General features: G+C 42.2%; 1 protein-coding gene across 1 annotated transcript; it reads right to left on the reverse strand.

Annotated features, from left to right (window-relative positions):
- Positions 1-1,065: 1,065 nt before the first annotated feature.
- Positions 1,066-53,600, reverse strand: LOC120936635 (putative coiled-coil domain-containing protein 195). Its single transcript, XM_040349123.1, has 3 exons — positions 53,212-53,600; positions 36,614-36,869; positions 1,066-1,556 (listed from the first exon to the last, which is right to left on the reverse strand). The coding sequence occupies exons 1-3, from the start codon at positions 53,459-53,461 to the stop codon at positions 1,424-1,426; spliced, it is 639 nt and encodes a 212-aa protein (XP_040205057.1). The 5' UTR covers positions 53,462-53,600; the 3' UTR covers positions 1,066-1,423.
- Positions 53,601-72,089: the final 18,489 nt, after the last annotated feature.

A 72,089-nucleotide genomic window follows, 5' to 3' on the forward strand; every position in this document is an offset into this window, starting at 1 on the left:
TTTAAAAGAAAATGTGACATCATTGGTCTGCAGGTGAATAACTTTGAATATAAATTTAAGATGAGCATATTTAACCACTTAAGGACCGCCTCATGCACATATACGTCGGCAGAATGGCACGGCTGGGCACATGCACGTACAGGTACGTGCTGTGCTATTGTCCAGCCGTGGGTCGGGGGCACGCACCCGCAACCCGGTCCTAAGCTCTGGGACCGCGGGACCCGCGGACCTGATCGCCGCTGGAGTCCCGCGATCGGTCCCCGGAGCTGAAGAACGGGGAGAGCTGTATGTAAACACAGCTTCCCCGTTCTTCACTGGGGCGGCGGCATCGATCGTGTGATCCCTTTTATAGGGATTCACAATCGATGATGTCACACCTACAGCCACACCCCCCTACAGTTGTAAACACACATGAGGTCACACATAACCCCTTCAGCGCCCCCTTGTGGTTAACTCCCAAACTGCAACTGTAATTTTCACAGTAAACAATGCATTTTAAATGCATTTTTTGCTGTGAAAATTACAATGGTCCCAAAAATGTGTCAAAATTGTCCGAAGTGTCCGCCATAATGTTGCAGTCACGAAAAAAATCGCTGATCGCTGCCATTAGTAGTAAAAAAATAAAAATAAAATTGCAATAAAACTATCCCCTATTTTGTAAATGCTATAAATTTTGCGCAAACCAACCGATAAACGCTTATTGCGTTTTTTTTTTTACCAAAAATAGGTAGAAGAATAAGTATTGGCCTAAACTGAGGAAAACATTTTTTTTTATATATATTTTTTGGGGATATTTATTATAGCAAAAAGTAAAAAATATAGAATTTTTTTCAAAATTGTCGCTCTATTTTTGTTTATAGCGCAAAAAATAAAACCGCAGAGGTGATCAAATACCACTAAAAGAAAGCTCTATTTGTGGGAAAAAAAGGACGCCAATTTTGTTCGGGAGCCACGTCGCACAACCGCGCAATTGTCTGTTAAAGCGACGCAGTGCCGAATCGCAAAACCTGGCCGCGTCCTTTAGCTGCATTTTGGTCGGGGTCTTAAGTGGTTAATCATTGTTCAATAAAAAAAAAAAAATTATATTTTCAAAACTTCTCCTTCATGTGGAAATGTACTGTAGATTTATAAGGCCTGACCTACTTTTGCCATGTACGCTCAACTGGTATATTTAATTAACTAGCTGGTGAAACAGAAGAAAAGTTAGATTCAAGAAAAGCTGTATGTAGGTTCACAACGTAATACAATTTTCAGTGGCCTCTGGTTTCGAATAACAAAGGACCAGTGACCCACAGCAATCGTTTTGTCCATATGAGAAGGCAGCCTGCCAGAGTACTGTGTACAAAATGTAACCCTAGAGCCAGCTATCCTTTTAATGTCCACTCATCAGAATGAGTCAGATGGTCTTAAAAAATTCACCAGGTCATGGATCCTTTTCAATTATCGTGCTCAAGTGATTTGCTCTTTGATTTTCTGGATTCTGGAAGGTCTTTTGATTTTCAGCGTATGCCCGCATATCCATTGGTAACAAGAATGTGACAACCTTTACTCTGCCCCTAAAATAAAGAAAAACATGTTACATTCATAACAACAGTACTATCAGACATTTACAGAAGAAATTCTTGATGGACTGAAGGATAATTCTAGTCATGATAAAAACACAAATACATGTACATAATGTCACCTTTTTATTTTCCCCTCAAACCTCCTCTCTTTTTATAATTTTGTTAATTAATAAAAATAAACTTTAAATACTTCTAATTCTAAAGGCTTTCCTAATTTACAGCATTTTTTTTTTACACCTGCCTAAAACTTTTTAACAGTTAGGCTTCATTTCCATGGACGTTTTTACAGCCACTTTTTTTAGCCTTTTTTTACAGCTTAAAAACGGCCTGTCCATGTTTTTTTTTTTTTTGAGCTGGAGCTCAAAAACGCAGCAGTAGCGTTTTTGCAAGTTTTTTAGCGTTTTTTAACGTCTGGCGTTTTTACAGCTCTAAAGCTGGAGCTTCAGAACGCACTGGTCCTGGTTTTTTTTGCAGCTTAAAAAGGGCTCAGCCATCTACAGCTCAAAAACTTCATGGTGGGCATGAGGCCATAGACTAACATGGAGAGCTGTTTTTAAGCTGCAAAAAACGCTCAGAAAAGTGGCTGTAAAAACGTCCAAAAACGTCCATGGAAATGAAGCCTAATAATATATACAGTAAAATCTTGGATTGAGATTAACTTGGTTTGAGAGCATTTTGCATTTTTTTTATAAATTTTGACTTGATAAACAAGCAATGTCTTGATATAAGAGTAGCGTCATGTCACAACTGAGTATAAAATAGAAGAGAGGCGCCTCTAAGTGTAGCGATATGGTTACATTTAATGAAGGTACAACATTTAGCAACTCACATGGTTGATGATTAAAACAAGTACATCTAAGTATGCAAGCATCTCCGGGGTAAAGCTGTCCACAAAGACCATCCTCTGCATGGCATCATGCCTTCCACGCTGCACTCCATGAGCGCTTCAATCCTCACTTTCAGATCGCTCTACCGCAGGGATAGCCTTCCCAGTCACCATGGCAGACTGACAGTGGAGAGAGCCGGCAATGCGGAGGGCGGTCTATGTGGACCGATTTACCCCAGATCCCTGCATACATAGATGTGCCTGTTTTAATCATCAGCCATGTGAGTTGCTAAATGTTGTACCTTCATTAAATGTAACCATATTACTACACTTAGAGGCTCCTCTCTTCTCTTTTATATTCTGTAGCTCCTGCTGGATTTTGCTTCTAATCCCCTTGTGGAGGCTTCCATTTGTGGATGGACATTTTATGGTTACACAACTTATCACATTGCCATAATCTTTTTATATGGACTATAAACTAAAGGATTTATGAATAAATGGTTATGGAACGAATCATCTGAGTTTCCATTGTTTCTAATGGGGAATTTTGCTTTGATATAAGAGTTCTTTAGATTACAAGCATGTTTCCGGAACAAATTATGCTCGTAATCCAAGGTATTACTGTATAGTTCCTTAAAAAAGTATTCATCCCCCTTAAGATTTTCCAAATTTTGTAATGTTACAACCAAAAACGTAAATGTATTTTATTGGGATTTTATGTGATAGACCGAGACAAAGCGGCACATAATTGTAAAGTGGAAGGAAAATGATAAATGGTTTTAATTTTTTTTTACAAAGAAATATGTGAAAAGTGTGGCATGCATTTGTATTCAGCCCCTTTTACTCTGATACCCCTAACTAAAATCTAGTGGAACCAATTGCCTTCAGATGTCACCTAATTAGTAAATAGAGTCCACCTGTTTGTAATTTAATATCAGTATAAAAACAGCTGTTCTGTGAAGCCCTCAGAGGTTTTTCAAAGAACCTTTAACATCGTGAAGGCCAAGGAACACACCAGACAGGTCAGGAGTAAAGTTGTGAAGAAGTTTAAAGCAGGGTTAGGTTATAAAAAAATATCCCAAGCTTTGAACATCTCACAGAGCATTGTTCAGTCCATCATCCGAAAATTGAAAGAGTATGGCACAATTGAAAACATACAAAGAAATAACCGTCCACCTAAACTGACAATATGGGCAAGGAGAGCATTCATTAGAGAAGCAGCTAAGAAGCCCATGGCAACTCTGGAGGAGCTGCAGAGACCCACAGTTCTATTCCACACTTTTCACATATTTATTTGTAAAAATAATTGAAAACCATTTATCATTTTTCTTCCACTTCACAATTGTGTGCCACTTTGTGTTGGTCTATCACATAAAGTCCCAATAAAATGCATTTATGTTTTTGGTTGTAACATGACAAAATGTGGAAAATTGAAAGAGGTATGAATACTTTTTCAAGGCACTGTATATATACAATATATAAACACATAGTATCAATTGATCTAGTTTTCATTTATATCATTAAAAAAAAAATGCCTCATGAATCGTTAGTAGGAAAGAGAAGAGGAGGAGAAAGACCACCGGTATCCCAGCATGCCTTCTTTTTTGGTAGTGTCCTAGGAGGATGGATATCTTTTTTCTACTAAGAACTTAAATGATTTTAATAGCCATTTTTTCAGATTATTATTTTTTTTAGTCAAGGTTTCATCTACGAACCTCTTGAGCTAGTCTCATTATGCAGCTACCCAGATCAGCTCATCAACAGCAATAGCTATAGCAAGCTCCTGGAATTCCACATTGTGGTATTTTCCAGATCTTTGTGTACTGTGTTAACCACAGAGTGCTTTTTTGTCTCAAGACTCATTTATGAAAAAGCTATGTGGGAGGAGAACCAGGAGATACTTTGCTTGTAACCATGTGCCTCCATTATTTTCTCTATATTTCCATTGGTTTTCTATGAAAAGGGCTGTAACATGACTGAGTGCTGTGTCACTAGGTAGTGTGTCACATTGGCAAACTCTCAGCACTCTTGTTCCAGTCGTTCAGCATGACTAATGTTTCTTGTCACAAGAGACACAAAGTTTCAGCTTGGTTAGTCCTTGCTGCTGCCTAAATTGACCTGGTCACCTATGACCATTTGAACCTCTAATGCTTCAAGCAGCCAGTTCCAGATACCCAAGGTTTTACCTTGTATTTGAGATAAGTTGTTCCTGCTTGAGGTGTAACATGTCAGATCTCAAACACACGGCACAAGGACATTTCTATTGTGGGATATATGAACAATTTCCTGCTTCACAGGCTCTGATTGACAATGTGGCACACACAGTTCAGACTTTGAAAAGGTTTGGTTGGATCCTCATCCTTCACATGTCTGTGTTGGAAAAACTTAAGTCAACAATTCAAATAACTCTTTGTTTTGCATTTGAATCCCGGGGCTGATGGTAGCATTTTTTGAGGCAATCCCATTTGCCAAGTTCCAATCCAAACCTCTACAGCTCAACATTTCATCATCATGGGATAATCAGTTCAGTTTCTGAACACACTGATTTGCCTGTCACAAAAAACAGGTTGTCATAATTCTTGTGGATCAGGAATCCAGCCCTGATGCCGCGTACACACGATCATTTTTCTGCATGAAAAAAAAGTTTATCCAACTTCATCATTAAAACGACGTTGCCCACACACTATCGTTTTTAAAAAATGCTCTAGCAAAGTGCGGTGACGGTACTATAAAGGGGAAGTTCCATTCGGATGACGCCACCCTTGGGGCTGCTTTAGCTGATTCCGTGTTAGTAAAAGACGATTTGCGCTTTTCTGTCTGTTACAGCGTGATGAATGTGCTTACTCTATTATGAACGGTAGTTTTACCAGAACGAGCGCTCCCATCTCATAACTTGCTTCTGAGCATGCGTGGGTTTTTAACGTCGTTTTAGCCCACACACGATCATTTTTTACAACCCGAAAAACAACATTGTTTAAAACTGATTTTTTTTTTTCAGAACCCAAAAAATGATGTGAAGCCCACACATGATCATTTTAAATTACATTTTTTTAAAACAACGTTTTTTTCATGCTGAAAAATGATCGTGTGTATGCGGCATTAGAGTTGGAGAAATTCTTTTTTCCGCCTCTTGGCGGTTTGTCACAATGGAAGCCTGTGATGACACCTTCTCGGCCGAAGAATCTCATCTCTTGATCAACATTATTGAGCTTTGAGCGAAGTTATCCCCCCAATGATGGATATCCCAACTTGAGAGAAATCCAATTGGGATGCAGTCAGGCAACGTTACTGCAGTGGTGTATATGAACCATTAGAGGGAAACCAGAAGGATTCTGTCCTGAATATTCTGACTAGAGGTCATCCAATAAATATCCAGTCAGACAATGTCACAGTAGTGGTATACATCAGCCACCAGGGAGGAACCAAAAATCTTGTTAGGGCAAGCGTAGTAGAAATGATTGTGTCTTGGGCAGATCTTCATGTTCCAGCCTTGTCTGCGGTTTGCATTTCAGGAGTGGTGGACAACTGGCAGGCAGGCTTTCTCCAGAAGTGCTTGGATGCCCATTATTTGTAGGAATGAAACCTACATCTTGTACCAGAACCTGTGGACTAGTGAGGGCTGCCAGATATGGACCTTTTGGCCTCCATGTTCAACAATAAAATGGAAAAGTGTGTCTGAAGTTGAACAGACCCTTTAAACAGAGCCAAAACTAGGGGGGATGGGCAGGGGCACCAACTTGAGAGGGCGGCCTTGGGAGCCAAATTGAGAGGGCCAGATGTCTGTAGGCATTGCTTACACACTAGCTAGGATTTGGTTGGATTGGGCTGTAATGTCAGCGACTGACATGAGGTGAACTGCATTCACAGGAGCCAAATCACACACCACTGGCTGCTCAGTGTGAGCTCACACTGCAACTGATCATAGGGGAGTCGGCTGAGGTCCAGACCCCAACTGGAGAGTCAGCCTGCTGCACTTCCTTGAAGTTCAAGAGAGCAAGTCTGTTCCTGTCTGGGTCAGCTTTGTAGAAGGTATCCAGTAGTAGTACCCAGCTGTTAGGTGGGGGAGTCAACCTGCAAAGGATCAGCTCTTCAGGAACCTGGCGCTTGCGAGCTGCAGCCTGGGGGGAGGATCAGCTGGTGCTCACTCGGTGTGTCACTCCCAGCCCAGATAGGCACACAGACTGAGCACTGAGCACAGATTGTCCTTATTTTATTGGCAAGTTAGCTCCTGGTCAACCCTTGAGAGCTCAACATCAGTCACTGGGAGATTTTTTTATCTATCATGGACAGACCTGGGAACGGTGTACTGGAAAGGAAGGATTTGGGGGCGATCTGATACCCTCTGAAATAATCAGCCTCATTCCATGTTCGCTTAACCCCTTCAATCACTCTTTCTTTATCCTTTCATTGACACATCAGCAGATTTTCCAGCACTGGGGAATTACTGATATCTATCAGTATTTCATGGAGCTAATGATCCTGTCGCTGAACCATCTGGATTACATATAAAATGAATATGTAGCCATTAATGATTAATGAACTGCGACATTTAATCATGAGTTCCACTACATAATACAGCATATGTATTCCCTGAACTGTGTACCCCAAGGCTCAGCCACCCTTCATGAGCTCTGGTTACAAATATTAACGGATGGAGCCTCTTTGCACATTGTATTCCAAGATTCCTGGATCTACACTAATCCATTGCAGTTAAGCTGCCACTCAACATACCTAGTACAGCCATGCTTCCCAGCTCTGGGCAAATACTGCTTACAGTATATCAGTGGATAGTGTTTGACTTCCTTGATACATTGTATCAGTGGACCTGGGATCTGCTCTGCTCTGTTATCACCCCCAGGTCTACATAGTCCTTACAGTGACAGCACACAGACTTGGCACTGTCACAACACAGAGACATCCCGAGAGGTTGCTAGTTATAACAAATGCCAGGGGGACTGTTTGGTGGGCATTGACACCATCATATATTATGTATAATTGTAGCGCCCTGCTCCTGATGAACAGGTGCTGCTCTAAATTTAATGGGGGACTGAGCTGTTATTTGGCTCAGACCAGAATGATTAAGGGTGATTTAGCCTCTGTTCTAGCCATGGCTGTGCTGGGAGTATCCACCATTGATCGTCTGGGGGTGTTGTTACCACCCCAGGCCAAGGGTGGCAGCAGCCACGTCATGGTCCATTGAGTGTTCCCCTCAGCAACGAATCAGTGGGAGTGGTCGCCCCACTGTGGATGCTGGGGAGGGGTACTTGAAAGACAGATGTCATTGGTGCAGGGTTCGTCCGTTCGCGCCTTGTGGCCCGCTTGGCAAGGGGTGAGCATTGTGAATCCTAGCTCCGGGACCATGTTGGCCCGGGGCTGCAGCTTTGTTTGGTGCGCTTAGTTGTCTGACTGGGGCTTGTATTGCAGAGGTGATCCTGTGCTGTCCGTCCTGCGGGAGGAAGCCATTTGATGAAGGAAACCAGGGGAGGACATATCCTGGTAAGGACCATGCAAGAGGCTGGTACCTTGGGAGAAGGCCTGGAAACTTCATCTAAGGATGCACTGTACACCAGAGGCCTGACAGTTTCGCCTGTTGGATTTAAAAGTTCTAGTGAAGTAAAGCTAAAGAGATCCAGGTGCTGAATCCTGTGGCAGAGGATTACGGACCAAAGTGTCTCATCAAGAAAGGAAGGTCTGTGGCAGAGACTGTACTGTACTTTACTTCGTTCACCATCCCGGCTGCTAGGCCAATGAGAGGGACCTATCCGGGAGAGCAATACCCACTCTGGTTAGAGTGGCAACGAGAACTGTTTGCTGGAAACAGGAGTGTTTCCTCTACTTTGTGACTATGCACCTGAACCTACCTACCCTTCCACCCCTTCCTCCTCTTTTCTACTAAAATTCTTCAAAAATAAATCCAAACAAAAAGAGGTACATTGTGTGTGGACATTCAAATTCTTTGGACTCTCCTTTTACCCTGGACAGCGAGAAAAGAGTTAATGACTAAGCGCTGAATTGCAGCGCGAAACGCGTCGGCCATTTCTGTACCTGTTGTTTGCGGTGACTGCATGTGCATTTGAAAATAAAAAGACCAACTTAATTTTAAGTTATCTTGGAGTGCGGCTATCCAGAGTTTTTTCGTTCATGTGCTACAATTAGCATTGCCAGCACCCTGGTGGTTCAACAACCCTTGATGATCTACGAGGCTCACCTGGAGCGGTGAAAGAATTGTCTGAGAAAAGAGTTAACGTGCCACCCAAACATAAACCAGCAGCTCCTGCGGGGGTAGTGCTACATAATATATTTGATACAGTGGGGAAAATAATTATTTGATCCGCTGCAATGACGTGTCTATAATTTTTATCATAGGTGTATTTTAAATGATAGAGACAGAATATCAACCAAAAATCCAGAAAAAAACACATGATACAAACCTTATAAATTGAGTTGCAGTTTAGTAGGCTGTTTACAATGTGAAAAAGTTGTATTTTTGCACTTACTGTAAAATTATTTCTTTAAGTTTATTGAGGGGCAAAGGTCCCTCCCTGTGTTTATAATCTTGCTCTCACTAGCTTTTTTACATAACTGAGGCTTGCTGGAAATAGGAGAGGTTATACCAGGGTGGTCATTGGGGTAGTATACCACAAATGTCTTTGAATCGCTGACGCTTCAATGAACTTAAAGAAAAGGATTTTTCCATGGGACAAAAGTACAATTTTGCTGTGAAGTTACTGATTTTTCCATTGGCAGAGGTTACACTGAAACAAAAGGTCTCAGTTTTGCTAGCTGAGCTGCTTTATTTAGAGGAGGTGTATTTAGTTTATGTTAGTTTTTGATTTTAGATTTTAGATTAGTTTTATTTTATTTGCTGTTCTTTATTATTTTGATGTGTATCTGATTTTTATTTGCTTGCTATCGTTTTAAATGTTTTACTTTCTTTTTTTTTCATTTTTTTTTTTTGCTTTCTGTGAAAAAGGTTAAGTAATGCGGCTAATGAGGTTCCATTGAGAATAAGAACAGGTCCAAGATATTGAAATATAGGGGAAAGCACTGCTGCCACCAGAGAATCCAGGAGCCATTCACTCTCTGATGCTCCACAGTACTCTAACCTTGCCAGGGCTGCAAAGTGAACAGAAGGACACAAAGATAAATAGCACATGTACTGTACAAAATGGCTTGCTAATGCATTAAGGGCCAGATTCACATAGAAATACGTTACGCTCCGGCGGCGTAACGTATCCCATTTACGTTACACCGCCGCAAGTTTACAGCGTAAGTGCTTGATTCACAAAGCACTTACCTATAAACTTGCGGCGGCGTAGCGTAAATCCGCCCGGTGCAAGCCCACCTAATTCAAATGGGGCGGGGACCATTTAAATTAGGCGCGTTCCCGCGCCGAACGTACTGAGCATGCTCCGTCTCTAAAATGCGCAAGGGCGTCATTGGTTTCGACGTTAATGTAAATGGCGTCCAGCACCATTCACGGACGACTTACGCAAACAACGTGAAATTTAAAAATTCAACGCGGGAACGACGGCCATACTTAACATTGGTTAGACCACCTAGAGGGCATGCTTAGTTTTACGCGACGTATCTCTACGAAAACAACGTAAATTTAGAGCGACGGGCAAAGCGGATGTTCGTGAATCGGCGTAACTAGTCATTTGCATATTCTACGCCGACCGCAATGGAATCGGCACCTAGCGGTCGGCCTAGAATTGCAGCCTAAGATCCGACGGTGTAAGTCACTTACACCTGTCAGATCTTAGGGCTATCTATGCGTAACCTGATTCTATGAATCAGGCGCATAGATACGACAATCGTATCTCAGAGATACGACGGCGTATCAGGAGATACGCCGTCGTATCTCTTTTGTGAATCTGGCCCTAAATCTTTAGCTGAGATCTGCTGTACTTTTTGTGTTTCGCTATTTATTTTTATTTATCCTCCACTGCAAGGGGCTCCATGTACTATCTTTATTGTTCCTTGAGTGGTAAGGTCCATGATAGTCAAAATAAGCTTCCATAACTTATTATGAGCCATAGAAAGCCCATTGTACCACCATAACTACAAATTGTACCCTAATTTTGTCTTCCCTATTGACTCTAAAACATTTTGCCAAAGGTGTGAAAATGTTGCCCAAATCTGATTTTCACTTAAATGCCAAGGTCTTTCAACTTCACTCATACCTACCTGCAGGTTTAAAAAAACATTAAGCAAGGTACTTCCCATAATTCCATTCTATTCCCCACAGGTTCTGAAAATCACATTACTCCATTCTAATGCCTCGCTCTTGTTTTGAATTGATTAAAAAGCTTGATGCCATGAACAACAGCAACATTATCAATGTCCCAAAGATGGGCTTATCTACACATAATTTCAATTGCTTAACAGCATTTAATTAACCTTGTTCTGTGAAGGTTTCATGTGCAGTACATTGATTTCTTTGCAAATGAAGAAACGGTCAACAAAGGGTTAATCTAATATGATTCAGTGATTAACATTTTCATACGCAGCTGAGCCCTTATTGGCACTTACAGTACATGAAGCATTTGCTAATTACTTATTGTAATATGCAAGTTCCACATAAGCACCATAAAATAATTTAGTTAAATAAGAAAATCATTTTTTTTCTTGCTTTTGGCCTGAAAATGCATGCAATTCATACATTTGTATTTCAACTGACAATTTTTTTTTGCTTGGTTTCACCAGAAATATATTTAAATAAACAGCATTTTAAAAGAGGAGATAAAAGGCCTTCCAAGCTGCTTGTAGTTTCTCACTGGGGGCTTGGAGCTACAGGTGGCACAAATAATCAATTTAACAGTCGCTCAGTTCCACTTCATCTCCCGCACCATTTAACACTAGAGAATGTTGGTGTTTTTACTTATATTGTGCAATTTTATTTTCTACATTTCAGAATAGGATCATTGGGTCTCTTAAATCCTCTACTTTTATGACCTCCTTTCATGGTATTTTTTAGATTTTGTCAGGGCAGTGCAGCTTAAACCACTAAACAAGGACACTTTTTTTTAACTTGTACAGAGAGAAATATGTGGGCTGCTGTTTCTGGATTCTTTTTTAAAAAATACACGTTGCCTGGTTCTCATTGGTATGCAATAGCAAATGATAAAAACACTGGATCTGCATACTTGTTTCAGGTCACTGATTTATAGATACATGCACACTGAAATATTTTGAAATTTCGTTTTCGTCTGAAAAATAAATTTATTTAGCTAGTCCCGAAATTCGTTTTTATTTATTTTGTTTTGTTAAAAAATGCATTCATCCGAAAATCCAAATTAATTAAGGTTGAATCTGTCATTGAAGGCATATGTGGGTAGATTCACATACAATTGCCTAAAATTAGGACGGCCTAGCCTAGTCTTTTTAGGCTACACCGCCGTAAATTATTTAGGCTATTAGTGATTCTCAAACCACTTACCTTCAAATTTTCGGCGGCGTAGCCTAAAACGAGCGGGCGTAAGCGCGCCTAATTCAAATGACTGGGAGGGGGGCGTGTAGTATGGAAATGAGGCTTGATCTCACGTTTTTTTGACGTTTTTTTACACTGCGCATGCGCCGGGCGACTACATTTCCCAGTGCGCATTGCGGCTAAGTAGGCCGTACGGGCCTATTGATTTTGACGCGTACGTAAACGACGTAAATCCCGATTCGCGGACGACTTGCGCAAACGACGTAAAAAATTCTAACCTTGCGGCGGGAACGGCGGCCATACTTAACATTGTTATTCCACCTCATAGGTGGAATAACTTTAGGCGGCCTATCGCGTACGGAAACGCCGTTAATCGACTGCGGCGTGCTCGCGTTCGTTCGGGAATCGCCGTAAATTCTAATTTACATAATCTAGGCCGGCCGCAATGTAAGCGCCACCTAGCGGTAAGCCAAAACATTGCAATCTAAACTAGGACGACGCAAGCCGTCCTATCTTAGATATGTTTAAGTGTATCTCTGTTAGAAAATTCACTTAAACATAGGTCGGCTTAGATTCAGAGTTAGGTCGGCTTATCTGTAGATAAGCCGGCCTAACTCTTTGTGAATCTACCTAACGGTGTCTGTCGAATGTTCTAAGAAGATTCGACAGAGCAGTTAAACTGTACGACCCCGCAATTGTACATTTCCGTTCGAATGTTCCGCCTACAAGCTAATGTTGTATAACACTAGTAAAAATGATATTTCTAAATTATTATTACTAGTCAACCAACATTAAAATTCTTCTATGGGGCGAGCATTTGACCGGAAATTGTGGCGTTGTACAGTTTAGCTGCTTGTCGAATCTTCTTAGAACTTTCAACAGACACCATAAGTCTTCAATGACAGATTTAACGTTTGTATGTTTTTCGCTGCTTCGTCGAATCTTCGTCGTTCATGTCGAATGGTCTACCCCAACACTGTCTCTATAATGTCAAATCTTTTCTCTCTATGTCGAATCTTTCCTCTCTATGTAGTATAATCTTGGACTAATAGAGTTAAGGTTAGGCACATTCGACCGCAGATTTGATAGACACAGATTGCTATTGTCAGCGTCATGTTGAATCTCCTATCTATATCGAACTGTTGTAGCAACGAAAATAAAGCATTTTTTATGTCAGATCTTTCAGATTTCGGATTCTGCGCGTTCGTTTTCGTTTGTTAAAACGATAACGAAAATACCCGAAATTCGGCCGAAAATGCATTCGGACGAAAATGAATGCACATGTTTACTGATTTAGGAAGCACTGTTCTGTAGGAACAAGCATACTCAGAAGGAAAGGTTAAGAAAAAACATACAGCAATAAAAACCCTTTCCCTTTATAATGCTTACATTTAAAAAAAAGGCTTGTATTCTCTTCCTGTCAGGGCAGAACACTTTCCTATCTCCTGCCTGGTTAGTTCTCAGACACACAAAACTCTCATATAATAAAGGTGCTGTCAGGATCACAAAAAATTAGATAGCAGTTAGATAGCAGTTTTAGCCCTGAGCTCAGGATGGGTCAACCCCTGTGAGATTTAGAGCCTGCCAATTTAGCTCTGACGAGAATACGGCCTCATGCCCACTGGCCTCTTCTGAACAGCTTTTCTCCTGGCATGAGAAAATCAGCATAAAAAGTGCACATAAAGACATGTTTTTTAAATGCATTTTGGCACATCAATCACTTGGACGTACATTCATTTCAATTGGCCTGAATGTTAATTTACATGTTGTCATTTCTTTAGCCCATATGAAACAGGTTTCTATGTTTGCTTTCTTGAGCAAAACCATGGCTCATGTGTCTTATGGAGAGGGACTTGGCAGTGAGAACACACCTGTGCCCCCATAGCAAGCTTGCTATTGGGGATACTGTTCAAGAGGAGGAGCACAGGTGGAGAATGGTGCTGCTCTGTACAAAACCACTGCACAGAGCAGGTAAGTATGTTTGTTATTTTATTAAAGAAAAAAAATAAACCTTGGAATCACTTGCTGGGCCCTTTCACACGTACGTGTCCGTATGTCCGAATTTTCATCCGTCCGTTTGCGGATGAAAACGGGACATACATGGGTCCCTATGAACATCCGCTGACACCCGTAATTTGTCCGCCTCCGCAAAGATCCGCATTTGCAGACGGAAGAAATCCTATTTTTCTTCCGTCTGCCGGATCGGATGAACACGGATATACGGTCCGTGTTCATCCGATCCCCCATAGGGGAGAGCGGAGGAAAGACAGGGCGGTCCCTGCACAGTGTGCGGGGACCGCCCTGTCAGCTGCCAGCTCAGCGGGGATTTTGCGAAGGATCCCCGCCGAGCTTTGCAGACACACGGAGCGGATCATTACTGATCCGCCCCGTGTGAAAGGGCCCTAAGCATCACAATGTAGTAATTACAATGATTAACACACAGGCTCGATTTACTAAAACTGGAGAGTGGAAAATCTGGTGCAGCTGTGCATGGTAGCCAATCAGTTCTAACTTCAGCTTGTTCAATTAAGCTTTGACAAACAAAAAACAAAAATAATGGAAGCTGATTGGTTTCTATGCAGAGCTGCACCAGATTTAACATTCTGCAGTTTTAGTAAATCTCCCCCATGGTGACTTTGTGGTTAGTACTTCTTCCCTGCAGCACTGGAGTCCTTTGTGGAGTTTGAATTTTCTTCCTGTGCTTGAATGTGTTTAGTCTAGTTTCCTCCCACACTCCAAAGAAATGCTGGTAGGTTAATTTGGGTTAATAAGTGTTTGGGTTCCTGGAGAACCAGGCCAACATCTTAGTTAGTCACCAGTTCTATAGAAGGGACGGGCTGCACCTAAATGAGGAGGGTGCAGATCTGCTGGGAGTGAAGATGGCCAAAATGTTAGAGGGGTTTTTAAACTAGGCGACAGGGGGGAAGGTCCAAAGGTAGAGATAGTCAGCAATGAACATATTCATGAGAGTAGTATTGGCGGCATTAGTGGTTGGTTGACTAAAACACATAAACCCAAGGTAAGTATGGTAACAAGTCCTATTTGCAACCTCGGAACACCCAATAAGAGGACAGTATGCGGCCGGTCAAAACTATGTGGCATGTTCACCAATGCCAGGAGCCTGGCGAAAAAGATGGGTGAACTAGAGATACCGTTGAACGACGAGGATTTATATTTTGTGGAAATTTAAGAGACCTAGTTCAACAGCTATCATGATTGGCTGACAACCATTTAAGGGTAATCTCTTTATCGCAGGCATAGAGAGGGTAAAAAAGAGGGAGGGGTATGCTATATATCAAGAATAATGTACAAGTAAATGTGAGAGATGACATCAATAAGGGAGCTAGGGAGGAGGTGTAATCCTTATGGGTAGAGTTCCAAAGAGATGAAGCTAAGGCGAAAATAATACTGGGAGTTTCTATAGGCCCCCTAACCTGAGGGAGGAGGGGGAGACGGACCTCCTATCAAAATTTGGATCAGCAGCAAGGATGGGAAGTGTTATCATAATGGGGGATTTTACTTATCCAGACATAGACTGGGCAGAGGGAACCACGCATTCGTTTAAGGCTCGCCAGTTCCTAAATGTCTTGCAGGACAATTTCATGGGTCAGATGGTAGACACACCAACTAGAAAAAAGGCATTACTAGAGCTAATGATTACCAACAATACAGACCTGATCACGGATGTGGAAATACGGGGCAATTTAGGAAACAGCAATCACAGGTCAAGTGGCTTCAGTATAAATCACACAAATAGGAAACACAAGGGGAACACAAAGGCCCGGATTCAGAAAGGACTTACAACAGCGTATCTCCAGATACGCCGTCGTAAGTCCAAATGAGCGCCGTCGTATCTATGCGCTGATTCATAAAGGCAGTTACGCCTGAATTTTGCCAAGATACTACCGACGTAAGTCTCTTACGCCGTTGTATTTTGGGTGCATATTTACGCTGGCCGCTAGGGGCGCTTCCATAGATTTACGCGTCGAATATGCAAATAACCTAGATACGCCGATTCAGAAACGTACTTGCGCTCGTCGGATTTAGCTATGCCGTTTACGTAAGGTGTATGTCCGGCGTAATTTTACCCCTCATAAAGCAGGGGTAAGTCATGTTAAGATATGGACATCGGAAACGTCGGAACAGCGTCGTATTTTACGTCGTTTGTGTAAGTCGTACGTGAGTGGGGCTGGGTGTAAGTTACGTTCACGTCGACAAAGCATCGAGCCGATGTATCTTAGAGAGTATTTGCGACGTGATTCTGAGCATGCGCGCGCATGCGCCGTTCGATCGGACATGCATTTACATGGGGTCGCGCTTCATTACAATATAACACGCCCACTGCCTTGCTACTTTGAATTACGCGGGCTTACGCCGGCCCATTTACGATACGCCGACGTAACTTTGGGAGCAAGTGCTTTCTAAATACAGTACCTGCCTCCCAATGTTACGTCGGCGTAGCGCATAGGAGATGCATTACGCCCGCTCAAAGATACGACAATGTATCTGAATCGCTGCCAAAGACACTAAATTTCAAAAGAGCCAACTTGCCTAAACTACGAACCTTGCTCGAAGATACAAATTGGGATAAAATCTTAGAAACAAAGAACACGGAGGAGAGATGGGTTTGCTTTAAGAACATATTAAAAAAGGGCATTACCCAGTGCATTCCATTGGGAAATAAATTTAAAAGAGCGAACAAGAGTCCTGGATGGCTTAACTCCAATGTAAAAATGCATATAAAAGCAAAGACCTTAAAAAAATACAAGGCTGAGGGATCATCATTAGTGTTGCTCACGAATATTCGCATTGCGAATATTCGACTCGAATATAGCATATTCGAGAAATCGCGCTATATTTTGAATTTCGCGGTGAATATTCGCAATTCCGAATATTCGATTTTTTACAATTTTTTTTTTAAAACAGATCACATCCTAGATATCTCCATCGACGTCTAAAAGCATTGCTGGTATGATTAGAGACCCTGGGCCGAGTAGCTGAAGCGTTCATTGAATTTTCTCGAAAAATCGCAATGCGATTATTCGGCAAACGCAATATCGCGCGATTATTTTCTTTGCCCCTATCTTCCGCATCAGAGCGATTTTTACAGTTTCATTTTTAAAACAGATCACATCCTAGTGATCTCCATAGACGTCTAAAAGCATTGCTGGTATGATTAGAGACCTTGGGCCGAGTAGCTGAAGCGATCATTTTATATTGCCGAATATTCGCAATGCGAATATTCGGCAATAGGAATATTGCGCGATTATTTTCTCCGCCCTTTTGCATCAGAGCCAATCAGAGTTCTCCTTCCACACTCGTCAGAGGTTAGCAACCAATAGGAACCTGCCTGCATGGACATTATATAAGCTCACTCCCAGCACCATTTCATTGCAGATTCAGAAGCTGGCTAGAGAGTGTGGAGGCTGTTTCTGTGTTCCTGTGTCTGTTCCTGATTGATTTATATCATCACCAGCATAGTGCTGCATTGCTATTTAGTGATTCCAGTGCATCTTTTCCAGTATATCAACTGCTTTTTTCAAAGCAATAGACCCAAGAGCTTTTTTCAAAGCTACGTTTTGTGCTGTTTTGTGCTGTTTTGTTCATTTGTGTTACTGTTTGATCCTGCATCTTTGCTGTTCAGTGATATTTGCTAGTGATTTCAGTGCACATTTTGCTGAGCTTTCTAAAAGAGCTTTTCTAAAAGCTAAGTTTTGTTCATCTTGTGTTACTGTTTGATCTTGCATCTTCGCTGTTCAGTGATATTTGCTAGTCATTTCAGTGCACATTTTGCTTAGTTTTTCCTAAAGAGCTTTTCTAAAAGCTAAGTTTTGTGTTCAGTTTAGTTAAATTTTGTGTAGTAAGTGTACACACTGTTAGTGTACATTTATTTCATCTAGCTTAGCTTAGTGTGTGTTTTGTGTTTAAAAAAAAAAAAAAAAAAAAAAAAAGTTAGTGTTTGTTTAGTGCTTTTTTTTTTTTCTTTAATTTTGTAGTCCTTGTCTTTGGTGTACTACTTTTCTTATAGTTTAGTAGCTGTCTGTGTACGTCTTTGTCTGCGTGCCTGTCTTGTAAAAAAAACACATTTTGTTCACATTTCCCCCCCCCCAATAAAGTTTACCCCCCCCCACACACATATCAGCAATAATGAGCGGCATCCGTGGCCATGGCAGCAGGGGTAGGGGAGTTACTCCCAGTGCTGGGTCGCTGCCAGCACGGGGTACCTCTCGTGCCCCTACTAGTGGTAGAGGATCGGGTGCAAGGGGAGTCCGCCTGATCCGGGAGTTCTTCCCATCGGGCAGCCGCCCGATATTGCCATCTCAGGCTGAAGTAGTGGTGGACTACATGGGGCACAGCAGTGCCACTGAGTCGTCGGTCCCGACTCACAGTAGTACCACCATTACACCGGTGCCTGTAGTACCCCCCCCAGCCCCCAAGAGTCCAGCATCTTACTGTTCGACAGCGACAGTGAGAGGGATATCTTGGGGGAGGCCATGCATCAGGCAGACCTTCAGCTCTGTCCTGATGGTCAGGACCTTTTTGAAGGGATGGATGAGGAGGATGGGATACCTGCTGGCAGTATCCCAGAGACATCCCTTCAAACTGGTGCTGCTGTTTTGGTGCAGGAAACAGCAGCACCTAGTCAGACCCAGGCGTGGGTGAGGGGACAGCGGAGCCAGGCTAGAGGCTCCATGTCAGTTGGTTCCCTCAGACCAACACATCTCAGCCCTTGGTCTGACATCTCTGTGGGCGAAGAGGGTGACCCATCATGGTTGCCATCTGACGTGTCGGCTCACTACGTCAGTGACGACAGGGAAGGTAGGCACCCTGGTGAAACGGTGCGCCAGGTCACCACCAGGGAGACCATCGTCAGGGTCTCCACTGGTGATGGCAGCAGGAGGTGTCAGGAGGAGCAGCAGCAGCAGCAGCAGCAGCAGGCAGCTCCACCTGTGCGCACCGAGTCCCAGCAGGTGCAAGTAAGCGTCACCCCATCTGACAGGAGGGCGGTGCTGAAGTCACCTGTCTGGAACTACTTTACCCTGGTGGCAGACAACCCTACCGTGGCCATCTGCCGGATTTGTAAAGTGAGGGTGAAGAGAGGGAAGTGTTTGGCTCGGGTGGGTACCACAGCCCTGAACCAGCACCTGAGGATAAACCACTGGGCGGTGTTTGACGAGATGAAGCGTGGTGGTGGTAGCAGCGCCACCACCACAAGTGAGCAGGGTACAGCAGCCCCTGCCACATCTTCATCTCTTTCCAGCAGGTCATGCCCCCCCGCTCCCTCTAGTAGAGGTACTGGTACCGGCAGCCAGACCTCTACTTCCACAGCACCCTCCACGTCTGTGTCCCGCACTGCCGTCCGGCGCCGCACTGCCGTTCAGACGCCTTTGACCGCACCACTCCCTTCCCCCCTGGAGACCGACGTGTGCGTTCCCTCAATGGGCTCCTGGCAAGGGTTATTGCCCAACATCTGCTGCCCTTCAACATAGTTGACAGCAACCCCTTCAGGCAGATGTTGGAGCAGGCCCAACCCCAATGGCGTGTCCCCAGCCGCCATTTCTTTGCCAGGACTGGTGTCCCTGCCCTACACCAGCACATTGTGCAGAATGTAACCCTGTCGCTGGATCACGCTGTCAGCGACAGGGTTCATCTGACAATGGATGGCTGGACCAGCAGGCATGGGCAGGGGCGCTACATCAGCTTCACGGCCCATTGGGTTTCCCTCCGAGGCGTCGGTGAGGGATCGGCGGCAACCGATCTTGTGGTGCCGCCCCGGGGTGTCCAGGGGAGAACTGCTGGTCTCCCTCAAGCCACTGTCTCCGCAGCTGCTGAGCCTCCCAGCAAGCGCCCCCGTAGCTACTCAAGTGTGGGGCACGTGCGCTGTCAGGCCGTGCTCCAGCTTGTTAGTTTAGGGGACCGGAGACACACTGGAGAAGAAGTGCTGAAAGCACTTCAGGCTCAGGTCCAGAAGTGGCTGACACCCCGAAGGCTCCAGGCAGGTATGGTTGTCTGCGATAACGGCAGCAACCTACTCGCCGCCCTCAGTGCTGGCAGTCTGACCCACGTGCCCTGTCTGGCACATGTCCTCAACCTGGTGGTGCAGAAGTTCCTGCGCACTTATCCCGGGTTGAGTGACATTGTGGCAAAGGCGCGTAGGATTGCCAGCCACTTCAGGCGCTCCCCAACCGCTACCGCGTCCCTGTCCCAGTTGCAGCGGAAGTACAGTCTGCCCCTTCACAGGCTGATTGTGGACAGTGTGACGCGGTGGAACTCCACCCTCCACATGCTGAAGAGGTTGTGGGAGCAGCAAAGGGCGGTGAGGGAGTACCTGATGGAACTACGCACTGAGAGGGCTTCACCACAACTCCCTTTCATCGCCTGTGCGGAGTGGGGGCAGATAAAGCAGGTCTGCCAAGTGTTGTCCTCCTTCGAGCAGGCGACCAAGATGGTCAGCAGTGAGCACGTCGGCCTCAATAGCATGCTGCCAATAGTGTTCATGCTGGAGAGGACACTAGATCGCCTGCTCGAAGCTGGGGAGAGTGCCTTGGTGGAGCAGGAGGAGTCAGCAATGCTCCACTGAGACCAGGGCCAGGACGAGGAGGAGGAGGAGGATGATTATGGATTATGATGAGGAGGAGGTGGTTGCTGGTGTCGTCCCGGAGTCAGGGCCTGGTCAGGAGGGAGAGCCGGTGTTGGGGGCACCGATAGTCCGGGGGTTGGGCATCTCTGAGTTTGACCAGCAGCGCCTCAGGAATGAAGAGTCGGACCTCATTCACCTGGCCAGCAGTGAGCAGTCACAGCGGGCTGTGCTCTTCCCCATGGCTGCCCACATGCTGAGATGCCTCAGGAGGGACCCCCGGGTTAAGACCATCAAGGCGAGGGATGATTTCTGGATGGCCACCCTTTTGGATCCCAGGTGCAAGGGGAAACTGGAGCAGTTCATCCCAGCCAGCCGGAGGCAGCACCGGATGGAGGAACTGCAGGCAGGCATTGTCAGACGGTTGGAGCAGGCAACTCCCCGGCCTCCAGTTGTCCCCCCTCATCTCACCCAGCAGGTGGCTGCACCCAGCAGCAGCCGAGCAGGGGACCTAATGGATGAGATGAGGATGTTCTTCCAAACCGAGCGACCCAGTACCAGCACCAGCAGCAGCAGCAGTCACCACCAGCGGCTGGCCCACATGGTGGCAGACTACATGGCGTCCGTCGGTGCTTCTGACAGTATGAGCACCGACGACCCCATGGAGTACTGGGTTGCCAGATTGGACACCTGCCGCGAGCTCGCTCAGTATGCGCTGGAGTTATTGTCTTGCCCCCCCTCCAGCGTACTATCTGAGCGGACATTCAGCGCGGCAGGTGGGGTGGTCACGGACAAGAGGACCCGTCTGTCCACAGACTCCGTGGACAGACTCACATTCATAAAGATGAATGAGTCCTGGATCGGCGGTGACTTTCTGGCACCCGTCGTCGGTTCAGGGCGCTGAAGGGTCCCTTGTCATGCATTCCCTGATGGAGCCCCGGACCTGATGTATTTACAGTGCTGAATATAACTATTTTAACATCTGAGAAAATCAATGTTAATATTTGGTACAGTAGGCTTTCTTTGCAATTACAGCGGTCAAACCTTTCTTGTAGTTTTACACCAGCTTTGCACACACTGGAGGAGGGATTTTGGCCCACTCCTCCACACAGATCTTCTCTACATCAGTCAGGTTTCTGGGCTCTCGCTGAGAAACACAGAGTTTGAGCTCCCTCCAAAGATTCTCTATTGGGTTTAGGTCTGGAGACTGGCTAGGCCACGCCAGAACCTTGATATGCTCCTTACAGAGCCAATCCTTGGTTATCCTGGCTGTGTGCTTTGGGTCATTGTCATGTTGGAAGACCCAGCCTCGACCCATCTTCAAAGCTCTAACTCAGGGAAGGAGGTTGTTGCCCAAAATCTCGCAATACATGGCCACGGTCATCCTCTCCTTAATACAGTGCAGTCACCCTGTCCCATGTGCAGAAAAACACCACCAAAGCATGATGCTACCACCCCCATGCTTCACATTAGGGATGGCGTTCTTGGCATGGTACTCATCATTATTCTTTCTCCGAACACGGTTAGTGAAATTATGATCAAAAAGTTATATTATGGTCTCATCTGACCACATGATTTTCTCCCATGACTCCTCTGGATCAGTCAAGACACCTATGTCAGCAGTTATTTCAAACCCTATATACTCTTATTAACACTGCTGTTCATCATGGCACCTCCTGCCCAAGTGATATGACTCTGTATCAACTACTACTGGTAATACTACTACTGCTGCTTCTGCTGCTGCTGCCCAGTCAATACACCTATGTCAGCAGTTATTTCACACTCTATATACTCCTATTCCTACTGCTGTTCATCATGGCACCTCCTGCCCATGTGATATGACTCTGTATCAACTACTACTGCTAATACTACTACTGCTGCTTCTGCTGCTGCTGCCCAGTCAATACACCTATGTCAGCAGTTATTTCACACTCTATATACTCCTATTCCTACTGCTGTTCATCATGGCACCTCCTGCCCATGTGATATGACTCTGTATCAACTACTACTGGTAATACTACTACTGCTGCTTCTGCTGCCCAGTCAAGACATCTATGTCAGCAGTTATTTCACACCCTATATACTCTTATTAACACTGCTGTTCATCATGGCACCTCCTGCTCAAGTGATATGACTCTGTATCAACTACTACTGCTAATACTACTACTGCTGCTTCTGCTGCTGCTGCCCAGTCAAGACATCTATGTCAGCAGTTATTTCACACCCTATATACTCTTATTAACACTGCTGTTCATCATGGCACCTCCTGCCCAAGTGATATGACTCTGTATCAACTACTACTGGTAATACTACTACTGCTGCTTCTGCTGCTGCTGCCCAGTCAATACACCTATGTCAGCAGTTATTTCACACTCTATATACTCCTATTCCTACTGCTGTTCATCATGGCACCTCCTGCCCATGTGATATGACTCTGTATCAACTACTACTGGTAATACTACTACTGCTGCTTCTGCTGCCCAGTCAAGACATCTATGTCAGCAGTTATTTCACACCCTATATACTCTTATTAACACTGCTGTTCATCATGGCACCTCCTGCCCAAGTGATATGACTCTGTATCAACTACTACTGGTAATACTACTACTGCTGCTTCTGCTGCCCAGTCAAGACATCTATGTCAGCAGTTATTTCACACCCTATATACTCTTATTAACACTGCTGTTCATCATGGCACCTCCTGCTCAAGTGATATGACTCTGTATCAACTACTACTGCTAATACTACTACTGCTGCTTCTGCTGCTGCTGCCCAGTCAAGACATCTATGTCAGCAGTTATTTCACACCCTATATACTCTTATTAACACTGCTGTTCATCATGGCACCTCCTGCCCAAGTGATATGACTCTGTATCAACTACTACTGGTAATACTACTACTGCTGCTTCTGCTGCTGCTGCCCAGTCAATACACCTATGTCAGCAGTTATTTCACACTCTATATACTCCTATTCCTACTGCTGTTCATCATGGCACCTCCTGCCCATGTGATATGACTCTGTATCAACTACTACTGGTAATACTACTACTGCTGCTTCTGCTGCCCAGTCAAGACATCTATGTCAGCAGTTATTTCACACCATATATACTCTTATTAACACTGCTGTTCATCATGGCACCTCCTGCCCAAGTGATATGACTCTGTATCAACTACTACTGGTAATACTACTACTGCTGCTTCTGCTGCTGCTGCCCAGTCAAGACATCTATGTCAGCAGTTATTTCACACCCTATATACTCTTATTAACACTGCTGTTCATCATGGCACCTCCTGCCCAAGTGATATGACTCTGTATCAACTACTACTGGTAATACTACTACTGCTGCTTCTGCTGCTGCTGCCCAGTCAATACACCTATGTCAGCAGTTATTTCACACTCTATATACTCCTATTCCTACTGCTGTTCATCATGGCACCTCCTGCCCATGTGATATGACTCTGTATCAACTACTACTGCTAATACTACTACTGCTGCTTCTGCTGCTGCTGCCCAGTCAATACACATATGTCAGCAGTTATTTCACACTCTATATACTCCTATTCCTACTGCTGTTCATCATGGCACCTCCTGCCCATGTGATATGACTCTGTATCAACTACTACTGGTAATACTACTACTGCTGCTTCTGCTGCCCAGTCAAGACATCTATGTCAGCAGTTATTTCACACCCTATATACTCTTATTAACACTGCTGTTCATCATGGCACCTCCTGCCCAAGTGATATGACTCTGTATCAACTACTACTGGTAATACTACTACTGCTGCTTCTGCTGCTGCTGCCCAGTCAAGACATCTATGTCAGCAGTTATTTCACACCCTATATACTCTTATTAACACTGCTGTTCATCATGGCACCTCCTGCCCAAGTGATATGACTCTGTATCAACTACTACTGGTAATACTACTACTGCTGCTTCTGCTGCCCAGTCAAGACATCTATGTCAGCAGTTATTTCACACCCTATATACTCTTATTAACACTGCTGTTCATCATGGCACCTCCTGCCCAAGTGATATGACTCTGTATCAACTACTACTGCTAATACTACTACTGCTGTTTCTGCTGCTGCTGCCCAGTCAATACACCTATGTCAGCAGTTATTTCACACTCTATATACTCCTATTCCTACTGCTGTTCATCATGGCACCTCCTGCCCAAGTGATATGACTCTGTATCAACTACTACTGCTAATACTACTACTGCTGCTTCTGCTGCTGCTGCCCAGTCAATACACCTATGTCAGCAGTTATTTCACACTCTATATACTCCTATTCCTACTGCTGTTCATCATGGCACCTCCTGCCCAAGTGATATGACTCTGTATCAACTACTACTGGTAATACTACTACTGCTGCTTCTGCTGCCCAGTCAAGACATCTATGTCAGCAGTTATTTCACACCCTATATACTCTTATTAACACTGCTGTTCATCATGGCACCTCCTGCCCAAGTGATATGACTCTGTATCAACTACTACTGCTAATACTACTACTGCTGCTTCTGCTGCTGCTGCCCAGTCAATACACCTATGTCAGCAGTTATTTCACACTCTATATACTCCTATTCCTACTGCTGTCCATCATGGCACCTCCTGCCCAAGTGATATGACTCTGTATCAACTACTACTGGTAATACTACTACTGCTGCTTCTGCTGCCCAGTCAAGACATCTATGTCAGCAGTTATTTCACACCCTATATACTCTTATTAACACTGCTGTTCATCATGGCACCTCCTGCCCAAGTGATATGACTCTGTATCAACTACTACTGCTAATACTACTACTGCTGCTTCTGCTGCTCAGTCAATACACCTATGTCAGCAGTTAATTCACACTCTATATACTCCTATTACCACTGCTGTTCATCATGGCACCTCCTGCCCAAGTGATATGACTCTGTATTGTCAATGTCTACTACTACTACTACTGCTCAATCAAGACACCTATGTCACTAGTTATTTGCCACTCTATACTACTATTACCACTACTGATGCTGCTGCTGCTGTTCATCATGGCACCTCTTGCCCGAGTGATTTGACACTGTATTGTCAATGTCTACTACTACTATTACAGCTCAGTCAAGACACCTGTGTCCCAATTTTTTGGTACACTATTGACTACTATGACCACTACTGATGCTGTAAAGTATTCCCCAAGTGTTTTTATGCTATCTAGTACTATTACCACTACTGCTTGTAAATCATGCCTGTGTGATACTTAGTGGGAATGCTTTAATAAGCATTCCCAGTATGGATACCCGTAAATGTATTAATCTTAATTAGTGTGAATGCTTTAATAAACATTTCCAGTATTGATATCCGTAAATTTAGTAATCTTATTATTCCTTACGTTTTTTGGTTCTGCGTAACTTCGGCATACTTTCAGCTATTGAGACCATTCAACTGTAAAAATGTTCGTCTCGTTCAGCTAATGATGGATGGGACTTCTTCAAGTTTTTTTCGACTATTTACACTTTTATAAATTTTAAGCTTTTAGACCCTTTTTTTTAACATTGAAGTCAATGAGAACATCCTTTTCCCCTTTGAATTCACATGCCCTGCCAAAAGTTTCAGCTACTTCATACTTTCACTTACAGACACTAAACAAACTTTAAAGCGGTCACAAAATATTTAGCTATCCGGCTATGACTTTTCAGATCGTTATCGTTTACAATTTTTTGGTGAAAACGCAATTTACGTTTGGCGAATTTTTCACAAAAATGCAATCGGTTATAATGTAATCCTATGGAGGGGATTTAGAGTCTGTCATGTGACCTTAACATTGGAGATCTTTGTAATTAAAAATATCTTTAGAAAAAGGGGAAACAAATTGGTCTCACGCCCACAAGATCTACTTTTCATACACAATTTTTATATCAAAACGTAGCTATGCTTGTCTGGTTTATGGCAATGTGATCAATTCTGCGATACGTATTTTAGTTTTAGTTATTGGAGCAACAGCCAGAAATTATGTCTCATAGACTCTCATGTTAAATTATCTAAAAAATGTTGCTGCAGAACTCACAAAGATGCTCTTTTCTAAATCGCAGACATGGCCACATTTTTAAGTTTATCAACATAAATTTCATATCGATGCGTTTACAAGGGCCGTGTATTTCAAACGGTGTAGTCGTTGTATCGATCGCATGTACGGTTGAGGATTTATTAAGCTTTGTTTGGAGGCTTAAATCATGTATTAGATCTGTGAATTAAAAGCGTTTGTAATGTTATTTCTTTCCATAAATAACTTTCCTGACCTCAGTGCAATATTCCTCCTCACTGACCTGGGGGGGGAGGGGAAACCTATTGAGGGGGGAGGGGCGACCAGGAAGTCAGCATACTCTATACTTTGCAGATAGAGAAAGAAGCTGTGTGTCCTAAAGATAGTGTAGTGGTTATGGTGAATGTCTTTGGCAAGGGGCTCACCAATTAAGCTATTCAGCATTCCCACTCGCATTTTCCTCAGGAAATGCATTGTCTAGTTATATTATATTTTAATACTCCTGCTGCTGCCTCCATGCTGAGTAAAGCTTCATGACCTCTCTGGCACAGCGGATCCACCAACAGCCTCCGCTACAAGCTACCAGACCGGATCTAAACAGCAAGTGTAACTATAACAATGAACCTTATGTTAAACCCTGTTTTGCGGCATTTATACTGCAACCATTGGGCTGTATGCAAGAGCTCATCTGCATTCTCTCTCTTTCTTGCTCTCCCTCTCTCTCTCTTTGTATATATATATATATATATATTGTTGCTTTTGTTATGTTCATTTTTCAACAGTTTATTTTGTGTTCGTCGTGTCTGTGTCGTGTGCTTTAGTTTGTCCTAGGTTACTGTTAAATAAAATAATAGTATAAAATGTTTTTGCTTATTATGAAGTTAAATGTGTTGATGTTGATTTGTTTGATGTGAAGTTAGATGTGTTGAAAAACCTACAAATCTATCTCAAAAAGAAATGAAACATTTCCAAAAAATAAGATTTTTTAATACAAAAATAAATTCAAATATAACTATCAATGCGTTTCTGAATGCGTTCCAGTTCCGCAATATGATCGGATTGCTGCTGCTCTAGCAGAGCATTTTGTTGCGTTAGGTAGCGGATCTTCCGTTGGTTTTGCAGGATCCTCTGGTGGGTCTTTTTGATGAGTCTGTTCTGCCTTCTCAGATCTCTTGATGCTGTTAGGATATAATAAAAAAACATTTGGATTTCAAAGAACGTTACCAAATAAATAAAATATTTTTTTTGCTTATTAATCAATCATTATCATGTGTATACACTTGTTATGTGTCTAACACATCCCGGGAGTGCAGAATTATTAGGCAAATGAGTATTTGGACCACATCATCCTCTTTATGCATGTTGTCTTACTCCAAGCTGTATAGGCTTGAAAGCCTACTACCGATTAGGCATATTAGGTAATGTACATCTCTGTAATGAGAAGGTGTGTGGTCTAATGACATCAACACTCTATATCAGGTGTGCATAATTATTAGTCAATTTCCTTTTCTTTGGCAAAATGGGCCAAAAGAAGGACTTGACAGACTCTGAAAAGTCCAAAATAGAGAGATATCTAGCAGAGGGATGCAGCACTCTTAAAATTGCAAAGCTTCTGAAGCGTGATCATCAAACAAAAGAAGCGTGTGGAAAAACAAAGGTGCAAAATAACTGCCCATGAACTGAGAAAAGTTAAGCGTGCAGCTGCCAAGATGCCACTTGCCACCAGATTGGCCATATTTCAGAGCTGCAACATCCCTGGGGTGCCCAAAAGCACAAGGTGTGCAATACCCAGAGACATGGCCAAGGTAAGAAAGGCTGAAAGACGACGACCACTGAACAAGACACACAAGCTGCAACGTCAAGACTGTGCCAATAAATATCTCAAGAAAGATTTTTCTAAGGTTTTATGGACTGCTGAAATGAGAGTGAGTCTTGATGGGCCAGATGGAAGAGCCCGTGGCTGGATTGGTAAAGGGCAGGGAGCTCCAGTCCGACTCAGACGCCAGCAAGGTGGTGGTGGAGTACTGGTTTGGGCTGGTATCATCAAAGATGAGCTTGTGGGGCCTTTTCGGATTGAGGATGGAGTCAAGCTCAACTCCCAGTCCTACTGCCAGATTATGGAAGAGACCTTCTTCAAGCAGTGGTACAGGAAGAAGTCACCATCCTTCAAGAAAAACATGATTTTCATGCAGGACAATGCTCCATCACACGTGTCAAAGTACTCCACAGCGTGGCTGGCAAGAAAGGGTATTAAATAAAAAAAAGTAATGACATGGCCTCCTTGTTCACCTGATCTGAACCCCATTGAGAACCTGTGGTCCATCATCAAATGTGGGATTTACAAGGAGGGAAAACAGTACACCTCTCTGAACAGTGTCTGGGAGGCTGTGGTTGCTGCTGCACGCAATGTTGATGGTGAACAGATCAAAACACTGACAGAATCCATGGATGTCAGGCTTTTGAGTGTCCTTGCAAAGAAAGGTGGCTATATTGGTCACTGATTTGTTTTTGTTTTGTTTTTAAATGTCAGAAATGTGTATTTGTGAATGTTGAGATGTTATATTGGTTTCACTGTTAAAAATAAATCATTGAAATGGGTATCTATTTATTTTTTTGTTAAGTTGCCTAATAATTGTGCACAGTAATAGTAGTCACCTGCACACACAGATATCCCCCGAAAATAACTAACATTAAAAACAAACTAAAAACTACTTCCAAAAAAATTCAGCTTTGATATTAATGAGTTTTTGGGGTTCATTGAGAACATGGTTGTTGTTCAATAATAAAATGAATCCTCAAAAATACAACTTGCCTAATAATTATGCACTACCTGTATACTTCTAGCATCAATACCATATTATGGTTCTACAATCTGACAGGTGCGCTTTATATGTTGTCCATTTTTATATCTACATTTTATTGTTGAAATGTTATTAATCATTGTGCACATATTTACCTTCCTGAACGAGGCTCACAGGACCGCTGTCTTCCTCCTGCTCTTCTGCTTGAGAAGTTGGGGTGGTGGGGGGGGAAGCTCCTCAGCTTGCTCCTCAACAGGAGCTGGGGTTGGGGAGTGGGAGGGCCCTGGCTGCTCCTCCTCATCCATCTCCTCCTCTGCCGCATCCTCCTCTGCCGCATCCTCCTCCTCCTCCTCATCGGCCTGGCGCCTTCTGCGCTTGGCGCGCACAACTGGTATTGGAGCACCTATAATAACACAATGTTCATATATTATAAAAATGTTTTCTAATGACGTATGCAAATTCTGTGTACTCTGCTGTATTGTATATGAATACAAATTGATTTATATAGACAGTTAACCAATGGGACAATGTTATATTAAAGGGTCTTGTGGGCACTACAGGGGACTGAGCGTGAGCTGGGATGCCACCATGTTAAAATGAGCTGTTTTTGTCTCCTTTGTTTTGTTCAGACGATCTCATGTTAAAAAAAGGGCCTGATGGAGCACACGGGATTACTATAACAACCCCCCGCCTAACACAGGAATTTAGTGGTAATCTATATATATAAAACTCAACGTGTGTGTGCATGTATGTATGTATGTATGTATGTATGTTCCAGCATCACGTACAAACGGCTAAAGATATTTACATGAAACTTGGCACACAGGTTACTTATATGTCAGCCACAAACATAGGATAGGTGGTTTAACCCTTACCCACCCCTATTTGCCATGGTCGGGGTTTTTCTTTAAAGTCCCATGCAAAGCAATGGGAAAAGTATGTTCCCACATAACTTCTGTGTTCCTGTCTGCTGTCCCATGTCTTTTTTCAACAGTACTATGAATACCTTGGCTGGTGGTGATATATGTTAGCACAACATGGCATCTTGGTTAACAACATCTGACCTTACATGAATTACATATGACCTTACATAACTGTCACCAAAGGAGCTGCGGTGGCTCCACGCGATTGCCACTGCACTGACAAGTGATTCACCTCTGCAGCTAGGGGTTCGGATCCCGCTCTCGGCTACATGTGAATTGAGTTTGGTGGTCTCAGCCCCGCCCCCGGTGGGTGTGCTATGCGAGGTTGGGTTGGGAGGACCCCCTCACACCCGCCATTGCCACCCGGGGCATGGAGAAAGATGGCAAATTGCCTCTGGGGGAGGCCTCCCAACTCCTGCAGGCCGGCTCCTCTCTCTTTCGAGTTCACGCACAAAATACACTTTTGAAAAAAAAAACATAACTGTCAACAATAACTTACCTGGATGATATCTATCCCGAAGACGTCTGACCTGATCCATTTGGCGCCTCTTCAGGTCAGACCACTTCTTCACTATTGCCTTGTGGTCGTGTTGGCCGCCAAAGTCAGTGATTAGGGCGCTGACCACAGCCCTTTTCTCTGGCTGCCTGCGGAGCAGGTCGTATCCTGTTTCCAGGAACTTCTGCAAGATGAAGAACAAAGTATATTGTAATACTTCTGTTGACAGCCTTATGGATATATGACGTAAATGTATGCTATTCAACAATTGGAAGCATTCTCGCCTTATTAATCAATGACAGGGGTAACATGACAGATTTTATATCCTGCCATTTCGGTCGCCACCTTTTTTGCATAAATATAGCAGCCATTATCATTTGCATAATTATGAATATATTATTAACAACACAGGATACACGTATAGGGGAGATATGCGTTGCTAACTCTTTTCCCTGTCAGGAGCCTAACGCCCCGGGGGGTCAGAGACGGGACCTTTTCGGAGGACCACTGACGTATGTACCCGTCGCAGTTTTTTGTGATGTCACTCTTTAGGTGTGTGCACATTTTTCACTGCACCGGGTGGAGTTTTTGGGTTGTGTTTTGCACGCCACAGGCTTTTCAACAGAAAAAAACCAGCTGGAGGCAGAATGGTTGCAAAACACTACGGGTTTGTTACCTAACTCTGGGTTTCAAGACCAGTCCACCTCCAGCTGTTGCAAAACTACTACTCCCATCAGCCATGGTCTGTCAGTGCATGCTAAGAATTTTACTTTTGCTGCATCTAGGGTGCCACAGTTTAGAGACCCGTGCATAAAGGCCTGAAAAATGGGGGCCTGCAGAACTTACAATACTAGAAGTGCCAGCATTCCCAGGCATGCTGGAAGTTGTAGTTCTGCAACATCTAAAGGGCAATATGTATTCGAACGTCCTTGGGCCTTGAGGACACTGAAGTCAGGACGTTCGCATACGTCCTATGTCCAAAAAAATGTTAAATTCATTATGCTAAATAACAAGGAAAAGTGCCTAAATACACATTTGCCAACCAGGGTGTCTGCAGCTGTCCAGGCATGCTGGGACTTGTAGTTTTGTAAAAGCAGGAGACACATTTTTTGTGAAATACTAATATCTGATCATATATACTAACTTTTAAACTAGACTAAAATGCAGTTGAAGATAATGAAATAACAGTGGTCAAAATACTTACACAAATCAGCAACTTTTCCTCAGATACAGTGAAATTACTTCCAACCATCTTGCTCTGCGATTGCGTTGCGATCATAAAGTTGGAAACTGGCAAGGGTCCAGGAAATGGTCGCGTGTTGTTCGCGTGTTGTTCGCGCGATTGCGCTGCTTGGACCGAGATGGGTCCATATGGCTTCGGCTGTATGGACCACAGTAACTCTTTTCCCTGTCAGGAGCCTAACGCCCCGGGGGGTCAGAGATGGGACCTTTTCGGAGGACCACTGACGTATGCAACCGTCGCAGTTTTTTGTGATGTCACTCTTTAGGTGTGTGCAAATTTTTCCTTGCACCGGGTGGAGTTTTTGGGTTGTGTTTTGCACGCCACAGGCTTTTCAACAGAAAAAAACCAGCTGGAGGCAGAATGGTTGCAAAACACTACGGGTTTGTTACCTAACTCTGGGTTTCAAGACCAGTCCACCTCCAGCTGTTGCAAAACTACTACTCCCATCAGCCACGGTCTGTCAGTGCATGCTAAGAATTTTACTTTTGCTGCATCTAGGGTGCCACAGTTTAGAGACCCGTGCATAAAGGCCTGAAAAATGGGGGCCTGCAGAACTTACAATACTAGAAGTGCCAGCATTCCCAGGCATGCTGGAAGTTGTAGTTCTGCAACATCTAAAGGGCAATATGTATTCGAACGTCCTTGGGCCTTGAGGACACTGAAGTCAGGACGTTCGCATACGTCCTATGTCCAAAAAAATGTTAAATTCATTATGCTAAATAACAAGGAAAAGTGCCTAAATACACATTTGCCAACCAGGGTGTCTGCAGCTGTCCAGGCATGCTGGGACTTGTAGTTTTGTAAAAGCAGGAGACACATTTTTTGTGAAATACTAATATCTGATCATATATACTAACTTTTAAACTAGACTAAAATGCAGTTGAAGATGATGAAATAACAGTGGTCAAAATACTTACACAAATCAGCATCTTTTCCTCAGATTTAGTGAAATTGCTTCCAACCATGTTGCTGTGTGATTGCGTTGCGATCATAAGTTGGAAACTGGCAAGGCTCCAGGAAATGGTCGCGTGTTGTTCGCGCGATTGCGCATGCGCGATCGAAAAATCGCAATCGCAATATGTTTTTTGGTTAAAATATCATAAATATTCGATTTCAGAGTGCTGCTACAGCAGTTTTCGAAATATCTGCAATCAATTTCGCATTCGCATTTTGTGAAATTGCGTTAAAATATCTCGAATATTCGATTTCAGAGTGAGCCAATCAGAGCGCTCCTACAGCATTTCTCGAAATTGCGCAATAAATATCGCATTCGCATGTTGCGATATTTCGATAAAATATCACAAATATTCTGAGCCAATCAGAGCGCTCCTCCAGCATATCTCGAAGTTGCGCAATAAATATCGCATTCGCATGTTGCGATATTTCGATAAAATATCACGAATATTCTGAGCCAATCAGAGCGCTCCTCCAGCATATCTCGAAATTGCGCAATAAATATCGCATTCGCATGTTGCGATATTTCGATAAAATATCACGAATATTCTGAGCCAATCAGAGCGCTCCTACCGCAGTTATTAAAAAAATCGCAATTATTTTCGCATTCGCAATAGCGAAAAATCGCAATCAATTAATTTCGATAAAATATCACGAATATTCGAATTTAGCGAATATATCTCGAATATTCGAATATATATTCGAGATATATCGCGAAATCGAATATGGCATATTCTGCTCAACACTAATCATCATCAGCATTCGGACTTTACAAAGAATGCAACAATATGTGTAAGGCTGCAATTAGGGCGGCTAAGATAGAACACGAAAGACACATAGCGGAGCAGAGTAAAAAAATCCCAAGAAATTCTTTAAGTATATAAACAGTAAAAAATTGAGGACAGACCATATTGGCCCCATAAAGAATGAGGAAGGACATCTGGTTACAAAGGATGGGGAGATGGCGAAAGTATTGAATTTATTCTTCTCCTCAGTCTTCACGAGGGAATCGGGGGGCTTCAGTAACCAAAACTGCAGTGTTTGTCCTCATGACACATCACAGGAAGCACCCTCATGGCTAACAGAAGATAGAATTAGTAATAGACTTGGATGACTTAACATTAATAAATCATGGGACCAGATGGCTTGCACCCGAGGATGCTTAGGGACCTCATTTTAGTAATTGCCAGACCATTATTCTTATTTTTTACTGACAGTCTACTGACTGGAATGGTACCAGCTGATTGGAGAAAAGCCAATGTAGCACCAATATTTAAAAAAGGGCCAAAATACATCCCTGGGAATTGTAGACCAGTTAGCCTAACATCAATAGTATGCAAGCTCTTGGAGGAGATGATACGGGACTATATACAACATTTTAGTAATGAAAATGGTATTATTAGCAGTAATCATCATGGATTCATGAAGTATCGTTCTTGCTAAACCAATCTATTATTACCTTCTATGAGGAGGTGAGCTGCCATCTAGATAAAGGAGGGCCCGTAGACGTGGTGTATCTGGATTTTTCAAAAGCATTTGACAAAGTTCCCCATAAACGTTTACTGTACAAAGTAAGGTCTGTTGACATGGACCATAAGGTGAGTACAGGGATTGAAAACTGGCTACAAGGGCGAGTTTACAGGGTGGTGATAAATGGGGAATACTCGGAATGATCAGGAGTGGGAAGTGGGGTTCCCCAGGGTTCTGTGCTGGGGCCAATCATGTTAAATGTGTTCATAAACGACCAGGAGGATGGGGTAAACAGCTCAATCTGTGTATTAGCGGACAACACTAAGCTAAGCAGGGCAATAACTTCTCTGCAGGATGTGTTAACCTTGCAAGAAGATCAGAACAAATTAATGGGGTGGGCATCTACATGGCAAATAATGTAGAAAATTTTTAAATAATGCATTTAGGTGGCAAAAATATGAATGCAATCTACTCACTAGGGTTGAACTTCTGGGGGAACCTAGGATGGAAAATGACCTGGGGGTCCTAGTAGATGATAGGCTCAGAAATGGCATGCAATGCCAAGCTGCTGCTAACAAAACAAACAGAATATTGGCATGCATTAAAAAGGGGATTAACTTTAGGGATAAAGCGATAATTCTCCCACTCTACAAGACTTTGGTCCAGCCTCACCTGGAGTATGCTGTCCAATTCTGGGCACCCGTCCTCAGGAAGGATGTACTGGAAATGAAGTGATTACAAAGAAGGGCAACAAAGCTAATAAAGGGTCTGGAGGAGATTAGTTATAAGGAAAGGTTGCAGGCACTGAACTTATTCTCTCTGGAGAAGATACGCTTGAGAGGGGATATGATTTCAATTTACAAATACCATACTGGTGACCCCACAATAGGGATAAAACTTTTTAGTGGAAGGGAGTTTAATAGGACATGTGGCCACTCACTAAAATTAGAAGAATAGAGATTTAACCTTAAACTGTGTAGAGGGTTCTTTACTCTAAGAGCGGCAAGGATGTGGCATTCCCTTCCACAGGCGGTGGTTTCAGCAGGGGGCAGTGACAGTTTCAAAAAGCTATTAGATAAGCACCTGAACGACTGCAACGTACAGGGATATACAATGTAATACTGACATATAATCACACACATAGGTTGGACTTGATGGATTCACCTACTATGTAATTATGTAGTTAACGTGTGTGTCCTTAGATTGTAAGGTTGGCTATAGATGGTTTGAATCTTGAACGGTTTAGCAGGAATTGGGCGAGATTGGAACCATTAATGGATAGGCTGAATGTACCGAGTTGATCGATCGGTCAACTTGGGTATAACCAGTCTGCTGGATTCAGCTGCGACGATAGCAAGTAGCTGCTACAGCCGCTAGCGATAATCACTGTCTTTTCCTGGCGGGGATGGCTTCACCCTCCAGGAGAAGACAATTGCTTGGCAGGAAGGATGTGTTGATGGGGGAACCGTGCAAATTTATTTCCTGCAACTGAAATTTGCACCTTGAGGACAGGGACTGATGCAAATATACAGCATATGACCCACTGTGTAATTTGGCACTATAAACAGTTAATGCTCCCAATTAATAAATGTTGGGGATGGCACTGTCACATAATTTTTTACGTTTCAGATATTGAGCCTTTTTTTTTGCTCTCCATTGCCTATGGAAGGAACGCAACTAATTTCTCTTGTAGTTCTTATTTATACACCTACAGGTAATATGGCAACAATTCTGCAGCTGCAGTGAGATAAATAACTAAATGATAGCTGGGTAAAATCAGCCATGAATCAGCTATGATGGTGAGATGTGCAAGCAAGATTTCACCACTAAACAACGGGAATGAGCTTAGGTGTGTGTGGATCCAAGGTCTGAGTGATGCCACCAGGAAACTATGATCTGAACTTGGCCAGTCATAACAGACTGAGGTATTCTGCACCCTGCAGCCCCATGCCCCTGTATAAATTTGTCTGTAGGCCGTGGCATGACTCGGCTGCTTATGATTGGAAAAATACAGATGACAGCTTCCTGGTGGGAATCACTCAGGGCTTGTTTTATTACCATGCACACTCGAGTCAGCCTAGCATGCATAGTGACATAAGAGGGGTCACAAACACACCTATCACCTTTTGGCCTTCTGAAAACAAACAAATCTCCTGTTTCCAAAGTCCCATCAGAGTTCTTATATCCATATACATGACAATCAATTTACATCTCACATCTTTATTATTTCTCTGCATTAGCATGCATATATACCACCTTTTGTTTATTACATAAAAAACATGGCAGATTGCTGTTATTTACCTGCACTTATGCATATATTCCTGAAATGATCTTGTCTTAGGGATGTTAGTCACTAGAAGATCTGGTGGCATTTCCTCTGCAGTTTCTTTGTTTATGGCTTGCTGATTTCCAATGTCAGACTCAGTGGCTTGTACAGGTCCATTAATCTTCAGCGTTCCACTGCTGGAATGTCTTTTAATGTGTGCATTGTGTTTGTAGTAGCCAACACCAGAGACTAGAGATGACATAGAATATCGACGGACAGTCATTTTAGCACCTAAAAAAAGAAAAATGTTATTATAAGGATTCACTTGGTGCTTCAATTCACCATGCATTTTGTTCTTTTAATATTAATATTTTCTCTGGTGCTTGCTATATAATCTTTACTGACACTAAAGAACAGCTAAAGGCTCCAGTCTAAACAAGTACTGAATCCAGTGACTACAGGATACTCAACTTCATAAAATAAACCAACAACTTCCTTTATTCTCTCTGATTGAGCCAAGGCCTTTTTTGTTTGTACTTATTTTTTGTGCACGTCAGTCCTTCTGTCCTTGAACTGTATGTTCTGGGAGTGAATTAAAAAAAAGGCTCTGTTTTGTGCTATATTGTGGTTATGACAAAGGCTAGGTATGGCTGAAACACGTCAACCAGGTTTTTAATTCTTTGTACAGTATGTTCCTGGATAGTTAAAATAGTAATATTTTTATTTTGGACAATGGTAGTGAGTGCTGGCGATTGAAGTTTGGATCTTGGTAGCATTAGGCAAGGGGACCTAACAAAAAAATCAGGGCCTAAAAAGAAAAATTCCCCCCAAAAAAACTATTACCAGATAAAATATTTGCAAGAGCGCCTTTTCACAATATATTTGAATGTTTAATTAAGTGATATCATCCTAAGTGATTAGACTGAGAGCTGGAGTCTACAGTAAGTATTTTACCCCCCTTTTTTTTAGATAGGTGGATGTTGGAGGAGAGGTAGCTACCATATAAGGCTTAGTTGCTGTAGAGCAGTGGTTCTCAACCTTTCTAGTTCCATGACCCCTTAATAATATTTCACAAATTGTGGGGACCCCTAAGAGTAAAATTATTTTCGTATCGTGGAACCCACCATACTACAGTGGTGTCCCGCAGCAGTGACACCTATGCTGAAATCAGGAGATAGGGTCTCCTTCAGCCCCTCCCACTTCACTTTGCTCACCAGTCAGCTGACTTCTAGTCTCTGCCCCCCAGCCATGCTGTAAACTGAATGGGCAGCTGCAAAGAGGCTGAGTGGGTGGCCGCGGGCTCTAGGAACAGCCCAGCTGGGCGGCCGAGAAAAGGCTGGGAGAGCGCTGTGGGCTTCAGAAACAGGCCAGGATTTGGTGACCGCTGGAAAATCATCATTTGACCCCCGAGTTGAGAACCACTACTGTAGAGAGTTTCTCAACCTTTTTCCAGTCACGGCACCCTTTAAAATTATGGACAATCTCAAGGCACCCCCTTCTAAAATTTAATAAACCAAACAAATAGTTTTACATGGCAACATCCACACCCGTAGGACACCCAACATTAGAGATTATGTATTCTTTCAAAGCAAATACACTTTTACACACTGACACTTATTAGTATTCCAGTATTTCTTCTTCCTCATTGTCTACCCCCCACATGGCTAATGTGACCCCAGTGCTGACAGAGGGGGATGGGGTTCAAACAAGGATGCTATGCAGGTGTCCTCCTCATTAACCAATGACAGCAGTGGTTGTTAGGATGCTAGTGGCTGGCCTGCACAGTAACCAAGGTTGTAATCGTGCACAATGAAAACCTGTGACTTTGTGTAACAAAAAAGCAAGCTTGATCCACCCGCTGACTTGGACACAATGTTTGGGCAATTTGGGGCAATTTTTTGTCATTTTGCCAAGGCACCCCAGAGGGCACCCTGGTTGAAAAAGGCTGCTGTAGACTACCAGGTCCACTGTAATTTTTCCATAATTTTCGAAAGCTCTCCCTTTCACAGACCACTTTCACACTGAGGCACTTTCATGCTAAAAACAGCGCCTAAAAAGCTCACAAAAACGTATTTCCATTAAAATCAATGAATGCTTTCACACTGGGGAGTGAAAAACTCCCCTCCCCATTGAAATTAATGAAAAGCTCTTCAAAAGCATCCTGAAAAGCGCTTCAAAAGCTCCTGAAAAGCGCTTCAAAAGCGCTCAGTGTTTTTACTGGCAGTTTAGAAGCGCCTCAGTGTGAAAGTGGCCTTAGGATTATAATGGTGTGCCCTAGCATTTTGTTTTTCTGGTTCACTGCCACTGATGTGCTCTGTTTCCTAGACTTTTAGGCCTTCTGTATACCTGTGAATGTTTATACATTACTTTGTTTTCACACTATGTAAATCTGCAAGTGCTGAGGTTTACAATATAGTTTAATAAAAAAAAATACATTTGTATTAACCAAATGCCTATTTATTGGGATGAAGAAATGCATACATTGCGTGAAATGGAAATCGCTGACTTTCCAGATTTCATTCTAAAACAAAATCCTGCTTTTCTAATTTACCCGTTCTTCTTTATAAACAACTATTCCTAAAGATAACCTTAGTTTATCACTTTACACTGCAAGAGTAAACTAGCGTTGGATTTTCCATTTAAAGTATAGCAGACCTTTTATCCAGATTGACCCTACATACACATAATGAAATCTATTCCCAATGCAGAAAAATCATTTTTAATACATTAAACACTCTGCCACCTGGGAATAGTTTGATATGTATGTGGAGTTCAAATGAAGTGGAAGCAGGCTATGCTTTATCAGCGTGCCACATGAGAGCTGCTGTACATGGAAGCATTGCCTCTGCACATTTCCACAGCAGTAAGGTCAGGTGCTATGGCCTAGGAGGATTATACATGACTGCTTCATGATGTGGGTCAATTAAATGTGTCAAATAAAAATGTTATAATGCCAATAGGAAGTGTCAGTTGGGGAATCGAAGTCATGAATGCAAATGAATGAGCGATTTAATGAGAGCTTAATAAATATTTAACTTTGAGCTGTCTTTAATTCATGGTTCCAATGCCTAAAGGAGCATCTTTATTGCTAAGCCAGATAGCAGGTATGATTCAGAGAACTTTTATTTGAAAAAATTAATTATTACAGTATTATAGGGGCACTTTCACACTGAGGCTGAGGGGATGTCGACGCTATTTTTAGCGGCGCTTTACCGTAGTTTTAGCTTCTCTTTTCGGCCTCTAACGGCCTTTTAACCCCCGCTAGCGTCCAATGAAGGGGTTAATAGCACCTTTGCAGGCGCTTCGGCGGCGCTTCTCATTGATTTCAATGGGTAGGGGCGCTTTAGTATCGGTGTATACACTGCTCTTAAAGTGCCCCAAAGATGCTTTAAAAGCACCCCGTTAGAGGCCGAAAAGCGCAGCTAAAACTACAGTAAAGCGCCGTTAAAAATAGCGCCGACATCCCCTCATCCTCAGTGTGAAGGTGACAAAAGTTACTCCTCCACAGCTTCAGGACGAAATGCATAGGGTTCTACGCTTGCTGCCGATACTGCGCCCTTTTACTTGTGATCACCATGTGTAACCATTGCTGGATGCGTACTATTTTATCTACTTTTTATTTATTTGTTGTTTGGTTCCTGTTTTTAATAAACCCTTTTTGGTCAATCTGATCTACGCCTTGTGGAGGCTTTTTTTGCTTTCTTGCATGCCTTTTATACGCCCTGAAGCTGTGGAGGAGTAACTTTTGTCACCTCAGTACACACTAATGAGCTGCTGGAAGTCTACAACTGTGGAGGATTCCATCCAGATCGGCAATTGGAGGAGCTACTAAGCACCAAGGGAGACGCTGATGGGAGAGCTGGTCGCATCAACATTCTTACCTCTGCTCAATTGACTCCGACCGAAAGGTACTTGGGTCCACCCCATGGTAAGAGTGTCCAATTTATCTGGGATTGTCTTTACATCTATGTCTCCCCTTATTCCAATCAATTTGAAGATCTGCTAATATCCACCACATGGTTGAATAGACTATCCATTTGATATTGTGTGCAGTCTTTCAGTGGACTTCTGTGATCAGCTGAGGTTCACTTTGGACTAACATTAGGCATTCCCATCTGGGTGCTCACTCATTCAGCAATTCCTGTCACTTTTAAAGTAGTCATCTGTTGCTCCATACAGTCTTTCCATAGACTCCTATGTTCATCTGAGGTCTACTTTGGACTATTATTGGTTATTCTCATCTGGTTGTTCACGCACTCAGTATTTTTTGCTAATTTCAAGTAGTCATCGTGTGATACCATGTTTTACTTGCCTATATTTTGATCTCCTTTTACAAAGCCTGTTTATTAGATTTTGTCCTCTCTATTAGCGCTGCACATATCCCACTTCCAATTCTGTCACATATCTTTCTGTATGTTTAGTGCCAGCAGCTTTTTCACCTTTCTATAGCAGCGTGGTAATTCTTCCCCATATTCCAATGGTACATCTCTGCCTGCATATTTGGTAGAGGTGATATGTACAGCAACTGGTTCCTCTCTGATGCTCCAAAGGCAGGAGAACTCATTGGGGTGGTAAGAGGACCAGTCTCAAACAGATAGTGAGCAGGGAAAAATGTACAGTCCCTAGGGTAGGAAATGAGCATTTCTTGTTAGAAGCTGTGACTTTTATTCATTACTCTGCAGGATAGTTTTGAATCAAGGGACAAAGTAACTATTAAAATTAAAATTTTGCCTGCAGTTGGGCTTTAAATACCGGATCAGATATTTATTCACACCCTCTGCATGGAAACTGTCATATGCACTAATCAAGAGTGCCAACTATGCCTGCTCTTTCTGCCCCCCTCCTCTGTTCACAGAAGCTGTCCTATATTTTCCATATTTAAAAAAAACATCTATGAATGGAGGAGGCAAACCCGTCACTCTCATGCCGCGTACACACGGTTGGAATTTCCAACAACAAATGTTTGATGTGAGCTTGTTGTCGGAAAATCTGACCGTGTGTATCGGACATTTGCTGTCGGAATCAAGCAGAAGAGCCGCATTGGCTATTGAACTTCAGTTTTCTCGGCTCATCGTATGTCTTGTACGTCACCGCGTTCTTGACGTTCAGAATTTCCGACAACGTTTGTGTGACCGTGTGTATGCAAGACAAGTTTGAGCCAACATTCGTCGAAAAAAAAATCCATGGTTTTGTTGTCGGAATGTCCGATCGTCTGTATGCGGCAATACACCTGTGTTCCATTTATAGACTGTTTCATTAATTAAAGCTTAACTAGGCTTTAAAAAAACAAAGTTAGTCATTAAAAAAAAAAAACTCAACTAACGACATATAATATAGCTCACCCTATGTATGAGTGTTAACAAAATGTATAAACCCAACTAGAAAGCTGTAATTACCACAAAAGCCTACCATTAATTTCATGGTAAGCTATCTGGGAATAATCAACATGAATTTCTCAATTACATCCACAGGCTGGAGATCCCAAACACATAGATCCCCTGGAGTGTGGAAAAGCAAAACTAGAAGGCAATGGTGAACGTGTCCTAATCAGCGAGTCTACCCATGTGTCAATGGATTCTTACAAAATGAGCAAGACATTGTATTATACAACCCCTGGCAAAACGTTTGGAATTCAATAGTAGAAAGGGGGGGGGGAGGCGCCAACCGGATATATAAAGTTCACAATAAAAAAAAAGAAGATGATCAGTCTGAGGTCATCCGATGCCGCTCTGTGGGCTCCTCTGGCTGTCCCCTTGCTGATGGGGATGTAGATTTTTTTTGCTGGCCGTGTTGTGCGTGGAGCTTCTTGTTTCCTGGGACACAGAACATGGCCAGCAAGAAGATCTACATCCCCATTAGCAAGGGGACAGCCAGAGGAGCCCACAGAGCAGCATTGGATGACCTCAGACTGATCATCTTGATAGGCATCTTCACCTGTTCTTGGACTATGTAAGGCCCCGTACACACGACCGAGTTTCTCGGCAGAATTCAGCCAGAAACTCGATCGGAGCTGTATTCTGCCGAGAAACCCGGTCGTGTGTATACTTTTGGCCGAGGAAACCGACGAGGATCTCGTCAGGCCAAATAGAGAACATGTTCTCTATTTCCTCGTTAGTCAATGAGGAAACTTGGCTCGTCGAGATCCTCGGCGGCTTCACAAGGAACTTGACGAGCAAAGTGATGTGTTTTGCCCGTCGAGTTTCTCGGACGTGTGTACGGGGCCTAAGTGTACACTTTGCACAATTTTTTTTATTGTGAACTCTCTATATCCAGTTGGCACCTTTCCCCTTCCCTTTCTACTACTGAAGTAATGGACACCCTCTGAGGATGGCTGCATCCTTTATTGTAAATACCAGTAACCAGGATTGAACTATTGATAATTGCTTTTACAGATATGATATCCACCCATGGTTTTAAACTAAGGACATTACATCTATTGGAGCACCAGAATCCTCTCTTTTTATCAGACTCTGATAAAGTATGGAATCGCCACTCTTGGAAAATGTTCATTCAATTGGTTATGGTGTAAAAAATAAACAATTGCAGACATGCCTCAAAACTATTTTCATTTAACATTCCAACCTGCTGGCTTTAAAAAAACACTTAAAAAATAAAGGAAACTGTAGTCTGTTTTTGCAGATCAAGCAAAGAAAAAAAATATGGAATAACAAATTGTAAGGAAAATATTATGGAATCGCCATGTACTTTGCAGTTTTAAAACAAACATTTGCATCAGATAAAATCCTGAAAAATTATGTCATCATCACCAAACATCCTTTTAATTGATGGAATAAGAAAAGTGTACAAAATCTCAATATAAAGTTGTTATTATATGTTTATGGAAGATTTAATGACTGTCACCTTCGCCGTACCTTTACCTGACATGCAACAATCTCCCTTCCCTGAAGAAGGATTCAAAACTCATTGTGAATATCTCACACCCTATTAGATGATTATTTCTGTTTTTTAAGGCATATTGCTTTAAGTTTTCTAACTTGACGCTTTGATATCTTCCTTGGTCTACCAGTACGATTCCCTTTAACAACCTTCCTGTTTGATTTGTACTAACGAAAACCATCATTAACACCCAAACAGAAAAAAACAAGATTACAGTGGGCTAAAGAAAAGCAATCATGGACTGTGGAGGAAAGTTATATTCAGTGATGAATTAGGAATCTGCATTGGGCAGGGTGATGATGCTGGAGCTTTTTTTTGGTGTCATTCCAATGAAATGTATGAAGACGACTGTCTGAAGAAAACATGCACATTTCCACAATCATTGATGATATGGGGTTGCATGTCAGGTAAAGGTACGGGGGACATGACAGTCAATAAATCTTCAATAAATGCACAAGTTTATATTAAGGTTTTGGACACTTTTCTTATTCCATCAATTGAAAGGATGTTCGGTGATGATGACATAATTTTCCAGGATGTAATCTGATGCAGATGTTTGTTTTAGAACTGCAAAGTACATGGTGATTCCATAATATTTTCCTCAAAATTTAGTGATTTCATCTTTTTTTTCCTTGCTTGATCTGCAAAAACAGTTGCAACTGACTACAGTTTTCTTTCTTTTTTTTTTTAAACTATTTCTTAAAGCCAGAAGATTGTAATGTTAAATGAAATAGTTTTGAGGCATGTCTGTGATTATTTTTTTTGTACACAATTAAACAATTGAATGAACATTTTTCAAGAGTGGTAATTCCATACTTTTTGCCTGGGGTTGTATATTCAATGTGCAAAGAAGAAGCAACACATTGTTGCGATCACATCTAATAGTATTCATCTGGGGATATTGAATTAATAAAAGATATAACTTAACCATTCAAGAAATACATGGCCATTTAACTGCATTTCAAACACAGATATTCACATATTTTAATCCAATATATTTCTTGTTACAAATGTTTAAAAACATTAAATCATTAAAAAAAGAACAAAGATAATATGAAACTTAAAGTGTTTCAAGATACATCTCTATAATTACACAAACCCTATAACATAATATAAAGTGAAAGTTAGTCATCTAATAGGGTGTGAGATATTCACAATGAGTTTTGAATCCTTCTTCAGGGAAGGGAGGTTGTTCCTACAGCATATATAAAGAGTGGTCTTATTTCTTTGGATAAAGTGGAGAGGTATTAGAACACCTGTCAGTTTTTATTGCTGTCTGTGACTGCATTGGGAAGATTCACCCTCTCTATTTGTCCTGTTTACCACTATCGTCGAAAGTGAAAATAAAAGAAATTCCCAAATTTTCAGTTAACACCAGAACACTAATAGAGGGGAAGTCTTCAAATAGGGACACTAGATCTGGTGACCTGGGTGACATCCTAGGATTCCCTCACTTTGGAAGGATTTCCTCTCATTTCCTGTTTTAGGACAGGAAGTGAACGGAAATCTTTCCTACGTGACACAGATGGCAAAAAAAATGTAACAGGGTTACTCTACTTATGCCGTGTACACACGATCGGTTCGTCTGATGAAAACAGTCTGATGGACCGTTTTCATCAGACGACCCGATCGTGTGTGGGTCCCATCAGTTTTTTTCCCATCGGTGAAAAAACTTAGAACCTGTTTTAAAATTATCTGATGGTTAAAAAACCGATAGAAAAAAACGATCGTCTGTGGGGAAATCCATCGGTTAAAAATCAACGCATGCTCAGAATTAAGTCGACGCATGCTCAGAAGCATTGAACTTCATTTTTCTCAGCACATCGTTGTGTTTTACGTCACCGCGTTCTGACACAATCTTTTTTTTTAACTGATGGTGTGTAGGCAAGACTGATGAAAGTCAGCTTCATCGGATATCTGATGAAAAAAATCCATCAGACTGTTTTCATCGGATGAACCGATCGTGTGTACAGGGCATTACTCTACCAAAATGTAAAAATAAACTATTGCCTTTACTTACACTTTAATGTGTGCAAGATTAAAACAGAAAAAGAGTTGGGACTTTAAATATAGCACATGGCTGCAAAAAGTAAAATGATTGGTGTGTATTATTTATTATTTCATATATATATATATGGTAATACCATAACATGGTAATATACGTTTATAACACTTAATTAATTCATATATGTACACATGTTACATCATAACATAATAAAGTTGTAATTCACAGTGTTGATTTGTAACATACAAAACTTGTTGCTCCATATGAGCATATTACAGTAAAAAAAAATACATGATTACAAAAAGTTCATGTAGATGGTCTTGAAATAAAAGCACATGATTATAGCAATACTGCATCTAAAAAGCTCAATGCATTTTGTGGATTCCCTCCACTTCCTCAGTAGCAGATGTGAGGTAAGTATAAATCAACTGTGAGTTTGAAATGTGGCACTGGGAGCTGAAGGTTCTTTGGGGGCCTCTGTTCTGGGAGCTGTGATAGTATGGCCCACGACACAAGGTGAAAAAACACCAAGAAACAAACATCCCTGGGAATATAGGGCCAGATTCACATACAAATACGTTACGATGCAGCGGCGTAACGTATCCCATTTACGTTACACCGCCGCAAGTTTACAGCGTAAGTGCCTGATTCACAAAGCACTTACCTGTAAACTTGCGGCGGCGTAGCGTAAATCCGCTCGGCACAAGCCCGCCTAATTCAAATGGGGCGGGCACCATTTAAATTTGGCGCGTTCCCACGCTGAACGTACTGCGCATGCTCCGTCCGTAAAATTACCCTACGTGCATTGCTCTAAATGACGTTGCAAGGACGTCATTGGTTTCGACGTTAACGTAAATGGCATCCAGCGACATTCACGGACGACTTACGCAAACGACGTGAAATTTAAAATTTCGACGCGGGAACGACGGCCATACTTAACATTGGCTAGGCCACCTAGAGGGCACCCTTAGTTTTACGCCGCGTATCTCTACGGAAACAACGTAAATTTAGAGCGACGGGCAAAGTGGACGTTCGTGAATCGGCGAAACTAGTCATTTGCATATTCTACACCGACCGCAATGGAATCGCCACCTAGCGGCCGGCCTAGAATTGCAGCCTAAGATCCGACGGTGTAAGTCAATTACACCTGTCGGATCTTAGGGCTATCTATGCGTAACTGATTCTATGAATCAGGCGCATAGATACGACAATCGTATCTCAGAGATACGATGGCATATCAGGAGATACGCCGTCGTATCTCTTTTGTGAATCTGGCCCTTAGTCCCCAATTAGTAAACAGTGGTGATGCAGTAAACATCTCCAGGAAGCATCTTGTAATCCTAAATGCAAAAGCCATGATCCAAAGTAGTGCACAGTATCCCAAGGAAACAGAGCCAATGTGTGTAAGGTTCACGGTCCACATGCGTATGGTTATATATACCAAGGAGGCAATATCTAATCACAAAGATTCTTTGCTGCCAGATGGTTGGGGAGTAGCAGATGCAAACATAGCAATCAGTGCATAACTGTACATCTTAATCATTCATGTACAGAGCAATGGGAAATGAGAAAAAGAGAAAAAATGGGCATGGTCTCAATATTGATGAACTTGAAACATACTATTAATATACATGTGTGACCAGTTCTCTTGGTTCTAAACATCCATACACCAGGTATCAGCTGTGAGAGAGTAGAACTGTATACACTGAGAAAGATGATACTATCAGTATATGTAAGCACAAGGATGTATCCATTTAGATTCCCATTGTGTTAAATGCTGCTCAAGCTCCATTCTTGATAACCTTGCAAATAGTGTCTACATTACCCAAAATAGTATTCACAGCCACATATAAATATATGACTATTCCTCTTTGTTCTAAACATCCATACACCAGGTATCCACTGTAGTAGAGGTGATATAGACTCACCGGACACTCTATTAGGTACACCTTGCTAGTACCGGGTTGGACCCCCTTTTTCCTTCAGAACTGCCTTAATTCTTTTTGGACCATTCTCTGTAAACCCTAGAGATGGTTGTGCGTGAAAATCCCAGTAGATAAGCAGTTTTTGAAATACTCAGACCAGCCCGTCTGGCACCAACAACAATGGCACATTCCAAGTCATTTAAATCCCCTTTCCTCCCCATTCTGATGCTCAGTTTGAACTTCAGCAAGTCATCTTCACCATGCCTAAATGCATTGAGTTGCTGCCATGTGATTGGCTGATTAGCAATTTGTGTTACTGAGCAATTGAACAGGTGTGCCTAATAAAGTGATCGGTGAGTGTATATATGCTTAGAAAGGCAACACCATCCATACATAAGACACAGGGGTAGATCCACAAAGAAATTACGCCGGCGTATCTATTGATACGCCGGCGTAATTTCAAAATTCCCGCGTCGTATATTTGTTTTGAATCCTCAAAACAAGATACGACGGCATCTCGGCTAGATCAGACAGGCGTAAGTCTTCGTACGCCGTCTGATTTAAGATGCAATTTTTCGGCGGCCGCTAGGTGGCGTTCCCATCGTAATCCGCGTTGAGTATGCAAATGAGCTATTTACAGCAATCCACGAACGTACGTCGGCCCGACGCTTTTTTTTCCGTCGTTTGCGTTCGGCTTTTTCCGGCGTATAGTTAAAGCTGCTATACTGAGGCGTACTCAATGTTAAGTATGGCCGTCCTTCTCGCGTACAATTTTGAATTTTTTACGTTGTTTGCGTAAGTCGTTTGCGAATAGGAATTTGCGTAGAATGACATCACCGTCATAAGCATTGGCGGGTTCCGGTTTAATTTCGAGCATGCGCACTGGGATACCCCCAGGGACGGCGCATGCGCAGTTCCAAAAAAACGTTGTTTACGTCGGGTCACGACGTATTAACATAAAACACGCCCCCATTCGATCCATTTGAATTCCGCACCCTTACGCCACGAGAGATACACTACGCCGCCGTAACTTACGGCGCAAATTCGTTGAGGATTCAAACCAAAGCAAAGTAAGTTACAGCGGCGTAGCGTATCTTACATACGCTGCGCCCGGCGCAGATGTATGTGGATCTGCCCCCAAGTGTGTATCCATTTAGATTTCCATTGTTTTATATCCTGCCTGAGCTCCATAAGAGATGACCTTGTACATAGTGCCATGTGCATTAGGACATTTAGCTCAGTCATGTCAGGGCTCTAGTCCTGCGGGAACGCGTGGGAACGGAGTTCCTGCACTTTTTTCACAGCAGGAACGCAGTTCCCTTTGCAGAACTAGAGCAGCCTAGAGCAGCCGAGCTGCCCGAGCCAATCCTTCACTAAACAGCGATGCCCAGCTTGAGTCACTGTCAGGGGCAGGCGAACCTTAGTAATCCTTTATGTTACTGGCCGCTTCCTGTATATGGATTCATCGGATAGTGTGCGGGTATTCCGTCACTTCCTCGATGCCGCAATGTCTCCTGGGAGCTTTTGTCATTGTTCCCAGGAGACATTCCGGAGGTCTGCCGCGAGTTATCGCGGGATTTAGAAAGAACTTGCTTAAAAAAACATGCGGTTTAGTAATTATGCATATGAGCGTATCATTTTTTTTTTTTTTGGTGGGGGAGTGGATCTTGGGTGGGAGTTCCCACACTTTTTTGCCCATGACTTGACCCCTGAGTCATGTCATTTCTCAAGTTTATGAAGCCATTCAGCACAGTACACTTGTAGGAAGGGGCTTCTTTCTGGCAGGATCATATAAGTATTTTGGGTGGATCTTAGCAAAAGGAGATGAGGGAGAGAGAAGGATGGGCACCCTTGCTACCGGGAACATCAAGGTTACCACTATTTATTGAAATAGAACTGCTGATTGATGGATTACTGCAGAGATGTAATTCATTGGCCTTTTAAAGGAGATTGCTGCAATAAAATTGAGTTTGACCAAGCCTGTGGCTGTTTCTTGTGTCTGAAGTGGAACCTTAGTAATCTGGTTGTTGTGGAGCGAGGAAGCACACTTTTAAGCTATTTCATCTCATCTCATCAGTGCATATCATGAAATACCCACATGGTAAAGACAGATATCAGTGTACCCAACTGTTTGCAAACCTTGTCAGGCTAGAAAATGGTGGAGGATGGGGGAATTGAAAGCCTGTCCTGGATCGACATGAAGACATTGTGCCTGGCTCAAAAAGTGTCCCTGGCCAGAGAGGCGTGATTGAAGAGGGAGACTAGGAGTATGGTGAGTGTGTGTATAGGGTGCAACATGTCTTAGGCACACCATAAATGCTGTTTTACTGGAGAAGAAAAGTGCTTAGAGAGCTGTGGACTATGTGCAGCCTGGCGTTAGACCTTAATCTGTCCTGTATTAGGTAGCAAGATGGGGTACGTGTGGGTTACTCAGTTACGGTCTTAGGACCTGCCTATACACTAGTCAGTCCTGGCATTTGAAAGATGTTTGGCATAGATCAGGACTGTTTTAGTGTTCACCTGTTCATAGCTTAAAGTGGTGCTTCACTTCTTGTCTGTCTCCTCCCACATTTGGCACTTTTTTTGGGGGGGGGGGATACCTGGTTTTGACAGGTACCAGCTCCCACTTTGGCCCCCCCTCCTTCCCTCGCAGCTGACCCATTCACAAAGGGAACATAATTAACCTCTTCCTCGTCCCCTAGTGTTAACCCCTTACATGCCAGTGGCATTTTTACAGTAATCAATGCATTTTTATAGCACTGACCCAATGGTCCCAAAAATGTGTCAAAAGTGTCTGAAGTGTCCGCCATAAGGTCGCAGTACCAATAAAAATCACTGATCGCCGCCATTACTAGTAAGAAAATATACATATTAATAAAAATGCCATAAAACTATCCCCTATTTTGTAGTTGCTATAATTTTTGCGCAAACCAATCAATAAACGCAATTTTTTTTAATGAAAAATATGTAGAAGAATACGTATCGGCCTAAACTGAGGAATTTTGATTTTTTTTATAGATTTTTGGGGGATATTTATTAAAGCAAAAAGTAAAAAAAAAAATTTTTTCAAAATTGTCGCTCTATTTTTGTTTTTAAGCGCAAAAAATAAAAAACGTAGAGGTGATTAAATACCACCAAAAGAAAGATCTATTTGTAGGAAAAAGAGGACGCCAATTTTGTTTGGAAGCCACATCGCACGACCGCGCAATTGTCAGTTAAAGCGACGCAGTGCCGAATCGCAAAAAGTGGCCCAGTCATTGACCAACAAAATGGTCCGGGGCTAAAGTGGTTAAAAGTTTTAGGTCATTTGTGATAATAAACAGTAAAGTTTCAACATTTCAATTATGGAAAATTGGGGAAAGAAACTGCGCTAAGGATGTGAAAAACTCCCAAAAATACATGAATAAACAATAAGCTGCAAAACCTGCTGAATAACAAAACAGTGAACAAATGTGGAAAAATAAATAGGTTGTGCTAACTGTATAATGGTAGCACAAGAAGTGCATAAACCTAAAATGACAAATGATGAATGTAAATAAATAAATAAACCATTATTCATTTATTCACATTCATCATTTGTCATTTTGGGTTTATGCACTTCTTGTGCTACCGTTATACAGTTAGCGCAACCTATTTATTTTTTCAACATTTCATACCCTTTATGTAGATGTCAGGACTAAACTAATCAATGTGGGGCTAAAAAAAGTTATTGATCCTTTAGGTCAGACATTGATAACAGTCATGTAACAGTCACAGCAGGGGAGTTTTGCCTGATCTCTATAGCTTTTTAATCTAAAACTTGTGCAGATCATAACAGATAAACATCAGGTAGGTCAAAATATTTAAGTGGGTGTAGCACCAGCAGAATACAGCACATGTAGTGATTCTGTGTGTTTCAGGTGTAATGCTTGCTGCATCTTTAGTGCTCTCTCATTAAAAAGCATATTATATAGAGTTTAATGGTACAATGGTACACGTGAAATGCATGTAAATGGTTGACGTGAAATGCATATAAAGCACACCAAAAATATGAACTGGCCCTGATTTACACCATAAGAAAATTAAGATCAGAGATGTAAATTCCACCATGCAGCCGCAATACTCTTCAACAACATATACTGCAACACTCTCTTAAGTTGTCTTATATAGTATTTGTATGCTCTGACTATGTATGTTTTGTGTGCTGCATATGCTGCATATGCTGTAACTGTGTACTGTGTACTTTGTATGTCTCTTCTCTGTGCTCTGTACATATTTTTTATGTATGTCCAGGGCAGACATCAGAAGTTTTTGGGCCTTTTACACAGATTTAGGCCTGGGCCCCCCAAGCCTGACCACCAACATTCCCCAGGGCTTGCCCATGGGCCATCCTACCTAATCTGCACACCAGCCACCTCACCTGTATGCACTCAGCCTCCCCCCTCAATCCTGTATATATGTCAGCCCCCTCACACACCTGTATATATGTCAGTGCCCCCCCCCCACACACACACACACACATCTGTATATATGTCAGTATGAGTGTATGCTTGGACACTGTATATGTATGCATGTCTGCCCTGACACTGTGTATGTACAGTATGTGTGTACGCCTGGACACTGTATATGTATGCATGTCTGCCCTGACACTGTGTATATACAGTATGTGTGTATGCCTGGACACTGTATATGCATGCATGTCTACCCTGACACTGTGTACGTACAGTATGTGTGTATGCCTGGACACTGTATATGTATGCATGTCTGCCCTGACACTGTGTATGTACAGTATGTGTGTATGCCTGGACACTGTATATGTATGCATGTCTGCCCTGACACTGTGTATGTACAGTATGTGTGTATGCCTGGACACTGTATGTGTATGCATGTCTGCCCTGACACTGTATTGTACCATATGTGTGTATGCCTGGACACTGTATATGTATGCATGTCTGCCCTGACACTGTGTATGTACAGTATGAGTGTATGCCTGGACACTGTATATGTATGCATGTCTGCCCTGACACTGTGTATGTACAGTATGAGTGTATGTTTGGACACTGTATATGTATGCATATCTGCTCTCACACTGTGTAGTGTGGATGCAGAGACACTGTGTTTGTGTCTTCCCTGACATTGTGTATGTAAGTGTGGATGCCTAGAGACTGTATATGTGTGTGTTTGCCCTGGCACTGTGTATGTTTGTACCTGCCCTGACACTATGTATGTATGTGTCTGCCTTGGCACTGTGTAAGTGTGGATTCCTGGACCCTGTACATGTGTGTGTTTCTGCCCTGGCATTGTATTTGAGTGTTTTTGTGTTTGCCGTGATATTGTGTGTGACTACCCTGACATTTGGGGATTGATTTACTAAAAGCAAATACACTTTTCAGTTGCACTCGCCAAGAGCAGTTGCTCCACAGCTTAGTAAATAAGCAGAAGCTCTGCTGACTTCTATCATCCAATCATGTGCAAGCAAAAATGCATTTTTTTTCCCTTGCATGTGATTGGGTACTCAAGCTTTACCTCATTTACTAAGTTCTGGAGCAACTGCACATGCAGAGCACAACTGCCCTATGCAAAGTGCACAGTCTATTTGCTTTTGGTAAATGAACCCCAAAGTGTGTTTGTGTATGCCCTGACACTGTGCATATAGGGTAGATAGATTGCTGCTTTATTAAGCCTATTGTGGTTTTAAATAATATAGTTAGTATAATATAACATGGTAAATAGTAAACAATTTGGTTCTTTTGTGTCATGATGTGCCATCATTCACATTTTCCCATAGGGAATGTATTGTCTCTAGTATGGACACAAGGTATACTACCTGTTTGTTCTTGCATTATGTCATTGGCTCCAGCAGAGACATTCCTGCGCAGGACTCCTTTGCATGTGACCTCCTCACTTTGCTGTATCTCACACGTGATTCCGGGTCTCATCTCTCTCTCCTTTGCATTAACTGTCCTGTGTCCTGTTAGGCTCAATTCTCCTCGCAGCTCTTTGTTTTCTTTCTCTAGCTTGCTGATCTCCGAATGCATTTCTCTGATCACATGCAATAGTTGCGTGTCTCCCTCCATAAAGGAATTCCTCCACTTTCTTCTTTTCTCCCCTGTTTGGTGATCCCTCAGGAAGGTGTACTGACCCAGTGGATACGGCAAGAGTCACCAAATCAACTGCTTGTGGCATTATTTACTAATGATCATTAGAACAATAACAGGCGGCCCTACGCTCAGCTCTAGGTCATCTTTCAGCAGGATGTGAGCTTGGATTAAGCGTTTAGACAAGAGGCCTTTAATTATTTAAACCTGCATGGTTTTTGCTTTCCGTGAAACTTTACTATGTCTATAACTGACATAGGAGCTCCTTTTAATGCCTCCATGACTGATTAATCCTTAAATAGCTATACGGCTTTATAAACTTACCACCTTTACAATAAAAAAAGCAGTCAGCAGAGGCTTGCAGGCTTTGTATTTAAAGATTGGGTTACAATGGAACTAACTCGGCATACAGAACACTGGCATGTTGTGATTCATGGTATGATTTATGTATAGTCTATACTGCAAACTGAATGCTTATGTTAAAGGACACATTTCTCAAAATAATATATAAAATATATTACTCCTACTAACACTAATAGCTGTATCATAACCATCTGGTCATTATTTCATATCAATTTTGCTTGCAATCATTCAAGTTATTTGAAGTTTCAAATCAGCCAGTGCCAAATCCTAATTTTGCTCTTAGGTTTACTTTCTTGCAATTGGAATTGCAGATTATTTAGAACCTACCAATTCAATATTTATAGCTGGCTATACAGCTCACGATCTGCTATGGATCTCCTATACATTTACCAACAACTGTTCACGACTGGATATGTAACCTGGACTGTAGCTGATAATTGCTATGGAATGTTTACCTTTGTTGCTGCTGTATTATCCTTCTGCAGTGTGGACAGGGTTACACATATTCATTACATACATCATAACACATTTTCTTATAGTCAGCCCTGTGACAGTGTTTACCACTTTATTAGCCGGTTTAATTACCAAAGAGGCTAGTAAGAGCTGTTCGCTGTATGGCAAAGACAATCTGTGCTATCCCCTTAAAAACAAAGTGCTAGTGAAAATATTTGAAAAAAATATATATTGAACCAATTAAAGTGACGGTGCTGGACCTAGTTACAAAAAAGCCTAATATTGGACTTTGTGCATATATGAAACCAGCATCAGCATAGGCCGATCAGCTGGGGGCGTGGTGACGTCAGCGATACTCGCTCCACCCGACGCTGTGTTTCTTCCGAATGGGCATCAACAGGGAAAGGAGGCGTAAGATCGGACGTCACACACCACACTCTTATATATACACAAAGCGGAGAGTGACACCGGAAACGCCATGATAGAGCACCCGAATATGTACCCAGTACGGCCAGCTCCTTTACTTCCACTAAGACACGCGTTCGCTGATCCTGGGACAAGTTAGATCCAAGATCCCTATTAGATGGTAGACCTTCTATGGCTTTAGAGACACATTTCAGAAATGCCGCTACATTAGTATTTGATGATACTGCAGGCAATTTTGAGATTTACGACTGTGTTTGATAGAAATATCGTCCTGATCAGGACTGAGAGACGATTCCAGTAGTTCATCTAAGTCAATTTGATCAACAAGATCCAACGTGTTGTCTTCATATAGTAGAGCTAGATCTCTCAAAGCCCTACACTCCTGTAGAGTCAATTTGTTAGAGATGGTCTCCTCACACAACTTTACATGTTATAATTTAAGTAAAATCTTTCATGCAAATATTTGTTGGTCTTTGATAATGATTTATCTAAATTTGCCATAGGACAAAAGCCCAGACCTAAAGACAATACTTCTGTTTCAGATGCCATTAAGACATGAGATAACTTAAAAGAGAAATATCTTAACAATTTTTTTTTTAATCATACTTACCTAGGTAGATGGTAGACCCATCCTCCGCTGGCTCTATAACTGAGAACTGAGCGATCAAACATTGCTGATCGCTCGATACTCAGAGCTCCACAAGCAGACAGCTCTGTCTGCTCAACCCCCCAATGCCCAGTGGAGCACTGAGCTGTGGAGGGGGCGAGAGCAGCTGGCTTATGCTCTCAGCAGCTCGCTGAGAGGCTGAGCCAGGTGCTGGTCCAAGGTTGTGGACAGATCCCAGCCATATTGTCACAATCTTTCCACAAGCTGGACCAGCTCTCTGACATCAGCTGACAGTGGGCTTCACCAAAGAAACCAAATTGTGTACTGGATCATGTTCAAGTGTCCTTCTTTTCAATTCATTTTTAGAAGAATGTCCTGACGTCCGATGATGCCTTTTCCAAAAAATGTTGTTGTTATTCTTAGTGCTGCATGAAGAGGTTTGTGAAGAGAGTACGGCATCTGAAATGGAGTGCTACATAGAATTATTTAATGAGTGAACAGTTTGTGCCTGTGTGCGAAAATACCTTTGGGAGGGTGCCTTCCATCTACATGCTGATTATATTTAGCTTTTTTTGGATAATATTGTTTGTTATTGGTACTCACATGTATTTACATTGTAGAATGTACTGTTTTCCTCCTGATGAAGACTCTTTGCCAGTTGTAACATGTTGAGGTTTTTGAGCCACCATTTGAAAGACATCTGGATGGATGTAATACTGTATACTTGTGATACAGAAAAAGCAATACTGCATTTTTAATTATACTTATTCCTAAATATGGAAGGTTGTGTGGTCAAAACCAGAATTAATCAGTTTAGTGTGTATGGCACCAACATCCCTTCTATGTTACTTATTCTTAGTGTATGGTAATGTTTTAAATGTTGTTAATAAAGTCTACAATTTTTTTGAATTTTCATTGTTTTCTGTAAAAGTCCCACCCCGTTCCCTTCTTTCAGCATGCTAGGTTCCTGTACTACTTTGGTGTGATTCCAGTGTGATTTTGGCCCCACAGAATGCAAACCACAACCAAGCTGCATCTAAGTTGCATCCAAGTTGCACATAAAAATTTCACTGAAAATAAAATTGAATCACAGCAGCTGAGTTTCTACTTACCTGTTACACTGTTTCTTTGTCCGTATTTATCGGCGTATAACACGCACTTTTTTCCCTTTAAAATCAGGGGAAAATCGGATACACAGAAAGAAGATCTCGGCTCCTATGTAATTTAGCGGCGCGCTCGCTCCTCTTCCCTCAGATGTAATTTAGCGGCGATCTCGCTCACCCTCTACCCTCGGTGACAGACGGAGCGCCGGATACACAAGAAGAAGATGTCGGCTCCTATGTAATTTAGCGGCGCTCGCTCCTCTTCCTTCAGATGTAATTTAGCGGCGATCTCGCTCACCCTCTACCCTCGGTGACAGACGAAGCGCCGGATACACAGGAAGAAGATCTCGGCTCCTATGTAATTTAGCGGCGCACTCGCTCCTCTTCCCTCAGATGTAAATTAGCGGCGATCTCGCTCACCCTCTACCCTCGGTGACAGACGGAGCACCGGATACACAGGAAGAAGATCTCAGCTCCTATGTAATTTAGCGGCCCTCGCGCCTCTTCCCTCAGATGTAATTTAGTGGCGATCTCGCTCCCCCTCTTCCCTCGGTGACAACAGAGATGATCTGATGCTGAAAGGTAAAAACTGCAGATTGGCACTAAACAGGGCATTTTGGGCACTAATCAAACGGCATTGAAGATCAATGCTGCAGATGAGCACAGATCTGGCTGCATTGATGCTCAGATAGCTCAGATACCATTATTTTGCTTCTAAGTGGTTCATTTAAAAAAAAAAAAAATCCTAAAACTTTCCTCTTAAATTGGGGTGCGTGTTATACACCGGAGCGTGTTATACGCCGATAAATATGGTACATGTCGTTTATTGCTTCTCTAAATCATTAAACAATTGTTATGATTACTTTATGCATTTCCAGTCCAATGCATATATGTTTAATTGTGTTACTATTATCTCGGATGTGTTTAAAGCCTGATGAAGGGCTGATGTAACCCCGACTGGATGCCATTTGATACACACGATTGCCTTTTTACTAAATAAATAGAGTGGCACAACCTTGAACTGCTTTCTTATAATATTGAGATTGTCGGGTCAATCCTAGTTGCGTGCACCACTTGGAACAATATAGATGTTCTGCAAAACATATTTATGTACATATATATATTTTGTGTGCATATAATATATATATATATATATATATATATATATATATATATATATATATATATATATATATATATATACAGATCTACAGTATCTCACAAAAGTGAGTACATCCCTCACATTTTTGTAAATATTTTATTATATCTTTTTATGTGACAACACTGAAAAAATTACACTTTGCTATAATGTAAAGTAGTGAGTGTACAGCTTGTATAACAGTGTAAATCTGCTGTCCCCTCAAAATAACTCAACACACAGCCATTAATGTCTAAACCGCTGGCAACAAAAGTGAGTACACCCCTAAGTGAAAATGTCCAAATTGGGCCCAAAATGTCAATATTTAGTATGGCCACCATTATTTTCCAGCACTGCCTTAAACCTTTTGGGCATGGAGTTCACCAGAGATTCCCATGTTGCCACTGGAGTCCTCTTTCACACTTCAATGACGACATCATGGAGCTGGTGGATGTTAGAGACCTTGCGCTCCTCCACCTTCTGTTTGAGGATGCCCCACAGATGCTCAATAGGATTTAGGTCTGAAGACATGCTTGGCCAGTCCATCACCTTTACCCTCAGCTTCTTAAGCAAGGCAGTGGTCGTCTTGAAGTTGTGTTTGGGGTCATTATCATGTTGGAATATTGCCCTGCGGCCTAGTCTCTGAAAGGAGTGGATCATGCTGTGCTTGAGTATGTCACAGTACATGTTGGCATTCATGGTTCCCTCAATGAACTGTAGCTCCCCAGTGCTGGCAGCACTTATGCATCCCCAGACCATGACACTCCCACCACTATGCTTGACTGTAGGCAAAACAAACTTGTCTTTGTACTCCTCACCTGGTTGTCGCCACACACATTAAGTAATACATCATTTGTGAGTAACAATAAGAAGTTGTTACGGATGTACAAATGAATGCCAGAGATATTTCTGAGACCTAGGGCACTAGGCATACATGAGAGAGGATATATAGACTTTGCAACAGCTTTTAGTAATGAGGAGTAATAAACAGTACCCTGAATAGAGAGGGGGAGTCATTTAATGTTGGACAGAGACATGGCCTTAGCTAAATAGGGTCACATGGATTGGGGTATTGTGCTAACTAGGCCAACTTTATGTAGAGCAACAATTCTTTTTTGTAGATCCTCAGAGAGTTCTTTGCCATGAGGTGCCATGTTGAACTTCCAGTGACCAGTAGGAGAGAGTGAGAGCGATAACACCAAATTTACCACACCTGCTCCCCATTCACACCTGAGACCTTGTAACACTAACGAGTCACATGACACCGGGGAGGGAAAATGGCTAATTGGCAGCATGGTGGCCAAGACCATACAGTGGTTTAACAGGACAGGTTCCACTCAGAACATGCCTATTATATAACAATAATAATGAATAAACTATAACATTTAAAAGATAACATTACCTTTAGGATCAAATTACTGGTTCACAGTTTTCATAGCCCATGCACTACTATTCCCAACATGGTTACTAAATTGAAAAGGAATGTGGAAGGATCATATCCATCGGTTATTATACTTGCATCGTTTATAAATGAATTTATTATGGAATAGTTCATGCATACTATAGAGTCTAATATAAATGAATCTCTTTTTAGTGCTGTGAAATGTTACGTTGTGCGAGAAGTGAACACAAAAATTAGCTGCTAACACAGTTGAGACAAAGCAAAAACTGGTGAATATGATGGTGTTGACTTGGTAAGGTGTATACCACCCATGTCACACTATGTGAGTTTTTTTTCCCATTACGCATGTTATGTGGTTACCGTATCTTTGGTTCCAACAAGACTACATGTATTTACACTTCCTGGTGTTTACTGGAATTTGCAGTGCAGACTGATATGCGGATTCAGGACCAGCTGGATACATCTTGCTGACTGATTATATAAGCCTGTTTTGACTTGGGTGGTATACACCTTACCAAGTCAACACCATCTGGTAAGCCTCCTCCTTACATCAGTGGTGGTGTCTCTATTCTTTCACAGAGAGGGTCACATCCATGTGGGACTTTCAATTCAACCTTGCAGTTTTTTCTACACTTTTGGACTGTTATTTATGTGTGGTCACAATAGAGGACTGATTCGTTCTGATTTATTTGTTTCATTTTTTTTTATTTTCACGGATCACACTGAGTCACTGAAATTTAGATTTCATATATATGTATGTTTGCAACATTTGGTATGAGTTGTTAACTGACTTTTTCACAAAAATAAGTGCTACACTTTTTTCATATTCACCAGGACCTTCATTATTATTTTATTGCTGTGTGTGACCCCATTGAGATTTCCCCACTTCCTGTCCTTGTGACACTCTGTGAAAAAGGCAGGAAGTGAATGAAAATCACATTGTGCACACAACCTTTTAAGCCCAGACAGGTTTTTCCTGAGAAATAGAAGTGCATAGTAATAACATACACCACAAAATAGACCAACAGACATATTTCTTTTGTTTTATGTAACAAGGCCTGTCATATTTCGTAATAATAATTTCCATACTGTTTTCCTATACAGTATATTGTGTTCTAGAAATATGTTGTTAGCCAGTATAAAAAACAATGTCATGGTCCTGTAGTTTGGTTTGCTCAGTAAATTAAGATTCAATTCATGTTGTGCCTTCACTACAGAGAAAATTCCGGACAATGGTTTGAAAAGAAAATCGCACATTTTCTTTTGACAGGCGCCACACAAACTGTCAGTGCCATCTCAACAAAAGGCAACGCCTAAGGCGAATATGTAACGTGTGCCCTAAATGCAGACTTTATTTACTGTATATAGCTGTCCTATGAGGTCAGACTGAAAAAAAAAATCAAGCCAAATTTTAGCGTTTGCAAAAATGTAATTCCATGTAATTGTCAGTAAAGGTATAATGTTAGCTTTGGTGTCAGTGTAGAATGCTTGTCTCTGTTATAACTAAGTACACTCCAAACTGTCAGACTCTAGTGCCTGCTTATGTATATTTTCTGATTGAGAAGAATGACAAACAATAATACTGACTGCTGTGTGTAAATATACTCTTCCAATTTCCAGTGTCTATGTGCGAAAATTCTGTTAATAGTAAAAAATATACCAGCACCCCATTGATATTAGGATGGCCAGGGCCACAAAAAAGTCAGAGAATAGGTGTAGGAACACTCCCCCTATTCCCCTCACCCTATGACACTGTGCGCACCATGTCATAGGGTGTGTGTGTGTGTGTGATGCCCTATCCCCTGAAGACATCATCTATGGTGAAACACGTTGGAAGGAGCTGAGCACGCCATTGTCACCACACCTCCTGGAGTAAGCAGCACAGACTTTACTGCTTTGATTTCTCTATATCTGTGAGTAGTATTGGATCTTAAATAAACCAATACTGCTCCCATTGTATTTGACTATGTGGAACATTTTTGTTTCATCCTTTATGTTCCATGCTGGCATACATTTATTGAGGTTCCCATGAGTCTCTTTGGGGATCACCAAAACAGTGTCCAAGTGTTGACTCATATGTTATACATGCCTTTATGATCTCAGATGATTAGGGGTCATATCAGTCCAGTAAGAGGCACAAAATTTAGTTTTGGTGATGAGGAAATCACTGGATTAGACCAGCATGAATGTTTCTTTCAAACGTACAAGATATTCTTTAGATGTGGATTTTCACATGTTATACGTATGTATCACTGGCATTGCTATATTTCACTTGATGAATGTTCATTACTGAAGGAATGGTTTGATATTGAAATGTTTGGTTGAATTATATCACATTGCATTGAGTCCCAATATATACAGAGTGTTTGTGGGGTAGGGCAACATATTTTGTAAATGAACCTTGTTATCTTGTATTTGGATATTTTTGCAAGCAGCTTTCCAATACTGCCCAGAGAGGAAGAGCACATCACGGCTGTGGGAATTATAGGATTTGTGAGTAAATAGGTGAGTAAAACGGGGGGCTAGGGGGCTGGTCACTGTCAGAAGTTTTTTAACCTTAATGAATAGGATGCATTAAGGTGAAAAAACACGAGGGTTTACAACCCCTTTAAAGAGTATTTCCACTTCTGCAGCCAAACTGGGCTAACACCTACTTTATATTTGTGTTACAATGGTTTGAAAAGGGGGCTGGTCTAATGGAGCACCACATCCTACTATAATAGCAACAAAGCAAACAATAATGGACTTTAAAGGGGTTGTAAAGACAAAAATATTTTCCTCTTAAATTAAAGTCTGACAGTAGCTGATAAAGTAAAAAGTAATGTTTTGCATTATAACTAGTTTGATACCTGTTGAAATCAAGCTGTTTTATTCACCTCCGTCACTCCTGAATCATTATTCTCACTGACTTCCTGGTTTGCGGTGCGCATTCTTTCTTGCTACATCACGGCCTAATGGGAACTACAGTTCCCATTAGGCTTAGCCTCCATGCCTGTGAGGGATAAGAGAGCATCTTCACGTAGGGCTGTAGTCATAGGGAGGGGGTGAGCACATTCTGCTTTCCACCATGCAAAACGGCTCAGATGCTGGTGGAAACCAAGAAAAGGAGAGACAGGAAATGGCATTTTTAAACCTGGATTACTGTATTTTGGAGGTCAAATGAAAAAACGAGGTAAGTGATATTTAAATGCTCTAGCTTACAGCAATCAATTGATCTAATAAAAAACGAACCTTTAGTGTTCCTTTAAGGGTACCCAAAAACATGTAGTGTTTAAAATCCACCTTTTATTTACAAATGTTAATAAAACATGCACATACTGCATTAAAAGAACGCATATTAACATTTCTGTTTAATATCTAAGTACTCTTTTCTGACAGTTTAGTTGCACTCCCAGTTGCTATAATTATAGTTTCAATATTATTTCTGTGACACAATGTACAGTATAAACTCTATTTTGTCATAGTAATCAACATCGTTGAGACATCAAGTGTCAATAAGTACTATACCACTGTCCATGAAAGGTGAAAATCAATAGTGGCAAGTAGGTGGTGGTAAGAATGTCAACTCTAAATCCCTCAAAGGGGGAACTTTGTAGATGTTAAGAATAACGACTCATACTTTTAAGTGCAGCCAAGTAGGAAGAGTAAAAATGTATAAAGAAAAGATCAAAGCGCAAAAATAATAGTCATTTCCTTGAAGAAATAGGAGGGGGGACTGGGGGCTCATCTGCAGAGCAGACAGTGATGTCATATGTTCCCATTTACAGCATAACTTAACATTTTTAAATCGCAGCCTACTTCTTTTGGATGTCCAATTCTGAAAGTTCGAGCAAGGAAAATTTCTCCTTAGTTGTTTTACCATAATTAACCTTGTCTGTACTGTGCAGGTCGATATCACGTACCAGACTTGAGCATCATCTGTTTTAGCAAAAGGTTAAAGAATTAGGATCTGGGCTGTTAACCCTCCTGGCGGTATCCCCGAGCGTGACTCGGGGTTGATTTTTTCTACCAAAATTGGTAACCCCGAGTCACGCTCGGGGTAGATATGCAAAGCCTGCAGTGTGCGCTGGCTTACCTTCTCCTGGATCCAGCGATGTCACCACGCTGTGTGAGCGAGCGGGACCTCGCTCGATTCACACAGCGTCCTCCTGTGCCGCCGATCTCCGTTCCCTGCGACGTTAGGACGCACGGGAGCGGAGATCGGTGCCAAATTCAAAAAAGTAAACAAACACTATACATACAGTATACTGTAATCTTATAGATTACAGTACTGTATGTAAAAAAAACACACCCCCCCTTGTCCCTAGTGGTCTGCCCAGTGTCCTACATGTCATTTTATATAATAAAAACATTTCTTTCTCCCTGCAAACTGTAGATTGTCCATAGCAACCAAAAGTGTCTTTTTATGTCAAAAATGGTTTTAGATCAGCTAGAAAACAGCGATAATAAATTATAATCACTTGCAGAATTGTGCGATAGCGATTTGTGGGGAAATTCGTCATAAAAAAAAAAATAATGACAGCGACAATTCTGCAACTGATCAAATTTCAGTGATTTTGAGTTGATTACATTATTGAATATTTTTGTATTTTAATTATATTATTACTTGCTATAATTATTTATAATTATTTATTATATTATAATTTAAAATTTTGTTTTTAAAAAAATGTCATACCCGGGATGCCTATTAGATTCTTGTTTGGTCAGATTTAAGTGAGTTATTCCTAAAAATCACAGGCCTACAGTATAAAACATAAAATTTCCTTGCAAATAATTGTACCGCTTTCAGCATGTTTTTTCAGAAAGAATCATACCGCCAGGGAGGTTAATGTATGATAATAGTTAGTCCCCAGCCCAGCTATTGGGACACATCATGCTGAGTTAGTGTAGAAATTCTAGCAGTCAACCAAGACATCTTCTCCTAAAAAACATCAACATTTTTAAGATTTTAAACACTATTTTTTTTAGCTATATGCCGTGTACATGGGTACGTACATTATAATAAACATATACTGTAGTGGTTTTACTTATATTTGACTGCAAAAGTAGAAATACACTTCATAGATTGTCCCTAAAGACAATTACAGAAGGAGAAAAAGCAGGACCATGGTGAAAAAGCAATTCAAAGAAAAGTTGTTGTTTGCAACTATTAAACATTCATATATCTAGTGGGTGATTATGATTCTTTAGGAGTAACTAGCATTTCATCCATGATTTACTGTATGCAAAACATTTATATGCATGCTGCCCCTGTTCCCAGCCCGCAGAGTTATACGTTAATATGCACAATGATAACACAGTGCTTTTCTCTCCATTAAACACAAATTACCCTGATCTTCAACTTTAAAGCACTGTGACCTCATCTACAGGAAGACAGAATAAAGCAGGCACAGCATGCTAGAGTTTATTGCTATTCGTATTTGTAAACAAAGTAAATAATATGAAGGAGAATTTTTTCCGCAGCCTGAAAAACCAAATGGTTTTTTGATTCTTTAAAGCTACACTTCAACCAAGCATGGCATTTTGCATTTAAAACTGATCTCCAGGCACTTATAAAAACACCAGCTAATGTAGCTATGTAGTCATAAAAAATAATTAAACCTATTTTATATACAATTAATGTAAGTACATTATGTTAAACAGTTAACCCGTTAAGTCTCTTTTAGAACAGGGAGAGTGAGGGGGCTACCCATACAAGTGCTGACAAAGACTATGCTGGTAACGCCTGTGTGTACTGCTGCTTCTTTATTATCCAATCACAGACTGAGAGCAGGGATGGGACCTAGCTGTATTTCTTAACTGGAGTAAAGAAAAGTCAGGTCACCAACTTGGCTGTGCTGCCTGGCAGGATTGTGCAAATGTCAGCACCATATGGACAAAAGTACAAATCCTTTGGCAGAAACCGTAGATCACGTACATGTATTTTAATTGTGTTTCTAATTATTTGCTTGGAGTTTGATTTCCAATTAACACAAAAGACACAACATAGCTGCTTATTGGTTCAAATATAAATCCTGCCATTCATCTGCCCTGGTAGCCAAAACCTTATAGATATTGGCCCGGATTCAGATACGAGTTACGACAGCGTATCTCCGGATACATCGTCGTAACTCTGAGGCCTCGTACTCACGACCAAACATGTCTGCTGAAACTGGTCCGCGGACCAGTTTCCGCGGACATGTCCGACCGTGTGTACGGCCTAGCGGACCGGTTTCCTGGCCTAGCAGACAGGTTTCCAGCGGAAAAAAGTTTCTTAGCATGCTAAGAAACTTGTCCACTGGAAACCTGTCCGTTGGACATGCCTGATGGTTAGTACGACTCATCGGACATGTCCGCTGGTTATGACGTATAACCAGCGGCACAAAATCCCGCACATGCGTCTAATTGATTCGACGCATGCGTGGAAGCATTGAACTTCCGTGTCAGAGAACGTCAGTGTCTTCTACGTCACCGCGTTCTCTGTCCGCGGGGATTTTGGTCTGATGGTGTGTACACACATCAGACCAAAAGCTCCCAGCAGACATGTCCGATGAAAACGGTCCACGGATCGTTTTCATCGGACATGTCTGCTCGTGTGTACAAGGCCTGAGTGTGCGGGGTTGTATCTATGCGCCTGATTCTTAGAATCAGTTATGCATAGATTTCCCTAAGATTTTCCTAAGATTTCCCTAAGATCCGACCGGCGTAAGTCTCTTACACCGTCGTATCTTAGGCTGCATATTTACACTGGCCGCTAGGTTCCATAGATTTACGCAAGGAATATGCAAATTAGGTAGATATGGCGATTCAGAAATGTACGCCCGCCCTGGGCATTTTTTTACGTCGTTTGCGTAATGCATTTTCCGGCGTAAAGTTACCCCTCATAAAGCTGGGGTAAGTGATGTTAGGTATGGACGTCGCAAACACACGAACAGCGTGGTATTTTACGTCGTTTACGTAAGTCGTTCGCGAATTGGGCTGTACGTAAGTTACGTTCATGGCGAAAGCATTGACAGTTTGCGGCGTAATTTGGAGCATGCGCACTTGGAAACGTGCACGGACGGCGCATGTGCCGCTCGTAAAAAATGTCAATTACGTGGGGTCACAAGTAATTTAAAAAAAACACGCCCACATCATCCACATTTGAATTAGGCGGGCGTACGCCGACACATTTTCCCTTACGCCGCCGTAACTTAGGGCGCAAGTTCTTTCTGAATACGGAACTTGTGCCCTAAGTTACGACGGCGTAATGTATCTGAGATACGTTACGCCCGCCGATAGATACGAAAATGTATCTGAATCCGGGTCGTTGACATTAACTTAACAGTGCTAAATTTGAGCCCAGTCAGCATATCCCCAGGGTTGTCCAGGATAATCTCTATCCTCCATGCCACACTCAACAATAATTAAGGCCCTCTAGAAATCCTGTCATATGCAACAAACGGGACACATGACTAGGCAACCCCTATCAATCTAGACGTTTGGAATAAAGTCTGGTCCAAGGTTCTTTCAATACAACCACTTTGGAATTGGCCTACAAAGCCCTCTTCTGGTGGTACTGGGTCCTGGTCCAGATCACCCTAGCAAATCCCAATTACACTGACAGGTGTTTTCAAGGTTGTAGTTAACGTGACAATGTGTTACATGCATGGTGGCCCTGCCTGAAAACTACTCACCTTCTGGTCCAGGTTCTTTGGGCTTCTTCAAACTTTTTTCTATTTAGTTGTTACAAGGGATGATAAGTCTTCTCTGCTCAACTCTAGGCCTCTATGCCCACAACAATCTTTGTTCCTGCTTTGCTAAGTGCATTGCCTGCACCTGAGTTGTCTGCAATGGAGGATATTCATCTGGGTTCCCACCTGGAGCGGCTATTCCCTTTCCCCATGCCCACAACAATGACTGGCCATGTGCCTCTTCCTGGGGAGTAAGGGGGGGGGGGCAAACAAACGATAGTTAAGGCCTGGAAGAAGTCCTCAGTTTCCTTGCAGAAAGTCAGAGATCGTATGACTGTGATGTAAATAATGAAAAATTTGCATCCTTAAAGTGGTTCTAAAGTTTTTTTTTTACCTTAATGCATTATATTATTTATTTACCATTGGCATTAATGGGTGGTTATCTATTATTCAATGACTGATTATTTGCCATGCTTTGGCCAGTGTGTTACATAATGATGCAAACTAAAACCAGTGGACAATAACATATGGAATATATTTCTATCAGCATTTCCCCTAGCATGTCTATTTAGACTACAGTATTTAGACTATGTATCCAGTGAGGCATCCAAGGATAAAGTACTAACTTGTGTAACTTATTTATGAGTTGTCTGGGTGGAACAGTATCAAACACTTTGTTGAAAATTAGATGAGCTATATCCATACAGAATGACCTCTCTTCCGTAAACCAATGACGCTTTGCATCTTTAAAGCTGTTTGCATTACATTCAAGAAACATTTTATTTTACCTTAAGATGGAGCTGTGCATTTTACATTGAAACACTTCACAATAAAACAAACTTCAAAATAAAAAAAACTTCTAATAGCAAAACATTTAAAATGTACAAACCCAGCCTTACAATATTAGCCAATTTATGCAGACTTTTGACAAGCTGCCCTCTTTTCAGGACCCTAAACTCAATGACAGATTCAACGTTTGTATGTTTTTTGATGCTTTGTCGAATCTTCGTTGTTCATGTTGAATTATCAAGTTAGTTCTAGCTATTTTACTACTCTTCTTTGGTTACAATAAGCCAATAACATTCATCATCATCATTATTTTTGTTTTACTTTCCCCACCCAATTCCAACAGCAATATTTTCTCTCTATAATGTTGAATCTTTTCTCTCTATAATGTCGAATCTTTTCTCTCTATAATGTCGTATCTTTCCTCTCTATGTCAAATCTTTTCTCTCTGTGTAGAATAATCTTGGACTAATAGGGCCAGATTCTTAAACGAGATACGCCGTCGTATCTCCAGATACGCCGTTGTATCTCTGAGTTGCGCGGTCGTACCTATGCACCTGATTCTTAGAATCAGTTACGCATAGATTTCCCGTAGATCCGACTGGCGTAACTGTGTTACACGGTCGTATCGTAAATGCATATTTATAGTGGCCTCTAGGTGGCGCATCCGTCAATTTCCGCGTCAAGTATGGAAATTAGCTAGATACGCGAATTCACGAACGTACGCCCGGCCGACGCAGTACATTTACGCCGTTTAGGTTAGGCTTTTCCCGTAAGTAAGTGCGGCGTACCAATGTTAAGTATGGCCGTCGTTCCCGCGCCGAAATGTGAACATTTTATGTTACGCTACGCCGCCGCAACTTACGGAGCAAGTGCTTTGAGAATACAGCACTTGCCCGTCTAAGTTCCGGAGGCGTAACGTAAATCAGATACGTTACGCACGCACAAAGATACACGATCTTACTTGAATCTGGCCCATAGAGTTAAGGTTAGGCACTTTCGACCACAGGTTTGATAGACACAGATTGTTATTGTCAGCATCATGTCGAATCTCCCATCTATATTTAAATGTTGTTGCAATGAAAACGAAAATAAAGCATTTATTTATGTCAGATCTTTTGTTTTTCGTATTCTGCGCTTTCGTACTACCTGAAATTCGGACGAAAATGCATTCCGACGAAAATGAATGCACATGTCTAGTAACAATACAAAAAACAACATCCAGTGTTACATATTAGTCCCAATTGTAAGCGAACATGTGTATTGAGTCAGCCCAATGACTATCGCCCACAGCATAACTCCTATCATCATACAGTAAACAATTAACATCGACGACTGTCACTCGGTGTAAAGAACGACTCCGGTCAGGGGAGCCCCATTGTTCACTGTAAAATAATATACAAACATTTTGAAAAAGTAAAAAGGGAATAAAGGAAGGGGGAGTGACCCAAGGGTGGGTGTTAGTTGAAGAGAAAAGGGGAAAAGGAAGGAAAAGGGAAAGACAGGAGAGAAATGAAAGAAAGAAAGTCGAAGGAGAGCATAAGTGCTGCTGTGAAGACATACGTAGGAAGGAGTTACCAAGGACAGCGAGGGGGAACACCCTTAGCTACATGTCCTTTCCATCCCACTGTTAGGGTTCAATATTAGGGTGATCGTGCCGGGGTTGACAGCATGTTGGTAAGAGTATCAGAGGCGGAGAAGTGGAGCCAAATGGACCACAACATCCTGTATTTATTGAAGGTGTCGTCAAGGACCAGCATCTCCTCCATTCTCATGGTATCATTCATAATCGATACCCATCATGACAAGGGAGGAGTGGCGGTTGTCTTCCAAAGGGATGGGATGAGCTGTCTCGCTGAGGACATAAAAAACGGAGGAGACTCAGTTTCTGTGATGTTATCGACCCAGGGAGTACTGAGAGAAGGGCAATCATAGGGGAAGGTGTCAGCGTTTCATCGTAAATTTTATTATAACAATCAAATACCTGAATCCAGAAGGGTGGATGCTCTCACATTCCCACCAGACATGGAGATAGGTCCCTATAGAGGAAGTACAATGCCAACAAGTGGCTCAAGTAGACTGAAACATTTTGTGTAACGTGGAGGGGTCACTGTACCATTGTGACAGAACCTTGTAGTTCTGTTCCTGAGAGTAGCAGGATATTGTTGATTTGTTTGTAAAATAAACAAGGTCTGCCAATCCAGCCGGGGTATTTCCTCTCCCAAGTCTGCAGACCACATCCTGGTGTAAGGAGGCAAGTCATTATGTGTAAGAGCTTGTAAGAGACAGTATATAGTTGAGAGAAGGTGTCTGGGTGTTTCAGAGAGGGAGCACAGTCGTTCAAACTCAGTATAAGGGCGGTGGATTTTGGAGGAAGAATGCAAATGCTTCGCAAACGTGGTAAGGTGGAGAGTGGTGAGCCAGGCATGGGAACCTGTCGGCATGACTGGTGTCCCTTGCAACGGGTGTACAAAGGAGTGCACTTGGGGCCAGTTAGAGCGTTTAAAGGGCCCCATCGTTGTCGCTCCTATGCCCTGGGGGAAAGCGGGGTTGTCAAACAAGGAGGACAGTGGGGAGGGGTTTAGAGAACAGAGTGGAGAACAAACCCCTATTATACCAGAGTCTGAGAGAAGCGAGTGTTAGTGGTGAGGGAGAGGGCAGGTGGGCCAAGTTGGACCTGTATCCCAAGAGAAGTGCCCGGAGGTCTACAGGTGCTAAGTCTTGTTCTATGGCGACAGAAGCTTTCAGGAAAGGACGGGGGAACTATTTCAAGATGCGTGCCACATGGGTAGCTTTGTAAAAGGTCTCAAAATCAGGTAGACCGGCCCCGCCCTGCAGCTTCGGAAGAGTAAGTAATTTGTATTTCACCCTAGGCAACCCCCAGTTCCACATACATCTGATAGGGAGTGAGCGTAGGGCTGTAAAGAAGGATTTAGGAACTAAGGTGGGGATTGTCTGGAAGACGTATAATAGCTTGGGCAGAGTATCCATCTTGAGGGTGTTAATCCATCCAAACCATGGCAAGGGGGAACCACCCCATTCCTCCAAGTCCCTCCGTATGCGAGAAAGGAAGGGAACATAATTCAAGGAAAATAAGTTGGAAAGGTTGGAGGGGATGGTGATCCCTAAGTAGGATATTCCCTTCGCCTGCCATTGAAAATAAATGTTTGACCGTAATGAGGACATTGTGAAGGGGGGGTGGGGGGTGGGAGATATTGAGGGCTTCAGTCTTGGATACATTGGGCTGGATTCAGATAGATTTGTGTATTCAGAAAGAACTTGCGCCCTTAGTTACGGCGGTGTAACGTATGTGTGGCGGCGTAAGCCCGCCTAATTCAAATGGGGATGTTGGGGGCGTGTTTTATTTAAATTTGACTTGACCCCGCGTTTTTGACGTATTTTTTGAACGGCGCATGCGCCGTCCGTAAAATATCCCAGTGTGCATTGCTCCAAATTACGCCGCAAGGACGTATTGGATTCGACGTGAACGTAAATGACGTAAAGCTGTATTCGCGAACGACTTACGCAAACGACGTAAAAATTTAAAAACTCGGTGCAGGAACGACGGCCATACTTAACATTAGCTACGCCTCATATAGCAGGGGTAACTATACGCTGAAAAAAGCCGAACGTAAACAACGTAAAAAAATGCGCCGGCGGGATGTACGTTTCTGAATCGCCGTATCTACCTAATTAGCATATTCCTTGCGTAAACATACGGAAGCGCCACCTAGCGGCCAGCCTGAAATTGCAGCCTAAGATACGACGGTGTAAGACACTTACACCTGTCGGATCTTAGGGATATCTATGCGCAACTGATTCTCTGAATCAGGCGCATAGATACGACCTCCCGCACTCACAGATACGACGGCGTATCAGGAGATACGCCGTCGTATCTTGTTTCTGAATCTGGCCCATTGAGTTTGAAATTAAAACAAGTGAAAAATTAGACCTGTTCAGAGTTATGGTGTAACCAATGTTACCAGTTATACAGTAAACCAATGTCCTGCCTAGGAGCAAGCACCCTGATATTAGTTTTGTTAGCCATAAAAAAAAGAGGGACTTTGACTTACCAGTAAACGCCATATCTTGGCGAACAGTACAGGACACCAGCAGTGTATTCATGCACCATTTGATATAGGCGCGAGTCCTTAGTTTTGTAGCAAGCAATGTAGAGTAAACCAAGGAATGGAAGGGAGGGTGCCTCTTCAGAAGGGGGGTCCAGTGCTGCAGGTCAACTGAACTACTCTAAGCTTCAAGATGTTGACGGGGAGGTTGATTTTCCCCGGTGACCATGTTTCTTGGACTTTTAGGGACTGGAACACTCCTTCCCCTGAGAAGCATGTCTGTTGTGTGATAACTTTCCGGTAATAGGGAAGGAAGGACTACCTCACTGTAATGCCCTGTACACACGATCGGTTCATCCGATGAAAACGTTCTGATGGATTTTTTCATCAGATATCCGATGAAGCTGACTTTCATCAGTCTTGCCTACACACCATCAGTTAAAAAAACGATTGTGTCAGAACGCGGTGACGTAAAACACAACGACGTGCTGAGAAAAATGATGATCAATGCTTCCAAGCATGCATCAACTTGATTTTGAGCATGCATGGATTTATAACCGATGGACGTGCCCACAGACGATTGTTTTTTTCTATGGGTTTTTTAACCATC

The sequence above is a fragment of the Rana temporaria genome, chromosome 4 (assembly GCF_905171775.1).
Source record: "Rana temporaria chromosome 4, aRanTem1.1, whole genome shotgun sequence".
Taxonomy (NCBI): Eukaryota; Metazoa; Chordata; class Amphibia; order Anura; family Ranidae; genus Rana; species Rana temporaria.

Coding starts and splice junctions, on each gene's coding strand:
- LOC120936635 (XM_040349123.1), bottom strand. CDS start 53,461: ATGGAGGGAGACACGCAACTATTGCATGTGATCAGAGAAATGCATTCG. Junction 36,870..53,211: donor CATAATGCAAGAACAAACAG/GTAGTATACCTT, acceptor TTCTTTTTTTAG/GTGCTAAAATGACTGTCCGT. Junction 1,557..36,613: donor GAATATATGCATAAGTGCAG/GTAAATAACAGC, acceptor TCTTTATTTTAG/GGGCAGAGTAAAGGTTGTCA.